Source organism: Miscanthus floridulus, chromosome 12, assembly GCF_019320115.1.
Source record: "Miscanthus floridulus cultivar M001 chromosome 12, ASM1932011v1, whole genome shotgun sequence".
Taxonomy (NCBI): domain Eukaryota; kingdom Viridiplantae; phylum Streptophyta; class Magnoliopsida; order Poales; family Poaceae; genus Miscanthus; species Miscanthus floridulus.
This window is the reverse complement of record NC_089591.1, coordinates 73,236,521-73,308,052: the sequence shown is the minus strand read 5'-3', so window position 1 is coordinate 73,308,052 and position 71,532 is coordinate 73,236,521. Positions and strand designations below refer to the sequence as shown.

At 44.5% G+C, this 71,532-nt stretch overlaps 3 protein-coding genes and 1 long non-coding RNA gene across 6 annotated transcripts; 2 read left to right on the top strand and 2 right to left on the bottom strand.

Moving 5' to 3' along the window:
* Positions 1–1,273: 1,273 nt before the first annotated feature.
* LOC136497055 (uncharacterized) lies at positions 1,274–1,634 on the top strand. The gene is made up of 3 exons (XR_010769185.1): positions 1,274–1,357; positions 1,449–1,472; positions 1,593–1,634. It is a non-coding gene; the product is annotated as an uncharacterized lncRNA (long non-coding RNA).
* Positions 1,635–14,615: 12,981 nt separating this feature from the next.
* Positions 14,616–28,652, top strand: LOC136497496 (ABC transporter C family member 2-like). 3 transcript variants are annotated; one of them, XM_066493317.1, is made up of 29 exons: positions 14,616–14,772; positions 15,695–16,078; positions 16,618–16,799; positions 16,919–16,958; positions 17,042–17,201; positions 17,304–17,418; positions 17,497–17,577; positions 17,657–17,681; positions 17,776–17,832; positions 17,989–18,054; positions 18,160–18,234; positions 18,664–18,771; positions 18,918–19,052; positions 20,278–20,384; positions 20,473–20,566; positions 20,713–20,880; positions 21,200–21,340; positions 21,806–22,012; positions 22,090–22,188; positions 22,410–22,562; positions 23,328–23,716; positions 23,807–23,987; positions 24,087–24,410; positions 24,752–25,508; positions 25,884–26,005; positions 26,559–26,804; positions 27,260–27,361; positions 27,538–27,859; positions 28,262–28,652. In XM_066493317.1, exons 2-29 carry the CDS (start codon positions 15,746–15,748, stop codon positions 28,354–28,356), a joined length of 4,884 nt encoding a protein of 1,627 aa, XP_066349414.1. In that variant the 5' UTR covers positions 14,616–14,772; positions 15,695–15,745; the 3' UTR covers positions 28,357–28,652. The 3 variants fall into 3 exon arrangements, with proteins under 3 accessions (XP_066349414.1, XP_066349415.1, XP_066349416.1); XM_066493318.1 differs by lacking the exon at positions 14,616–14,772 and adding an exon at positions 14,940–15,265; XM_066493319.1 differs by lacking the exon at positions 14,616–14,772 and adding an exon at positions 14,940–15,371.
* A 12,894-nt stretch (positions 28,653–41,546) lies between these two features.
* On the bottom strand, positions 41,547–47,477 carry LOC136498450 (BAG family molecular chaperone regulator 1-like). Its single transcript, XM_066494380.1, has 4 exons — positions 47,072–47,477; positions 43,893–44,149; positions 43,219–43,368; positions 41,547–41,976 (listed from the first exon to the last, which is right to left on the bottom strand). The coding sequence occupies exons 1-4, from the start codon at positions 47,328–47,330 to the stop codon at positions 41,833–41,835; spliced, it is 810 nt and encodes a 269-aa protein (XP_066350477.1). The 5' UTR covers positions 47,331–47,477; the 3' UTR covers positions 41,547–41,832.
* Positions 47,478–60,161: 12,684 nt separating this feature from the next.
* LOC136497536 (uncharacterized) lies at positions 60,162–61,581 on the bottom strand. Its single transcript, XM_066493372.1, has 2 exons — positions 61,328–61,581; positions 60,162–60,934 (listed from the first exon to the last, which is right to left on the bottom strand). The coding sequence occupies exon 2, from the start codon at positions 60,915–60,917 to the stop codon at positions 60,471–60,473; it is 447 nt and encodes a 148-aa protein (XP_066349469.1). The 5' UTR covers positions 60,918–60,934; positions 61,328–61,581; the 3' UTR covers positions 60,162–60,470.
* Between the last annotated feature and the right edge of the window lie 9,951 nt (positions 61,582–71,532).

Genomic DNA, 71,532 nt, shown 5'->3' with positions numbered 1-71,532 from the left:
CCGATCATGGGTTTTCGTTTGGACGGTAAGGCTGATTGCAATGAAACACCGGAAGCTGGATTCCATGTCCAAATGATGCATGCATGGCATGGGTTTCCAATTAGCCTTGCTCTTGCATTGGCATCATTGCATCCAACCCACCCAGGCACTCACACAAACGACAGGTCACGGGCTCTCACCAGAGAGGCAGAGAGGGGGGCTCCATGTGTCCCTGGTGTGTCTGTGATTCATGTGAACTTGGCATGTGCAGTGCAACAGCTCCACTGCCTCCGCTGTTACTGCTGCTGTAAATTCGGATAAGCCACGGATTGGAAAATGGAAATGGAACCTTTCCCCTGTGGATCAAACGACTGCGGACTGCGCCATGCCCCATGCAGCATTATTTGCCGATCCCGTGCTGCTTTCGACGAAAGGCTTTCTGGCCATTTTTGTTAGCTCTGAGTTTCTGACTCCTCCCCATGTGAGCAGCATAACAAAGTGACGTGCAGGGGTAAACCCTGAAAAGCTGAGAGCATCTTCAGGAGGAAGAAGAAGAAGAGGTGGAGTGGAGGAGCTGTGCTGTGTTGTGTGCCTGGGAAAGCTGGTGAAAAGCGAAAAGCTACAGCGTCGGAGGATGGCGAGCGCAGCCCTTTCTCAGAGGAGGTATGGCGATCGGCAAAGGTAGATTTGCTCTTTTTTTCCCTGACGTACTACTCCGTAGGGTGAATCGATGGCGATGAGGTTTGTAGGAGTAGGGGTACTACTCCTACGCTGCAGTGGATTGGATGGGTTCGTCAGGCATGATCGTGCACGCCGCTGACCTGGCTACAGTTTCCTGCTGCAGTGGCATTGCTGAAGGTGTTCGTTCATGTCGGTCGTTCAGTGTCCACTTTGGAGATTCAAGCTCGGTAACCTGTCATCTGCGTGTAGTACAGTAAATTGTAATGTTATATGAAATTTTTGACAGAATACTCATCCTTGACGTCTTGTGAATTGTGATCCTGCTACTGAGAAGTGACGCTGCAGGTTGTCAGGAGATATAAATTGACAAATAGGTATAACAGTATAATCCATCAGCCAACTCTCGGCATTGTCCCGTCTGGACTCTCTCCCTCTCTTAAAAAGTTTGGGCCTTTATAAATTGTAACCCATTGATTGAAATTCAGCCCATGGTACCATCAGCTGCTTAGCCCATTTCAATGGCCCATGCAAGTATCCTATATTTTCCTCCCGAAGTGTCCACACTCAAATGCCTTTTTTATAGAATATAAAAAGGATTGGCTCAACCGGTCAAACTTGGAGGCCCACCAATAATGTCGGTCAATATTTTTCTGATGCTTGTGAGCTGATTCCATGCTTGGAGTTGGAGGCCCACTTGGTGAGTTGATATTTTTTTTTCTGCCCTCTGCATTGCAACATGCGACTTTGCTGCTGAAGTGGCGATACAAATGATGTTTTCTTTGACTCAGGTCACTGTCAGGGGCCATCCTAAGGTACCCACAACCGCTTGTAGTAGAAGCATGTTGCTTGTTTATCTCTACAGAGCAGAAATATCAAATATGTTCTCCTCTTTTTGTTGGCTGACATCCTTGCTTCCGCTACTTGCTGGACAGGCACGCACACTTGCAGGAAATGTCTTATTGTGGCACCTGACCTAGTAATTACCCAAGCTTTTCATCTGGGAATTTATTCATCTGCTCCTCGCTCATGGCCAGTGTGAGGATCATACTGTGGGCCCTGTTCGCTTGTCTTATGAGTCGTACTTTTTCAGTGAACGAACAGTGTTTTTCTCTCACAACAAATCAGCGAACGGTACTTTCAGCCATGACTTTTCAGTCAAACGAACAGGACCCGAATGCTTTATTCCTGATTTTTTTTAAAAAAAAAGTACTGAATGATCTTCTCTACACGATGTTGATTCATACCTGTACATTGAGTTTGAGGTTACATGTTTCCTCGTTAGTTGATGAATTGGTCGGCATATTCTTCAACTGTATAGCAGTATAGTTGCAATTTAAATTACTCCCTATAGAATTATGAAGCTGTAGAGAGTAATTTAAATTGCAACTTTTCAGATTTTCAAAATAACTCAGAAGCTTACCTTCAAAAAAATAACTCAGAAGCTAAGCTATTTGTTTCAGCTTCTAGCTTTTAGCAGACAGAAACCAAATAAAAGTTGAAATAAACAGGGTCTATCTCCTATAGTTGTGAGTCAAATAAAAAGTAAAATAAAAGAGGAAAATATTGATTTAAGTTGTTGCCTGCGAGTCAGTCTGGCCGTTTGGTTAACCGAAACCGATCGGTTCGGTTCTTCGGTTCTTCAGCTAATTCGGTTGCCTGAGAAGAAGGGACCGATCGGTTACTTTGAAAATGCAGCCGAGGAATTTCGGTTTCGGGTAATTCGGTTCGGTTTCGGTTCTAACCGATGCAACCGAATTTTTCAGGAACCAAGAAACAACCCATCCAATTGCAAATTTCGGCAACATTTTGTCTGATTTTCATGCAGTAAAAAAGGGACAATTTAAACAGCAATGCAGCATAAAACAACAGTACAACACATATATGTTATTGTTCTCTCAAAATTCAAGCATAGAGCAATATTCAAGCCTGTAGTAAAAACAATTCGGTTGCATTCTAGGGGCCTTTACAGAGTTCGGTTATTTCAGGTCAATTCGGTTAACCGAGTGCTGGAACCAAATTAACCGTAATAATTTCGGTTCCTGAGAACCTAGAACCGAACCTGGGACCGAATATTTCGGTTTCAGTTACTTCGGTTTCGGTTTTGGTTCCGGTTAATTTGGTTCTGTTCTCGGTTCTCGATTTTTTGTGCCCAGATTGACCTGCGAGAAACGATTGTAAACGACGACCCACCCGAGAAATATGTTATATCAGGACACATCCATGCTGAATTTGGTAGATTGCGATGATAATTGTGGATAATAGCTATTGAATTTATTATGTTTTATAACTTTCCACCTCTATCAATATAAAAAATACATAAAGTAGCCTCTAAATTTACAGTTAAGTTACCCACCTATTACACTTTGGCTGAAGTATTATGCACTCTATATTTTAACAAAACAATACTACTACACATATACTTCTATGTAGCCAAATCCAATATCATAAGTGTTTGTGGGCATGCTGAAATGACATTTAATATTATTGTAATAACTAAGAGTAGAATCTAGAACCTAAAATCCATATTTTAATAGAATAAAAAAATTGAATAAAAGATACAACAATCGCTAAAAGTTTCAACTTACACGTGTATAAAAACATGCAATAGCCAGTTTCAAAAAAAAAATGCAATAGCCCATATGATCAAAAGTTGAAAGCCAAACTATAGATGGTGTAAAAAAATGCAACACGAACAGATCTAGCTTAAGTTTTCAACTAAATATGTATTAAAAACCTACACAGGTGGAATACAAACGATGAGAAAACACATATTTGAGTCAGGACACATCCATGCTGACGACTCCGTTCAATTCGGTAACTTGGTCAAAGCTAGATCGACCAGTTTTTATTTTTATTTTTTCTCTTCCCCTCGCAGTTCCGGCTCGCACATGATGTATTAAAACCCAGGTTCATCGAAGCATCGGGCAACTGCAAGCCCCAACAACACCGCACGCTTACTTTTCTTGAAACGATTTTCTCCATAAGAGGCTTGACTGCCCATGTGGTAAGAGCAGACGTCAGGGACAGGCAGGAACAGAGACATCATTTACGGTGCGTTTAGTAGAGATTCTTGCGACGTACTGTTTCTCTCAGGAAACGACAGAATGAATCTCTACCAAACCAAAATTGTTTCTAGAAAAAGAAAGGAGAAACCCTACCAAACGATCTTAATATTCAAAATGAGAACCAAAGATGTTTATCTGATTCACACAAGAATAAAAAACCAGGAAAACATGCTCACCTGAGAATTGAATCAGTTTATTTATCCAGAAAAGTTTCTTTAAAAAAATCATAGCCTTGTCAAACGCACCCTCTCCGGTCCTCCTCCCCGGAATGGGCTTAGGCCGCTTCGGGTCCGAGGTAAGTACGAAGTTTTGATGCGCCAATACTGTAGGGGACTTGCTAGCATCCGAACATCCGATCCGGGAGCTAGTGTGTTAGCAGCACACACTCTGGATGATAGAACACAGATCGATCCAACACAATCACAATAAGCACAGGTACTATGATCCCATACAATATGAGATAGAATCTGGGAGAAGGTAGCAAGCAGGGGAATCGATGCTAGGAGGAAGATCCTAGAAGGTTCTAGAAGGTACTGGAAGCAGGGAATCTAGGTACAAGAGTGAGAGGCTTCGAAAGGAAGAAGAACAGTAGAAGGTAGAATGAGATGGAAGTCTTCTGAATAATTCTTCGATCCCTTCGATGACCGCCCGCGCTGGCCTTTATTCTGATCTCCCGTCCCGGCGACTGTTACTTGGAAGCCCATCTCGCGGCCCAGCTTGGAAGCCCACCTGGTGGTCCAGTCCCTGACATTCCCCTCCGCTTAAAATGCGGCTTGCCCCCAAGCCGCTGTTGTTGACGCCACCGGGATCCCAACTGAGTTGAATCAACTGTACAGACATATCAGATTGACTGTGCCGGTAAGCGTCTGATAGAGCGCCTTCATCCTCATCCATTCTCAGCTTACCAAGGCTTCTGTTGGAATACAGTGTTACCTCTGGTTCAATGTCCAAACCCAAATTGTACTGCTTCTTGCTGCAGTCAGCCATTGTATGGACCATTGTCAGACCAATCAACATATTGAGTAGTATTGCATCAGAAAGAACCGAGAAATGCTTCCCTTGAACTGCACTAACATTGTCTCCCCACAAGTAGCTATCTAACCAATCAAGCATTTGCACAAGTGAGGTTTCCATCACCAACATATCAGGAATGAAATCAAATTTGTTCCCTGGTGATAATTTCTCAAAATGTTGCTGTCCATTACTGAAAAATTTCCAATGCATAGCTGCCCATCCATTGTCATCAATACACTGAGGACCTTGTACTAATGTGAAATTCCTGGGCTTGTCAACTCTGAAACCACCCTTGCTCTGTAAAGAAATCCTGCGCTCAGGGCTGACCAAGCTGTTCTGGCAATCAACTTCACTGAACTGAACATCAAATACCACATGAAGTTGTAGGCACGCATCCTCCTTGGCTCTTGAATTTTTCTTGTACTGAATGGACAACTGCACACTTGCTCGGGTCACTGTGCCATGCTCAGCCCAACGCATCATTGTGCAAGGTAACCATCCACACCAGCTTAGTACCATCTGCACAGTAGACTGATCGTAACCGAACAACTTCCCAGCAGGCACAGAGTGACTTCTCAAGGTGTCCACTGCTACAGGCCTTCGAAATTGTATCCAGATAACTTCAGAGAAAACCAATGAATTTTGCAATAATTGCATGTCAGTTAGCTGCTGCACTGCGACATTGGCATCCTGTAGAAACACCATTCTGATTTGTGGTGATGACCATAAAAGCTTGACTGGTACTGCAGCACTCAAGATAAAATCTGTTTGATGGAATGGCCTACACAATGACTCTATGGATTTTCCTCTATCAAACACCACGTGATCTCCATAAGACACCAGCATTTGCATCCCAAAAGTCCGTGAGAGCACTCCAGTGCAGAATGCCATGGCAAACTTCACAGCGTTTAACAGAGAGGTGGACTAAGGCACCGGTTGCAACACAAAGAAGGGTAACAGCTCAAAATTGTGAATGTTCCAACCACTTTGATCAGGTGGCTTTGGCAGTGGTAAAAGATCATGCCCTCTAACCGCCACTGAGCACTTGCCACTAACCCATAGAAATAGATCATCCTTGTAGACAAATAGCCCAATAGACCACTCTGTCTGATCACATTCTGAAAGTGAAGGAAAGGGAATGCTCCTCTGTAATTGTTTGGTGAGCATTTTGACACCCCAGAACTGGACTGTTGGGTATACTGCAGAGCTGAAATTGCTTGTCCTTGGTGGTGAGGGAATCTCACATTGCCTTGATGCAGTTACCAGGAAGCAGCAGACTGCATCATGTACTGACATAGCTGGTATACTCACATTGTTTGACAGAGCAGATTGCTCCTCTTGCAGACTCGACATTCCAACGAACACCTTTGCTGCACGAATGGAGGGCACATCCCGTGGTGGAGGAGGGGTTGGTGAAGCCGGTGCTGCAGTAGAGGTTGCTATGGATGACGAAATTGAAGTAGCGGAAGAAGCTGTTGTTGGCGAACTGCAGCGCCGTGCACCCCGCCGCTCTCTAGAGACGCCAACACGGGTCTGCACGCAGGCTGCGCGCAGCCCACCACCTGCAGCCCCCACAGCATCGGCGCGGAGCGTGGCTGCCGCGGGGGGTGCCTGGCCATCACGACCGACGGCTCGGTCGAGCGGCGCGTCGAAGTGGGTGACGCCGGACTCCGGATCGTCGTCGAGGGAGCCATCGTAGCCACCGAGTGGGGTGGCACGGAGCACACACATGACGGGGCCGAGGCAGAAACAGTGGAGAAGGCCGGGGTCGTCGGGGGCGAAGTCATTGTGGAGCCGCTGTATGTTCACGCCGACGAAGACGCGGCCGCTGGCACCCATCCCCTCGGCGCGGATGATGGGGCGCCGCTCCTGCTTGGTGCATGCGACAAGGAAGAAGGGCTGCGCCTCCATCTGCACTAGCGACACGGATGGGGAGGCGCAGAGAGGCCTCCAGCGGCGGGAAAGCACCGCCGTGCGCGCGGCATCCTTGATGGGGAGACGAGAGACGATGTCGCGGAGGAGCATGTCTGGAAGGAGGCTGAGGCGGTCGAGGTCAACGATGTCGTCGAGCATGGGAGCGGGCTCGTGGATGATGTCGAGTAGCGCGACGGGGACGTTGGAGGTGAGGTCGTGCTCGTTGCGGATCTGGGCGGAGCCGAAGACATCGATGGCGGAGAGGTCGAGGTCGCGCTCCTCCGGGTCGTGGGCAGGCTGCTCGAACAGCCCTCCCCAGTTGTCCGGGACCACCTCGGCGTCGGACGCGAGCTCGAGGGAGATGTCGGCGCCGTCAGCAGCGTCGGTGATGGTGCACGCGGACGCTCCAACATCGACGGCGAGCTGCTCCGTGCAGGCGAGGTCGGAATCGCGCACGGAACCGAGGCTCGACGACTTGGAGCCGCGGGGTAGCGCGATGGCGACCTTCTGGACGGCGTCGAGCGGCGCGTCGGGGTCGGTCGGGGTGGCGAGCGCGTCCACGGGGCCGGCGCCCGAGTCGTCGTCGCAGGAGGAGGGAGCGCGTCCGCGTGCGGGCTGCTGCAGCCTGGCGAACAGCCGGTCGAAACGAGCATCGGACTCGTCGAACCTCCTGCGGATCGCGTCGAGGAGGAACTGGGTAGAAGGAGAGATCTCGGTAGGGGGATTCATGGTGCTAGACCGAGAATCGACTGTCTCTGATACCAATTGTTAGCAGCACACACTCTGGATGATAGAACACAGATCGATCCAACACAATCACAATAAGCACAGGTACTATGATCCCATACAATATGAGATAGAATCTGGGAGAAGGTAGCAAGCAGGGGAATCGATGCTAGGAGGAAGATCCTAGAAGGTTCTAGAAGGTACTGGAAGCAGGGAATCTAGGTACAAGAGTGAGAGGCTTCGAAAGGAAGAAGAACAGTAGAAGGTAGAATGAGATGGAAGTCTTCTGAATAATTCTTCGATCCCTTCGATGACCGCCCGCGCTGGCCTTTATTCTGATCTCCCGTCCCGGCGACTGTTACTTGGAAGCCCATCTCGCGGCCCAGCTTGGAAGCCCACCTGGTGGTCCAGTCCCTGACATAGCGTCCGGACGCTGACTGAAGGAGCGAGTGCCTAGCGCGTTGGGCTCGCCCCGAGCGCACCAGCAGTGGGCCCTGTGCTGCCACGAACATCGTATGCGTCGCCGCATGCCGCCCCGAACGTCGTCCGCACCACCAGCCGATTTCTACACGTATCTCATGTGCAACATCCGATCTACTTTTTCAACATTCAGATACAATAGTTGCACACATAAAAAAAAGACAGATGAAACACTTAAACAAGTGTCTGAAACACTTGTGAAAATGGCAGAAAAATATTTAAAAACCATTGCAAACATATGCAACATCAAGGTGAAATATTTGGAAACATACGTATGAAACACCTAAAAACACTTGAAACACATGCTTGCAACATGTGATTTTCACCCTTCTTCTTCTGTACAACGCAACATAGAGCAGGGGAATGGCCGATTCTGGCAAGCCGGCGGCCGAGGATGATGGCGTGGCTTGGCAGCGGCCAGCTGCGCCTTCACCTGGCCTAGGCCCCACCAGCGACGACCCCCACTCCTGGCCGCCTGGCCACACGCGACGGCCAGAAGGATCCGCTGATCTCGGCAAGGTCGGAGAGGATGCCCTCGAGGAGCAACGGGGACGACGACGCAGCGAGGGGGTGCGGGGACGGGGAACAGCGCGTGCCAGGGCAGCCCGTCGAGGTGGGCGGCGGGGAGTCGCTGTGGGCCGGGTAGAGCAACGGGTACAGGAAGCAGCGCGTGTGCTCTCACACGACCAGGCAGCGGCTGCGTTTTTTTGTCTGGAGGAAGGAGAAGAGGAGCTAATGTCCAGGCCCGCGTGTAAGAGAGGGGGAGGGAATAAGTGGGGTGACCGGTTGGGTTGCTGGCCATTCGGGCCAGGTAGAGGGATCAAGCGCGAAGCAGAGCGTCCGTTTTTTTAAGATTTTAGACGTATGTTGTGTGGCATTACTGATAATGTAGTAATTGTAACGTGGAGTTGACCATCATTTTATGTTTTTTTAAAAAAATTGGCCACTGTTTATTCATTTCTTGAGCACTAATGTAATAGAAAAGCGTGTGGTATATAGTACAGTACATCCGTTGCTGAAAATGTTGGCACAGTATCCTTTCCCACATTGAGTCGACACATGTATCCGTGATTTTTTAGTTTTGAAATTACAGATGTGAATTGTGGGGATTTATAGGTTATAGACGTAGTTACATACAAGAAATTATTCATTTACTGTAAGGTGGAAACATTTGACTCGACACATGTATCCGTGGTTTTTTAGTTTTGAAATTACAGATGTGAATTGAGGGGATTTATAGGTTATAGGCGTAGTTACGTACAAGAAATTCTCCATTTACAGTAAGGTTGAAACATTATCGATGTATTTGGATTGACGGTCAGGCAGATGTGGAATCATCCCAATCTAGCTTTGAACCTGACTGATTTGTTTGGTTTGCTTCATAGATTGAATCAGTACGTCATCAAGCGTGCTTGTTGGCCTTCTCTGTGAGCCCACTTTACACGATATGCGGGTTCCTCGAAAAATCATCGGACAACACCGTTCTCTGTGGCATAGACATATACAGACCCATGACGGATCAAGTGATTTTGGATGGGACCAATCCATAATCCAAACAAGTCATACATTATTCACTTATAAGGCTCCGTTCAGGCGGCTTAGACTAAGCATTGTAGTAACACTGCTTACTAGTATATTTACTCCTTATGTTCCAAAATAAATTAATTTCTAGAACCACTTGTCGGTGTTTCGGATCATCGGCTAGTAAATTTGTATCTGCACGTCTGGTCTTGATGGTGTGCTCGGAGGACACAACGATTTATACTGGTTCGGATGGAATGTCCCTACGTCCAGTCTATTACTGCTCGTGTTACCGGCACTGGTTCGTAGTAGGATGTCGGTGTTTTCGGACCACCGGCGAGTAAATTTGTATTTACGCGTCTGGCTCGGATAGTGTGCTCGGAGGATACAAGGATTTATACGGGTTCGGATGGAACATCCCTACGTCCAGTTCACTGCTGCTCGTGTTACCGGCACTTGGTTTGCAGTAGGGGTTACAAACAGACGAGAGAGGGAGATGATTCCAAGTCTCTGGTGGAAGAAGTGAACGGGTGCTGAGAGCTCGCTTGTCGCTCAGGCGTATGCTCGTGTCGTGCTCTTGTGTGTGTCGATCTCCTGTCCATCCCTGCTTCCCCATTTATAGGCGAAGGGAAAACGCGGGTTACAGAGGAGGAAAAGAAGAAGAACGAGAGAGAAGAAGGCTTCTAGGGTTGACATGTCCTTCTCCTTCACGTGGGTCCCGCCCGATCCTGTAGATGTTAACAGGGACGGCTCCATATCACGGCCTTGTTCGTCACTGGCGCCATGCACGGGCGTCATCTATCGGTTATGGCATTCCACTCCATCCCGACGGATGTCGTGGTGAACTGACGCGTCTGTCAGCGTCCGTGCGAGGATTAGGCAAAACAGCACCGGCACGTCCAACACTGTTCTTGATATGAGTCCCAGGTATGGTCCGTCATGGCCACGGGTTACATCGAGGCGTGCCAGCCTCTTTCTTGGCGTCAGAGTTTTAACACAGGCCCATACGCTTGGACCTGGAGTGGTTGGCAGCGGTATGGGTCCCCGTCGAGCGAGACGGAGCCCGCATCCTCGAGGTCAGGAGAGACGGAGCCCGCAACCTTGGGCGAGACGAAAACCGTGTCCTTGAAGTCGGGCGAGACGGAAACTACGTCCTTGTGGTCGGGCGAGACGGAGCCCGTACCCAAGGGGTCGGGCGAGGTGGAGCCCGTGGCCTTGGGCGAGACAGAGCCCGCGTCCTTGAGGTCAGGCGAGATGGAGGCCGCGACTAAGAGGTCAGGCGAGACGGAGCCCACGACCTTGGGGTCGGACGAGACGGAGCCCGCATCCTTAGGGTCGGGCGAGACGGAGCCCGCACCCGAGGGGTTAGGCGAGATAGAGCCCACACCCAAGGGGTCGGGCGAGACCTTTTAATACGTCTCGAGCCATCCGGAGAAGTCAACGTGGGCGCTAACTCCCTTACTTTGGGTATCCCTAATATCGATACCCGACATAGGGGTTACAGACGAGTGAGAGAGGGAGAAGTTCCCAAGTCTTTAGTGAAAAAATCGAATGGAGTTGAGTCTTACTGACCTTGTTCAGCCGTGTGCTCGTTAGCCCTCCCTCTTCTTGGGCGTCCTACTTCCCCTTTTATAGGTGAAGGGGAAGACACGGGTTAGAGAGAGGAGAAAAACGAGGGAGAAGAAGGCCTCTAGAGCCACCGGATCCTTCTTCTTCTTCATGCGGGCTCCGCCGACGCTGTAGATGGTGACGGAGACGGCTCCATATCGGGCTTCTGTTCACCACTGGTGCCATGCCCTGGCGTCGTCAGTTGGTCATGGCGTCTCATCCCGTCCCGGCGGACGGCATGGTGAACCGACGTGCCTGTCAGCGGCCGTACGGGGAGTAGGCAGCACAACGACCACACACCCGTCACTGTTGGCGATGTGAACCCCCGAGCGTGGCCGGACGTGGCCATGGGTCACGTCGAGACGTGCCCGTTTCCCTTCCGGTGTCAGAAGTTTGACCCTGGGGTTGTACCCTCAGACCCGTAGTGGTTGGAGACGGTATGGGTCCCCGTCGGACGAGACGGAGCATGCGCCCCAGGGGTCGAAGACCGTCCCTTCGGGGTCGGTCGAGACTGAAGTACGTCCTTGATTATCTAGGCGAGTCATCGTCCGCGGTCCTCAGATCCCTTCTTCAGGTATCCCTAATACCGATACCCGACACCACTCTAAGTCGAATTATCTTGAGTTAATCAACTTCCAAATGAGAAATTGTACACTAAGTCACAATTAATGAACAATGATAATGCATTTGTCTTTCATTAAAAACCCAATTCCTACTCAATTACTAGCCTTTCCCGAAAAGTGGTTAGTGGTAGTTGGCTCTCTAACAGCGTGTTTGGTTTACGGCACCGACCAGTTCGGGGATGATCTGAACCTATGTTTGAACCTCCATCGTCGTTTGGTTTAAATTACGGCATAAGCTCGTCAGTTGGTTCCGCAAACAAGCTAACAAGGGGAGCCAGTTGGTTACGCGAAAATTCATTGGATGGATTCGTGCAGAACCGAACCGCGCTGCATGAAACCAACCGGTAAATCAGACACGTCGTAAATCTCTGTTCCCTTTCCCACGACAGAATAGCCGGTCCTTCAACTATTACTCGAGGCTTAATCTCATCTCTAAACTTTTAAAACGGTTGTTTTTATCCTTAAATTCTACTTTTAGACTTAATTTCATCCTAAAACTACGAAGATAATCGTTTTAGTCCTCAAACTTTGCATTTTAGACACAATTTCATTCATGAATTATCATAAATGTATTTTGGCTCAACTTTGTCTTTTGTCCGGCACCAAACACAATTGAGATGGTCACTCATCCTTAGATACAATTGTCCATAGCGCCGTCCTAGCTACTGAATAGGATAGCACACTTTCAACATTTATATTTATATTCTATGATGAATATAAATATAGATCTAAATATTCTTAAATATAAATTATTTTTTATCATGTCGATAAAAAATTATTTTACACAAATAGTTATTAGTTGAACCTAACTCTAGAAATAACTAAGGAAAAAATTATAGATCTATTATTGTTTCAATATATCAATGTGTTCTTAAAGATTAAATAGTGTTCGAAGTAATTGTAATTGCTCTCACAAAAATCATTTAGTCGAATATATATATATAAACAATACCACTGTAAGGTAACATTAAAAATAAGAACTTGAAAATATTAATGGCCACCAATGAGTTTGTAGATGAATATTATTTTTCTATCTCCATTCACAAGTAGTGTTGGCGCTCACTAGGTGCAACAGTGCAACATTCCACATAGGACAATGGACAAAGTTGAGTTGAAAATAAAATTTTAAAGGCTAAAATATATTTTGATAGTTTATGGATGAAATCGAGACCAAAATACAAAGTTTGAGGACTAAAATGATTATTTTCATAGTTTTGGAACGAAATTAAGCCTAAAAATAAAATTTAAAGACTAAAACGACCATTTTAAAAATTCATGAACGAAATTGAGCCTCGAGTACTCGTTTAGGGACCAAAACGGCTATCTTCGAATTCTCGTCCCATCTTTTCAATTACCTCCCACCATTCTGTCCACCTTCACCTACGTTAATTTCCGTCAAAAAGAAAACCAAAAGTTACTAACAGTGCTATTCTGCTGCAATACTTACACCACAGGAGTACGGTCAAGTTGAAGAACTCCTGTTCCGGGAAATTCGGAGTGCGCCAAGCAGTGGGCCTCGCGATAGATCTTTTCTTTGACTTTCTTGTAGTATACTATTTTTTGTTCATGTGCCAGACTGCCAGTAGTGTCCCCGATTGGCCTGCTCGTCAGCAATGACGTCGCCCAGCTCGAACCTAGTCATAGCCGCCACCGAACGTGGGGCGTGGTCGCGAATGGGAAACCACGTGGGGCGTGGTCGCGAATGGGAAACCGAGACCACTCCATTTTTAAGGGCTTTTGGCAGGGCTTCTCTTCGGCTCTGGCTCCGGCTCCTCTAGAGGAGCCCTGCCAAACGTTTTTTTGGAGGAGCCGTTTTTTAGTAAAAAAATAGAGGAGCCGGAGCTGTTTTGGAGGAGCCACAATTTGTAGCTCCTCCAAAACGGCTCCGGCTCCGTGCCAAACAAGCCCAAAATCGGAACGGTAGAGAAGTGGAACTATAGACGCCGGATTACTGCATCAGCCATTACAGGATTTGAGGGCAGCGCTACTCCTTTTATTATCATTTTTATTAAAGATAAAGAAAAAAGAAGGGGTGCGGTACTCATCAACAATAACTAGACGTCCGTTCGCTTTAACTTATCAATTTAGCTTATTAGCCAGTGTTTTTTCTTTCACAATAAATCAGTATAAGTTGGGATAAATACAGAATGAATAAAACAAAAGATCAATGATGGCATGAGCTTTATAATATAAAAACCATATAGTGGCCCACTTTTTATTATCCTCCTCTCCACTATCGAACATAGAGTTATAGTCGTAGTACATGCCATAGAAATGTCTAGTACTCGTCCTGTTAAAAAAACCTTGTTATATTTAATTTGGTGGTCCTCTATTTTTAGATGTAAATTCATTTTTTAAATCCTTCAAATTTATAAAATTTTGTAAGTATTTCGAGTACAAACCTACACATATAACTCATGTATGTTTCTATTCTACTAAATAAGTTAAAAAGGTGTTTGTAGTTGCTAATGTTTGACCAAATCTCATCTTTTTATGACATCTTTTAGGAGGACCTTATATCTTACTATAAATTAATCTGGTGGTTAAATATTTGCACTTATGGAACTAGGGTAGGCCTAAAAAGATCGAATGCTGCTTAGAAAGAGTATTATTTTGTTTTGCGGAGTAAATGCTTGACAGTAAAACTGTATGAGTCAGCCGCGGGGAAACATCGGAGGGTAGGCGCAACCGGTTCCATTCCGTGAGGCTTTCTAGCTGCCACTACAAGCCAGAATTCATGAAACGTCCACGTAAAATTTCAAAGGTGACGAAACCTGCCCACAATATCAATGATCTGTGTGTGGTCCAAAGTCCAAACACAAAAAGGCAAGTGGCTGCGGGGATTTTTCTCCACTGACGAAACCAGCCAAGTACTGTACGTACCACTACATTTTTCTCTCCTGATGATAAATAAAAAATAAAAAAAGGGGTTGGTAGAAGAATCCAATTACAGTTCCCCCAAGGCCCAAGCGCCGGCGCCTTCAAATCCAAACCCATAAATAAACCTCATTACGACCTCCAGTATTCTCTAACCACTTCCTCCGCTCTTTCGTCCTTCCCACGAAGGCGAGGAGTGTGGTGCCCTGTGCCCGCCACGGCGTGGGATGCTGACGCTTCGTCTCCGCCTCCGCCACCGCCTCTCCGGTTGATCCGCCGCCGAGGTGAGCGCTCCGTCCCGCCCGTGGATCCTCCCGATTGCGAGCCATGCTATGGATTCTTCCGCGGCGTGTGTTCCTCACTTCCTCTGATTTCGATGCCTTGTCGCGTAGTTCCTGTCAGTTTGAGTGGCTCTCGTTGGGCGACCTCGCGCGCGCAAGAGATAAACCGAAGTTTTACCGGGAAAGTTGTTGCGGGCGAGTTTCCCTTTCCCACATATTTTGTGGTAGCCTCTGCGGAGGATCTCGCGAGGATGGACCATTCACGGGCGCGGATTCTCGATTCTGTCGAGATGATAAAGCCTCGTTGTTAATATCGCCGTTTGCCCTTTTCGTGCCTGGCGTGTCTTAGTGGACTAGTGGAGTGGGCATGTGACGCCGCTTCCGCTGCCGCCGCCGCGGCCGCAGCACCCACCGCTCGTTCGCCAGAATAGTATAGGGTGCAGTTGCGTGGAGATCCACCCGCTCGTGGATTGGCTTCTCCTTCGGCTTGCAACTGGCAAGTGATTCTGGCCTTGGTTGGATGTGTTCTCTCGGTCCATTCAGTTAGTTTTGGATTCGTGTGTTTCGTGCTGTGGTGCCCTATCCATCCTTGACTTGATGAGGTGATGATTCTTCACTTCTTCAGTATGCTGGTCGATTTTTGTTGAGCCGCACTCGTACCCAATTATTAAGCTGGGTCCAGTTTATTTTTTTTTAATTTTTTTGTGGGCATCAACTGAATCTCCATGCCGTCGTCCCTCGGAAAGTCTGCTTCTGTGTATACCTTCATTTGGTGAAATTATCTGCATCAGAGTACTTAGAAACCGAAGTGTTTGTTCTAGTTCATTTTTGGGTTAGTAGATAAGTTTCCTGTTAGGTTGGTGTGAATGACAGTGCTCATTATCTGGATTATCTCTTATTTCATTGGTTTAATTCTTGAATTCAGGAGAACATCAGAACTGATTGAAGAACAGGGTTGGTAAGTGGAGGGAGTGAGATGGGGTTCGACCCACTGGAGTGGTACTGCCAGCCGGTCAAGAATGGTGTGTGGTCGCTTGTGGTGGAGAATGCGTTCGGCGCCTACACTCCGTGTGGCACTGACACCCTGGTGGTCTGCATCTCATACCTCGCACTCTTTGGCGTTTGCTTCTATCGTATATGGAGGACGACGAGGGACTACACACTGCAGCGGTACAAGTTACGTTCACCATACTACAACTACCTGCTTGGACTACTTGTGGTGTACTGCATAGCAGAGCTGCTTTATCGGATTGCCACTGGTACCTCCATCATGAACTTGGATGGGCAGACTGGCCTTGCTCCATTTGAGGTGAGAAGGATCTACATGACATTGTTATCAAGTTCTGCTGAATCCATATGCTGATATGCTATTGCCCCCGTACAAGTATGTTTGCATAGTGCCAGTATGATCACTACATTGTAGGAAGTACTTTATGTGATTTGCAGAAATTATTGCATTTTATATTCATTCTGACAAGTACAGGAAGTATATCTTTTCTTTGGTGGTACTTCTCAGCCCCATTGTAAAGATTGCCATGTTGGAAAATACCATCCAAGTAATTTGAATGTGTGCCCTTGGCCCTTGCTCATGTCATCGTCATATCGGACAGTAGTTTCCAATTTGTACATATTATGATGGCAGGGACCTAATTTTCTCCTTGATTTTGTTACCACTATAACTAGAGTTAACTTGCAATGTGCAGAAAATGCTGATAGAGTATATAACCATAACTCAAGTGAATAGTTCCTTAGTTATAAAATTATGTAAAATATGATCTAACCTTTACTTTTTACATATTTTTGTAATTTTTGTCCCTTTGGGTCATTTAAAAATCTGCATTTCTACAGATTGTCTCATTGATCATTGAGTCTGCTGCTTGGTGCTGTATGCTTGTAATGATTCTGCTCGAGACAAGAATTTACATCAATGAGTTCAGATGGTACATTCGGTTTGTGGTCATTTACGTGATGGTTGGTGAAGCTGCTATGTTCAATCTTGTGCTCTCGGCGAGGCAGTTCTACAGTTCAAGGTACACTACATCTGTAACATTTATTTTCTTGATGGGACCTTTATTGGTCGTGACTCTACTTTTTTGTCATGTTAGCACTTTTAATATTGGCTAACTTTGATATCTTTTTTCCTATTCAGTTCAATCTTTTACCTATACTGCAGTGAGATTGCATGCCAGGTCTGCATCTTCATTTCTAGTGTTAAATAACCATATTTTTATTAGCACTCAGTACTCTCATACTGAACCTTTATTTTCTACAGTTCTTGTTTGGAATTCTCATGGTGGTTTATCTGCCTAGCGTGGATCCATATCCGGGTTATACCCCGATCAGGAATGAGGTGCTGGTTGATAATACTGATTATGAACCTCTTCCCGGCGGTGAGCAGATTTGCCCTGAGAGACATGTCAACATATTTGCCAGTAAGTGATTAGAAGTTGTTGCACACTATCATATATGCACACAATTAACTTTCTATCACTGTTTAAATAATGACAGATTTTGCTATCTTGTGACTTTGCTAGGAATATTCTTTTTATGGATGACTCCTCTAATGCAACAAGGATTTAGAAGGCCCATTACAGATAAGGATATCTGGAAATTGGACAGCTGGGACGAGACTGAAACTTTGTATAGCCAGTATGTTTTTTTTTTCATTTTCCTTGTTAAAATGTCAAATACTTGAGCCTGCAAATCTTAACGTGGCAATCCTATCAGATTCCAGAAATGCTGGAATGATGAACTTCGAAAACCAAAACCTTGGCTGTTACGAGCTCTTCATAGTAGTCTTTGGGGAAGGTATGCACATTCGACACCCGATACCTATACATCTGATTTGATGTTTCTGCCTGTAGTGATTAGTTATTTTCATTTTCAGGTTCTGGCTGGGTGGATTTTTCAAGGTACATTTTCTTTAGATGATGTGCCCTGTAGTTTCCTTTCAATACTTTTGTGATATTCTCAGCAGCTCATCTTTTTTCGCTCTCAACTTTGTAGATTGGCAATGATGCTTCTCAATTTGTTGGTCCACTTGTATTGAACCTGTTGTTAGAGGTATGCCTTCTCATTCCATGACATCCCCCCCCCCCATCGTTAACAGTGCTACTGACGTGCATTGATTCTAGAACAGAATGTGTGATTATGCATATCTTAGCGCACCTTTATTTTGCTCTTTGCACCAATAAACTTTGTTTTTCTTTTTTTTGACAGTCTATGCAAAAAGGTGATCCGTCTTGGAGCGGGTACATCTATGCTTTCTCGATCTTTGCAGGAGTGGTATGGATCATTTTTGTTTCCTGCATGTTGTGCACCACATCTCTTTGTTGTTTCGGTGTAGTTGAACCAACAATTATAGTACTTACGACTCTTTTCATTTTTCAGTCACTTGGGGTTCTTGCTGAGGCACAGTACTTTCAGAACGTCATGCGTGTGGGTTTCAGGTTGAGGTCCACATTGGTATGTGTTTCTTTTATATGAAGAACTTTTATTGTCCTTCTGTAAGAGGTTGTACAGTAAACAGGCATCCTTGAAAATTGAAATATCTTGTTCCACTTTCTTGAGACCACTCTTACTTTTATTTAGGTTGGCTTGGGGATCACAATTCCTGATTTGTGATAACATGTGGATTCCTTACAAAGCCTTTTAGTCCAAGCAGATTGTGGTAGGGAACTTAATGACATAATTGAGAGTGTTTTTGCAAATTCCCCTTTAACATCATAGAATAGACCTGGTTTTGTTGGTAATGATATTAGTTTAATGTGAATTCATCTTTAGCATCTAGAATACAGACCTGCTATTAGGTTTCTACGTTAAAGGTTTTGTATTCTTCTTTTAGCTACAGTCATCAAAGTTTTCATCGAAATCTGACCTTTTGTTCTTGTACAGATTGCAGCTGTTTTCCGCAAGTCTTTGCGACTAACTAATGAGAGTCGTAGAAAGTTTGCTTCTGGGAGGATTACCAATTTGATTTCAACTGATGCGGAGTCCCTTCAGGTATATTTTTGTGTTAGACTGGCTCAATGTTACAAAGGATGGAAGGACTGAAGGAAGGAGAAAGTACCATGTGTGGATGCCGTGCATGCTGCCCATTTATGGCTTTCTGTTTTGCACCCTTCTAATTTAGATTTGTACCTTTGCAGCAAGTGTGCCAGCAGCTTCACAGCCTATGGTCTGCTCCTTTCCGCATTGTTATTTCCATCGTCCTTCTATATGCACAGCTTGGTCCTGCAGCATTAGTCGGTGCACTTATGCTGGTTCTTTTGTTTCCAATTCAGGTACATTTCTCTTTGTCAATATGCATTCCTGGAATTTCTGGCATTGCATATCTAAATGTGTCCACACCGTCTGTTTTAGTGACAGTTCCAATGTTACTAGTGATTTTTTTGTCACCTCTCATCTGGATACAGCTGTAGCATCTGTTCGCATACAGACACACACCTACACCACACACACACTCACACCACACTCACACCACTAGTACGCGAGCAGACCTACAACTATACACAGATATGAAGACGCATCCTAGAGAGATCACCAGAAACCAGCAGGCTTTGTAGGCGACGGGAACGTCGCAGTCATTCTGTGGCACCACACATTGAGAGGCTTCACTGGAAGTTATTATGGGAATAAATCCCGGTGAGAACACCAGCGCCGAACCCGGGGTTCGAACGCTGGTGGGCAGCGTGCTCACCTGCACCGCGTGCCAACCGAGCCAGAGCTCGTTCTCTGTTACTAGTGAATTGGCTTCTACATTTGCTAGAGAAAAGATGTTCGCTATGTACAAATCCTTGAGGACATTGGGGTTGATATAGGAGCCTTACTGTAATCATGCAGTTGTGAAATTTTGATTCATCTGTTGATATTGTAGTCCCTTTTGGCTTTCACCTATTCGTGCTGTCAGCAATCAGCATGTATGTTTTCTTAGCAATCCTTATGACTTTGTTCAGCTCCTATTTAGAAATATCAATTAGAATTTATCTGTTAATATGTTGGGATTTCTAGGAAGAACCACTGGTTATAGTCTCTGTATGTCAAAAATAAATAGCCGGAAATTTAGTTGTTAAGTACTCTCTCCGTTCCAAATTATAAGACGTTTTGGCTTTTCTAGATACAATTGCTTTTACTATGTATCTAGATCTAAGTGCATAGCAAAAGCTATGTATCTAAAAAGCCAAAACATCTTATAACTTGGAATGGAGGGAGTAGTTATTTCACATTTTCACACTTCATATAGATGAAGTGGTCCTGGAAGGTTGGAACTAAAATTTTAAAAGCTTTATGATGTATCTGTTCATTTAACGGCCTGTGTTTTTCCAGTCAAGGTTGATAACACAGATTGTGGGGTCAGTTTGTTGTTGTAGCATCTTCAGGACAATCTATTTGTAAATTTTGACACATCTCTGTCAAATAAGTTGTGGTTTGTGAAGTTTCTTTAAGTTTACTGCTTTTAGCTTTCAACATAGATTTGGCTGGTTAATCTATTTGTATTTAATTTTTCAGACAGTAATCATCAGCAAAATGCAAAAACTTACTAAGGAGGGGTTGCAAAGGACCGACAAGCGAATCAGTCTCATGAATGAAGTATTAGCTGCCATGGATACGGTCAAGTATGTTATATTCACTTTTTTGTTATCACGATTAGTAACATTTAGTTTTGGTTATAACTGTTCCAACTTCCAAAAACTTCATTGTTAGGTGCTATGCTTGGGAGCAAAGTTTCCAGTCAAAGGTGCAGGACATCCGCGATGATGAACTTTCTTGGTTCCGCAGGGCTCAGTTGCTTGCTGCGGTATACTCCTTTAGTTTTGGAATAATTCCAAGATTGATGTTTTTGTACATAAGATGACTTGTGCGAAGTTCTGTCGTGCACCATGTATGTGCTTTCAAAATTAAACTCAAGTTTGCACTATTTATCATTTTTCTTGCTTGTTGCAGCTGAATAGCTTTATCCTGAACAGTATACCGGTCGTTGTCACTGTTGTTTCGTTTGGTGTATATTCTCTACTGGGAGGTGATTTGACACCAGCAAAGGCGTTTACTTCTCTTTCATTATTTGCAGTCTTAAGGTTCCCACTTTTCATGCTCCCGAATCTGATAACTCAGGTATGTATGACACTGTCTTGTTTTCCTTTTATTAAATTATCTGTAAAGCTACTTGGAAGTTACACAGCATTTCTATCTCTATATAAAGTAGCTTCTTATGTCCTTTGATAATTGTTTTCCCTTTGTTCTGCTTTCATTTGGCTTAGAAAAGTTAAGCGCTAAATATTTTTGGCTTAGAAAATTTATCCGGCTAAATTTTTGTCTGGGATTTTGATTCTAACCATTGATGGCTTGATTTTCTGTGTTGTTTTTCCTTCAACAGTGATGTTTGGTACTCACAGTTTCTTAACAGTATTGCTTTTCTTTTTAAATTCAACAGGTGGTTAATTGTAAGGTGTCATTGAAGCGTCTAGAAGATCACCTGTTGGCTGAAGAGAGATTACTTCTGCCAAATCCACCTATTGATCCTGATCTTCCAGCCATTTCTATCAAGAATGGGTTTTTTTCATGGGAATCAGAGGTAGTAAATTCATGTTTCATATATTTTTATTTACTTGCCACTTTCATTTATTTATTCTTCACTCTTCGAATTGCTGCCCTTAGGATTTATGGTAGTTGATTTCTTGTCCCCTGATTCTCTAGCCATCAGATATTGAAAAATATGTCATTAGCACAACTCTCTTCAGGTAGGTCTGAAATGGACAGTGAATCAAAGTATTTATAGGCTACCATGCTCCATGGGCAGGAGTAATCAGAACTAGAGATAGAAACTTATTACCAAATAGCCCATGTTGTAAGATAGCTAAAAGAAGATGACATATGTTGATGTCTTCCTAGTTGATCATAGGACTCAAGTTGCTACTCTCATTGCCCCTGATAGTCTTATATCAAAATCCTTTTTGCCAATATGAGTCTAGAGCTATCAATGTGAACTTCATCTGATTTTAAGATGCATATTAAAAACCAAAATTTTGAATGTTGGCAGGCTCAGAGACCAACTTTATCAAATGTAAATCTGGATGTACCTGTTGGAAGTTTAGTTGCAATAGTTGGAAGCACTGGTGAAGGTAAAACTTCTCTCATATCTGCAATGCTTGGAGAAATACCACCAGTATCTGGATCAGGTACCTCAGTGGTCATTCGTGGATCAGTGGCTTACGTTCCTCAAGTTTCCTGGATCTTCAATGCTACTGTGAGATTCTCTGCTGCTTTGTTGTGTCAAATCAAACCATATATAACTTCTGCATAGATCTAACCGTGACCCCACAGGTACGGGACAATATTTTGTTTGGGTCTCCCTTTCAACCCCCACGCTATGAGAAAGCGATTGATGTCACTTCATTGCGGCATGACCTTGACCTACTCCCAGTAAGTTCTAAATACAAGTATTCCATCTTCAATGTTCAGATGGAAATTTTGGAAAATTATGGCATCCATTTGATGAAGAAAGAGCTTCCTGGAGAACATGTTCCTTCATTTGGCATGTTATAATCCAGTGATGCCTTTGTATTTTTCTAATACTGGTGCATGGTGTTTTAATTTGCCACTGCACATTAACAAATATTGGATTTGATTATGCTTGCTATCAGGGAGGCGATCTGACAGAGATTGGTGAAAGAGGAGTTAATATTAGTGGAGGGCAGAAGCAAAGAGTTTCAATGGCAAGAGCTGTGTATTCTGATTCAGATGTGTACATATTTGATGATCCACTCAGTGCATTAGATGCCCATGTTGGCCGTCAGGTGCATTCACCATCTTGTTTGTGCTTTCTATTTTTATGATCTATACTCACATACTGAAAAGGACGAATCATCGACAATGTTCTGATCCTTATTATTAGGTTCTCTTTACCTTAGGAGGCATGGAGACTAGTCTGGACAGGATAACAGGATAAAAATTAACTCTTGCCACCTAGAACCCAGATATTAATAACAACTTAGTTATGTTCATTGACACATGGATTTGTGCAAACTGAAAAGTATAAAGTAATATCAACAAACACCGATGTATTGCTGCCTGACAATACATAATAGATTCATCATTCACATTAATTACTTGATTCATAGTTTATACAACTTATCTCAAATGGCTTTCTGTGGATATTTCATGTATCACACATCATATAATAATCATATGGTCTTAATGTGTTGCACTGTCTGGGATTAGTGATTGCAATTTAGGTTTCTGCTGTAATAAATATTTAGGCTTTCTGAATTGTGTTCTTTTCCTATTTTTTCTTTATTCTTAATTTACTCCTGAGGTTGAGCTCTAGAATCTTAGTAGCTTTGAGTGGTTAGAGGTCGTGTTTTTTCTTCAGAGTGGCACGCCTGTAACTTTTTTTGCCCGGTGTGTGTGTCCAGTGTGTTGGGAGATGCTTCTTTAGCCTCTCCTTTGTATTATACTATTATTTCTTCTTCCTTAAATGAAATGACACGCAGCTCTCCTTCGTTGTTTGAAAAAAAAAATACTCTTGCCGACTATTATCATTGATATTAGTACATGTGCAGGTATTTGATAAATGTATCAAAGGGGAACTACAGCATAAAACCCGGGTTCTTGTTACCAACCAGCTGCATTTTCTGCCATATGTTGATAAAATACTGCTAATTCATGATGGTGTAATTAAAGAGGAGGGTACTTTTGATGAACTTAGCAACAGTGGGGAGCTCTTCAAGAAGCTCATGGAAAATGCTGGAAAAATGGAGGAACAGGTGGAAGAGGATGAAAGTAAACCAAAGGATGTTGCAAAACAAACTGAAAATGTGGATGTTATTATAGCTGATGAAGGTTCACAGAAGAGCCAGGATAGTTCTAGTAAAACAAAACCAGGAAAATCTGTGCTTATTAAACAAGAGGAAAGGGAAACTGGGGTTGTCAGTGTGAAGGTCCTTTCACGGTAAGAGAATATTCTGTGATTGTCCTTAATCCTTTGAGGTGTATATAATATAATACATGATTTCTGAGTATTGTGGTCTGATCTTCGCAGTTACAAAATTGCACTGGGAGGGATGTGGGTGGTGTCCATACTCTTCTTCTGCTATGCACTGACTGAAGTTCTTCGCATTTCAAGTAGCACATGGTTGAGCGTTTGGACTGATCAGGGTTCTCTGAAAATTCATGGCCCTGGTTACTATAATTTGATCTATGGGATTCTTTCATTTGGGCAGGTATTTCTACCCATTGTTTACTTATTCAATATTTTGCACCCTCTTTTGTGTCAATGATTAATGGGATTTTGAGTTAATAAAGTGGAACTTTTGGTTTAGGTTCTAGTCACTCTCTCAAATTCATACTGGTTGATTATATCAAATCTTCGGGCAGCCAAAAGGCTTCATGATGCCATGCTCCGATCAATATTGAGAGCACCCATGGTGTTTTTTCATACAAACCCACTTGGACGGATCATCAACAGATTTTCGAAGGATTTGGGTGACATTGACCGAAATGTTGCTGTATTTGTCAATATGTTTATGGCACAAATATCTCAGTTGCTCTCAACTTTCGTTCTCATCGGTTTTGTCAGCACCATGTCTCTTTGGGCTATCATGCCACTCCTGATTTTGTTTTATGCAGCTTACCTCTATTACCAGGTATGACAACCAAAAACTACATCACTAAAATCAAAGTTTGTATTATGGAACACCGAACACATGAAAATAAGCACCACCATGACATCCACATGGGAATGACTAAAAACCCAAGTTACATCTCACCCAGAAATAAGCTGTCAGTCACCACAAAACCAAATAATTTCATCCCATCTACTAGTATTGCATGAAACAAGTTGCACAGATTAATATTGATTAGACCAGTCAGGCATTTATGGAAGGAAAAGCTTTCATACGCCTACTTCCCTCATTCTTTCAGTCTTATAGATGAATCTATCGTTACTTTTTGCCTTTGTTGACACTTTGTATTTCCATCTTCTCAGGCAACATCTCGCGAGGTGAAGCGTCTGGATTCCATTACCAGGTCTCCTGTGTATGCTCAGTTTTCAGAGGCTTTGAATGGTCTGTCCACAATCCGTGCCTATAAAGCCTATGATAGAATGGCAAACATCAACGGGAGATCAATGGACAACAACATTAGGTTCACACTTGTGAACATGAGTGCAAATAGGTGGCTAGCTATTCGTCTGGAAACATTGGGTGGCATCATGATATGGTTTACAGCAACTTTTGCTGTCATGCAAAATCAACGAGCAGAGAATCAGGAGGCCTTTGCTTCTACAATGGGTCTTCTTCTTACTTACACTCTCAATATTACCAATTTACTCACAGCTGTTCTTCGTCTCGCTAGTCTTGCTGAAAATAGTTTAAATGCTGTTGAACGGGTCGGAACATACATTGAGTTACCTTCAGAAGCTCCTCCTGTCATTGAGGATCATAGGCCACCCCCTGGTTGGCCATCATCAGGTGTCACCAAGTTTGAAGACGTCGTGCTTCGATATCGACCAGAACTTCCTCCTGTTCTTCATGGCATATCTTTTGTTATTAATGGAAGTGAGAAGGTAGGAATAGTTGGCAGAACAGGTGCTGGTAAATCTAGCATGCTTAATGCTTTGTTCCGTATTGTGGAGCTTGAACGAGGGAGAATATTAATTGATGATTGTGACACTTCTAAGTTTGGAATTTGGGACCTGCGCAAAGTTCTAGGAATAATACCACAGGCACCAGTTCTATTCTCAGGTATGTTAGTGAAAAATACTCCCTCCATTCCAAATTATAAGTCATTCCAAGAATCTTGGAGAGTCAAAACATCTCAAGTTTAACCGAAATTATTGAGAGAATTACAAAGATTTAGAACATCAAACAGGTATACGATAAAAATATAATTAATGAAGAATCTAATGATACTTAGTTGGTATCATAAATGTTATTATCTTATCGTATAAATTTGGTCAAACTTGAGATGCTTTGACTCTCCAAAATTGTTGGAATGACTTATGACTTATAATTTGGGATGGAGGGAGTACATGTTAGCTGCTGGAGCTTCTTTTTTTTTTTGTAACTTGTGTTTTCTAGCTCTTCTTTTGTGGCAAATGTTTATTAATGCCCTTTCAGGTTCTGTTCGGTTTAATCTGGATCCCTTTAACGAGCACAATGATGCGGATCTCTGGGAGGCTCTGGAAAGGGCTCATCTAAAAGATGTTATAAGGAGGAATCCTTTAGGATTAGATGCCGAGGTATGCAGTTTTCATGATTTTATTCATGGAAGTTCACGACTATTGATTCTCGGTTGTCATTTTATTTTACAAATGGTATACGTATATGCTTGTACAAATATTCCACTTTTTTCTTACGAAACGCAAGGTAGTCTTCAGTGAGACTCTTGAGTCAGACATGTGTTAGCATTTGGTATACTTTAATTATCAGTATTTTACGAGTGATGTCGAAGGACTTTGTTTTGTAATGTCAGGAGGAATCACTAAACAATATAATTGTGTTTTAGTCCTATAGAAAACAATACTAAATTCAGTCATTAGATTTGTATTAGAGATTTTTCAGGTTCCTTTTGGGGTTTAGAAAAAACTAGACCAACCTGGAGGAACTATGTGGCATTTTATTTAGAAGAAAATAGGCATCCTAATTCGCCTCGAGGACTTGAATCTCGGTGGTCTGGGCATACATCCACACCCTTGACCAACTGAGCTAGCTTAGCTTTTTTTTCTCTCTCTCTCTCTCTCTTTTGGGGTTTAGAAAGTTTTCTGTAACTTGAGTTTCACTATATTGACACAGGTCTCTGAAGCTGGTGAAAATTTCAGTGTAGGACAACGGCAACTGTTGAGCTTAGCTCGTGCGTTGCTAAGAAGAGCAAAGATACTCGTTCTTGATGAGGCAACAGCAGCAGTTGACGTGCGGACTGATGCTCTTATTCAGAAAACAATCCGAGAAGAATTCAAAAGTAGCACAATGCTCATAATTGCCCACCGTTTGAACACTGTCATTGACTGTGACAGGTTGCTTATTCTAAGTGCTGGGCAGGTATGTTCTAACCTTTTGTCTTCTTTTGTTCTGCTTGATTCTTATAATAGCTGTATGCCAACATTTTCATGTCATGTGTTGATTATTGTATGTTTCTAAGTTACTTTCAGTGTCTCTTATGGATAACAGTTCTTTAGGCCGTATTAATGTTTTTTCTGTATCTGTCTGAACAAATACTAAATTTGACCATGGTGAACTAGTTCTTAGGTTTTCATAAGACTAGAATCAAAAGACTAAAGAAGCTATGTATCACTCACAGTGTTCTTTGTCATGTCTCATTCATGTTGTATGGGTCTTTATGTTTGTTGTGTAGCATTAATCGTGATATTTTCACCAGTGAGGTAACTTTGAAGTAGTCATTCCTATAAATAGATAATACCTAAATCAAAATTACTTCACACTTTGTCCCAACTTCATATTTGTTGGGAATTAAGTCTTGTAATGTTGTGTTTCAGGTTCTGGAATTTGACTCTCCTGAGAATCTTCTAAGCAATGAGGAGAGTGCTTTCTCCAAGATGGTGCAAAGTACAGGAACTAGCAACACAGAATACCTCAAGGTAATTTGCATCGAGTACTGAATCTATTCTAATCTTGCCATGCAGTCACAGTGACAAGGACTATTGCATGTCTGCTTGCAATCCTGTCATGCCCATCTGTGCTAATCTGCACCATACATCATGGCTTCAGAAGTTTGCTAATTCATCTTTCTTTGTGAATGAAAAATGGTCAACAGAGTCTTGTATTTGGAAGTGGAGAAGAGAGGTCCCGGAGGGAAGAAATCAAGCTGCAAGATATCCAAAGGAGATGGGTTGCATCTAACCGGTGGGCTGAGGCTGCCCGGTTTGCGCTTGCTAGAAGCCTCACATCATCACATAGTGACCTCCTTTCACTAGAAGCTGCAGAGGGAAATAATATTCTGAGGAGAACAAAGGATGCTGTAATCACTCTGCAAAGCGTACTAGAAGGGAAGCACAATACTGAAATCGATGAATCTCTAACTCAGTATCAGGTCCCAGCTGATCGATGGTGGTCTTCACTTTACAAAGTGATCGAAGGTATGGTTGGTTCCAAGTCACCTTTTTTTTCTGAGTAGCTTTGGCAGCTCTCTTTCAATCATGCTTTGGCCTGTGTGTAATGTGTCCAAGAATGATAATGCTAACTGACCTAAGTAATACTCCCTCAAGTCACTCACAAATGAGTGATGTTTTGGATAGGATCAGTCTTCAGTAAAAACCAATTAGAAATTAACAAACACGTCTACCCTTATCTTGCATTTATATCTCATTCCACAATTCTATGAAATTTGTCTTCTATATGCCATGCCAGTCTACTTTGTTTCTCAGCTGTATGTGATCCGAAGTAGCAATCAAATCTGGGGGAAAAAACAGTTGCTCTGCTTATCAACAGGTAGCTTTGTTGTGATTTTTTCTTTGACTCAATTTGTATGTATCTTTCAGGCCTCGCCACGATGAGCAGATGGGGCCGCAATCGTCTGCAGCAACCTTCTTATAATTTTGAGAACAACGGTTCTATTGACTGGGACCAAATGTAGATGTAGAATTCTGGAACACAGCAGCATTGTGGAGTAGGCTGGAGGTGCCGTTATTTCTGGCGGATTTGATTACTGCGGTGTGTAGGTGATGCTGCAGCAACTCATAACGTGCGAGCTTTAAGTAGTAGATTCACAGTCCTGATTCCTCTGAAAATGAATAACGAGCTAGTTTTGCCACAGCAGGACGATTCCTGTACCGTCGTCCGCAACGGTTTGTAATTTCTCACGGACAGTTACGACACGATTGTATGTCGGGTTTTGATAATTTGTGCCAATGCAATTTTCTTCTTCTTCTATTGAAAAAGACAAGTGTATGTGAATGGTTAGCATCTGGCTATCGGTATCATGTGGAGTCGTCTTCCTGCACCTGAGAACGAAGCAACCTTCCCCCTAACAATCGCCTTGTAGCGATCAGAAGTTGTTCATCTTGGAGTTTCAGTTTTCAACTCCCTCGTACGTAAGCGTCAGCAATGGGCCAAGGCCCAGCACGAACCGCTGGAGTGAACCGACAGACAGGCATGAAAATGCAACATTGGCGAGATTAAAAAAAAATAACGCCTTGGAATTCGGCCATACCATTTGTCCAATACAGTACTAAAGAAACGTGCTGTTCCTATAAGGCTATAAGCCTATAACGTTCGGCCATCCTAAACTCGTCCAATATACTAAAGAAATGTCCAATTCCTATAATGCGGCCATTGTAAACTCGTCCATTCGTCCAATACCAAAGAAATGTGTTGTTCATATTCCTACAACGTTAAAATTCTCTTCCGTAAATAAAAAAAGGTAATTTAGTGAGTGGGGAAGTAGATGTTTCTAAGTAAAAATAAACGGTGATATTCTACTACTACCGCACATTCGCATTCTTTTTGTTACAAACTCCCTATGACGTACCACAGATGGGTGGTAAACAAAAATAATAATCAGTAATAGGTAAAGTACATCACATAAACTATTTTTTTTACCAAACCTGGGATAGTGGGATGCCCCAGAATTGCCAGTGGTTGCCAGTGACATAGACGACAGTCTTCAATGTCCATAATGTGAAAGAAAAGAAGAAAAACAGTACCTACGATATCATAAAAGTACTCATGATACAAACTAAGCATTACTCGGCTAGTTAGGCTACCCATAATCACCGTGGAAGAAGCCATATAGTAGTCTATACGAAAACCTACCCATATAGTACATGCAGGCAGCCCATATGTGTGATGACGCCCATATTGGCATGGACTGGGGATTGAAGGGGGTGTCACACATGAGTTTGCTTTCTTGCCATTGGTGTCCCAGTTTGTCTAAATATTTATCTTTACGTGGAGAACTTCATTTTAAAGATGGTTCGTGGAAGGAGTGAGTTTGGTCTTGAGTATGGTAAATTGGGTAAGGTACATTTTTTAATCTTTATAAGTTGCATGCCCTGAACTACAAAATTAGGCAACAGACACCCTCTAACTGTCGAAATGGACACATTTGGTCCCGTGACGGGTTTCTAAAGTGATTTTCTATTTTCTAAAAATAAAAAGTAGTATTTTTTTATATCTAAAAATTCATAAATAAATTATTTTAAAACAGAAATTTATGAAAATAGTACAAGGTTTTTTTTTCTAAAAATAATGAGCATGACTACGAGCAATAAAACAATAGGAACAGAAACAAATTAGTTCTAAAAACTATATATAGATCATAAACATGTAGATAGCATTTCTAGAAAAAAACAGTACTAATTTCATATTTGTCATATAACATAAATTATTTATCAATTTTAGATTGAAAACTAGATTTTTATTATTTTTATAAAATAGAAAACCACCAACCAGCAATAGAACCATTTTTTTTCCAGTTTTGCCCGTTGGAGAATGTCTATTACTTGGTTTCAGAATTTAAGGTTGAAAATCAGACTACCGTGCAAGTTAGAGGTTGAAAAATATACTTTAGCCATGGTAAATGTGATAGTAAAATCAAAGTAAGGTCTTGAGTATGGATGAGTTATCTGTTTTGTACTCTATCAATGTTACATCACTATCAATTCAAAGCCAACTTTTTTTTCAAAACTTGATATTTAGTGCACTATATGCAATTTGTTTAGAACTCTATCATTTAGATTTCGACATTAATATTTAATGCAATACTACTGGTGTGGATATTTGGGCATTTATTTGAAGTAGGAGTGAGTCTGGTCTTGGGGTATGAGCTGTAGTGCAGGGATACGAAAATTAATGAGCCTTACACTATGACACGTAGCATTAATTAAGATATGAAAAATAAATGACTTAATTTCTTCAAGGATGTGTAAACATTTATCTTCGGCTTTATGACTTAGATTTTGAAGATTCTCAATCATTTATTTTGTGATCATACTTGGGTCATCGTATATGTATTATAAAAGCACGGGTGTGCTAGCATAGAAGCCATTCCAAACATCGACATCATAGTAGTACAATATGACTACAAAAGCAATCATCCATCTTCTGTTCTTTGCTTTGGTTTTTGCCACATTCACGGCGTATGAGGCTTGGGGAGACAAGGATTGCTACGATGAAAAACAAAGGTTTAAGCATGAATGCAACGCAAATATCAAAAGGGGTCGAAACTATGAGCGTCCAAGTAAGTCTTGTTGTGACACCGTGCGATCGGTCGACATGGCTTGTGTTCGTCGTACCATAAGCTCCGAGGAGAAGGAATTAAGTGTTCAAAAAATTTCTTTTCTTTCAATGGCTTGCAACAACTCAGTGCGAGTCGCGAAAAAATACGGAGGTAATTATATTTATACCTGATACCTTTTAGTAACTAGTAAGTAAATCCAGCAGCAGTATTTGCAAAATGTTTTGTACTTCCTCATATACAGGTAATAATGAGGGATAATGACATGTAATCTTTGTTTTCCAGAAATTCCTATACGACCAATGTGGAAGTCATTCTCGCCGCCGCCACCACATAGGCCATATCTATGAAAGATCCAAAGGGGAAGCCAACTAAAGGACAAGCATGTATAGCTTGTGATTTCATAACATGTATTATGTCATGACAATGTAACCGCGAAGAGTATCCAATAAATATGTCCATATTATCATCATGTGCCCTCACTTTGTAAGTGAATACATGAGTTCTCATTATATGCTACCTTAATAGTTCGAGCGAGTTAACGCGTGCCGCGATGGGCTACACTAAGGCCTGTTTAGATGCCTAGTACTTAAACTACAAATAACTAATATATGCTAGACCTAGTAAAGACGGATCTAAATAGATTGTGCTAATGAGCCATCTTTTTACCTATGAATCCTCTAACATGTATTAGCAAGAAGAAATGTGCTAATTGTTGCTAAAAATTAGCAAGGTAAAAGTAGAAGAACCAAACCGGCCATAGCGATGCGGAGCGGCGGCTGAACAGCCGACAACCAGCAGCATGCTCTCAGCTTGGCGTTGAGTGGATGAGAGCAAGGCTAAGGCTAGTAGTACAGCCTGCTGCTGGCTGTATGAATCTTTGCAGCTAGATCATCTCTCAGCCACCCATCCCTCGGAGTAAGGAGGTCAATGACTACGTCGCCAGCGAGAAGGAGATCGTCGAGGATGTGGCGCAACGCCGATCAGAAGGACGTGATGCCTTGTCGCGGATCGTCAAGTTGGCAGCGGTGTTGAGCCAGAAACCGAAGCCAGTCCATGGCGCCGATTTCGTCTCCAAGTTCTGGTCGTCCGGCGCTGATTCAGATTCTGATGAATCAATCGATGCGGAGATCGACTGTTCATCGCTGACTTCAGTACCGGCAGTCGCAGTGGGGTTCTCGGCGGACGACGGCAACATCGAAATCTCAACGCCGGAGCTCGTTGAGGAGGCAATCGCCGCGGGCTACACCGTGGAAGACCTCTTCAGGGCAGAAGAAGCGCTTGGATCAGGTAAAACCTCGGCAGATCGCCGTGCTCCTATCAAACTGGTGTCTGATTTTGTGCAACGTAAGGGTGCCGGGAAACCATGGCAAGGCCCTTTACCCGCTCCTAGGATTTCTCCTTCGAGAACTCTAGGGGACTGTGTTGCCAAGGCGACGTACCAGCGGCGTAAACCCCAGACGGTGAGGTCATCGGTGAGTTCGCCGGTGGGCTTCATGGTCTCGGGGAAGAAGGATCGAGTTTCAAAAAAATTCGAATTGGAGGAACCCCAGTGCCGTGATCCTGATTTTCCGCCTCTATCTACCGGTCCATCTCCTGCCGCGACGGCATCACCGCGTAAGACAGAACTGGATCGGTCTCGGGAGGGAGTGAATATGGAACAAGGCTTACCGGGGATTCCAGAGAAGGTACAAATTGGGCCTGAAAAATATTTTAGGCCCACCCGTGGGCTGTGTTTCCTTTTTGCAAGGATTGGAACAAAACCTAGAACCCACAGCCGCCACAGGCAAAAGGTCGTACTGCCGCGGGCGAAAAGAACCTTTGCCGAGGTGGTGCGCAGGGGGAAGGTTATGGCGAATCAGGGAGGCTACGGCAACCATGGTGCGCGTGGTGGAGGTGCCCCGACGGCTTTCAACCCGGGCTTCAACCCAGGATTTGATCCGGGGTTTGGAGGCAGAGGTGGTGGCCATCGTGGTAGAGGGGGTTTCTAGTCAAGTGGCCGAGGTCGCCGGGGACGTGGTCGTGAACATGGTGGATTTGATGATCGCGGACATGGTGGTTTTGGCTACCATGGTCGCTATCATGGTGGACATCACAACCATGGCCGTGATGGGTGGAATCGCGGTGGAGGTCGCAGTCATAGAGGTGGTCATGGCTGGGGAAATCATGGCCATCACCATGGGGCGCCGGGTTTTCACGGTGGCCATCCCAACGCCGGTGGCCATGGTCATGCCGCATTCCAGCAGGGCGTTTTTGGGCCTGGTGGTCATGTCGCTGGTGGCCAACCGGTTCTATCGGTCGCCGGCGCACAGGTCGGAGGACAACCGGGAGAAGGCGGCGCTGTTTTCCAGCCGGCCACGGGTGGCTTCGGCGCGGGCAATGCAGCGCTCCAACCGTCTGCTGGAGGCCTTGCTGCGGGTGCCGCGTACCAGCCTGCCGGTGCTCAGCAATAGATGGTGCCGCAGCCAGCTGGTGCTCAACACCACCCGGCAGGTACGCACCATCAACTGACCGGTGGGCAACAGGCGAACCCTGAGGTCGGGCAGGCTCCAAATGTTGTCCAACCGCCTGTCCAACATCAGATAGAGGAGAACCAGCGGCAGCTACCTCAACAGACAATTGTGCCTACGGAATAGAAGAGCCAGGGAGGGCAAGTTTTTGCTATTGAAACAAGGAAGGTGAACACTGCTCCCCAAAACCCTACTTTAGATGTTCCTGAGTCTTCTCTGAGAGGTGCTAATAAAAAAACAAAGGAAAACCATATTGTTACCGATGCCACACAAAAGGGCATACAATTGCTACTTGTACTACAGTTCTTAGTTGCGAGATTTGTCTTGGTGATCATGTGAAAAAAATATGTCCTAATTTGAAAATTTTGCAATCTACTGCTATTCCTTGTGGTATGTTGTAGAAGGTCTGGGCTTCTATTTCATACCTGTGATTGATACTCCTAAAGTAACTTCTGTTGATACTTCCGCTGTGGTACGTGTGTTGGAGGGTTCCCTTACTGCTGATCAGTTGGCAGTGGAACTTGACAAGCTACTACCAGGACACAGTTGGGTCATTAATCTAAAGGGCACTGATGCTTTTACTACTAATTTCCCTTCTTCTGAAGTGCTAAATCACATGGTGAATTGGGGCCCAATGGATACTAAATCAGTGACTGCAAAAATCAGGTTTGAAAAGGGTGCTGATAATGATGTTTATAAATATGAGATTGAGAAAGTTTGGGTCCAATTCCGGGGAATTCCTTTGGAGCTTAGAGAATTTCCTATTATCTGGGCAATTGGTACTATTCTGGGTGTTCCTAAAGCAGTGGATACAAAATTCACAAAAAAACATGGTAGATGCAGATTGAAGGTAGCAGTGCTGGACCCTGATATTATCCCCAACTTTGTGGATGTTGTTATTGGGGACTTTGCTTACGAGCTACAGTTCAAGGTTGAGAGAGATTTGGTCGATGGTGAGCCTTATGTCATTGACATGGACTCTACCATGGACGAGGACAAAGACCCAGAAGAGGAAGACCCAGAGGATATGTATCATGATGGGAATAAATTAGGAGGTAATCAGGAGGAACAGGAAGAAAAGAAAAATAAAAATGATTCAGTAGCACCTAGTGAGCCACACGGCACTGGGGCTCCCACTGAACATTTAGAAAATGTTGAAGTTAAACAGGCTGAGGTAGTGACCACAGGAGGCTCGGCTAAGCCTGTGGTCGCATTATCACAAACTGGCTTTAATACAGATGGCACAACACAATGGAAAGCAAGTGTTCTGCAAGACAAAAAAGAAGCAGGAATTATCAACAAGAAAAAGGGGTTGTGTGAGGTGACAGTGTCACCGGCAAGATCTAGCAAGAAGACTGCGTCTATTTCAGACCAAGACTCTTTGGAGAAAGCAACGACGATGAAAGCGCGGCGGAACTTAGATACCACTTCATTTAAAGGTAAAGAGACGCATCCCCTCTCTTTTAATTCCTTCGATAATTCTTTGTTACAGCAGTCAACTAGTTTAATAGGAGTTTCTTTAGGTTCTAATGATTTAGAAGTTTCTGCCTCTTTAAAAAAATTAAAAGATTTGGAGGAAAGTAGGCTGGCAAAAAAGAAAATGGTAGAAAATATTTCTCTTGAGGCGGATGATATTTTCTCTGTCTGTTCTTGGGATGATAGAATGGACTTAGAGGCCTTAAATATTATATGCGCGGGTATTTCTGAAGACTTAGGTGATGGGAGTTGTGACCCGTTGAGTCTACAATCTCCCGTATCACATCCTAAAAAGTCTAAGTCTAAAGGTGCTAAAAATAATAAGAAGAGTAAAAGTTGTTCAAAATGAAAGGATTTTTTTGGAACTGTAACGGTTTTGCGGATTCGAAAAAGTATAGGTTTTTATCTGATTTAACTAGAGAGAAGGATTTAGATTTCATTGCTTTATCTGAAACGGGAAGAGCCACTTTTCCGCAATCAACTTTGAATAATATCTGCGCGGGCAGAGATTTTCTTTGGCATTGCAAGGCTCCGAGAGGCCGTTCGGGTGGCATGATTCTTGGGATAAATCTTCTCACCTTTGATATTGGTCAGATAGATGAGGGAGATTTTTTTATAAAATTTAAGTTACGTCATAAGGAGGATGATTTTAAGTTTTTTCTTTTGTCGATTTATGGCCCAGCACAGTTGGAGCACAAATCTCTTTTCTTGTCAGAGTTGGTTAGAGTATGTTCGAATGAAACCTTACCCATTATTATGGGTGGTGATTTCAACATTATTCGAAGCCCAAGTGAGAAGAATAATGCAAATTATAGTGATAGGTGGCCTTTTTTGTTTAATGCGGTTATCGACTCTTTAAATTTAAGGGAGCTTGAATTAACAGGCCGGAAGTTTACTTGGGCAAATCATTTACATAACCAAACTTTCGAAAAGTTAGATAGAATTCTAGTCTGTACTGACTTTGAATCTAAGTATCCACTTACGACTGTTCATGCTTTAACCAGAGAGATTTCTGACCATACTCCTCTACTATGTAATACAAACAGCTCATCTCAGACTTACCAACATCAATTCAAGTTTGAATTAGGATGGTTGCTTAGGGATGGGTTTTGCGACATGGTGAGAGATGTATGGAATAGTGTAGTGGATACTGGCACACCAATTGAGAGGTGGCAAAATAAGATTAGAAGGCTTCGTCAGTACCTTAGAGGCTGGGCGAAAAATATAAGCGGCCACTATAAAAAGGAAAAAAAGAACTCTTAGACAAATTAGATGAGCTAGATAAAAAGGCAGAAGGCTGTGCGCTTAATGAGACAGAAATAAATCTAAAGCATGTATTAAATGATAGGCTAGGTGAACTATTGAGAGAAGAGGAATTAAAGTGGTACCAAACAGCAAAGGTTAGACACCTTCTTGAAGGAGATGCCAACACTAAATACTACCATCTGTTGGCCAATGGGAAACACCGGAAAACTCGTATTTTCCAACTGCACGACGGGGATAACATAATAGAGGGTGATGCTCACCTAAAGGAGCATATCACCTCGTATTATAAAAACCTGTTTGGCCTGCCGGATAACTCAGTGGTGGAATTAAGTGAACATTATGTTCAGGATATCCCCCGAGTTTTGGAGGAGGAAAATGAGTATTTAACTGGTAATTTCTCAGAAGCCGAGGTTAGGGCAGTTATTTTTCAGATGGAACATAATAAAGCACCGGGTCCCGATGGTTTCCCAGCAGAGTTTTATCAGGTCTTCTGGGACCTAATTAAGTTGGACCTGATGTCATTGTTTAACGATTTTCAGGAAGGAAATTTACCTTTGCATAGTCTGAACTTTGGTAATATTATCTTGCTACCTAAAAAAAGCGATGCTAGGACTATTCAACAATACAGACCAATCTGTTTGTTGAATGTCTTTTTTAAGATTTTTACCAAAGTTGCGATCAACAAATTAAACACTATTGCTCAAAAAATAATTAGACCATCACAAACAGCGTTTCTACCAGGGAGAAATATTATGGAAGGTGCAGTAGTTCTCCACGAAACGATTCATGAAATGCATACAAAAAAATTGGATGGAATTATTTTTAAGATAGATTTTGAAAAGGCATATGATAAGGTAGATTGGAAATTTCTACAGCAGACGCTAAGAATTAAAGGTTTCTCACAAAAATGGTGCTCTTGGGTGAAGCATTTCACACAAGGAGGTAATGTAAATATTAAGGTAAATGACCAGCTTGGACCTTACTTCCAAACAAAAAAAGGCTTAAGGCAAGGTGATCCGATGTCTCCGATACTTTTTAATATAGTAGTTGATATGCTTGCTATACTAATTGCCAGAGCTAAGGAAGTTGGTCAGATAGAAGGGGTTATTCCTCATCTTGTTCAAGATAGTTTATCGATTTTACAATATGCGGATGATACGGTGATTTTTTTGGGTCATGATGTTGACAAAGCACTGAACTTAAAATTAATTTTAAGTACCTTTGAACAACTATCTAGACTCAAAATAAATTTTCACAAAAGTAAAATCTTTTGTTTCGGTAGAGCAAAAGAACACCAAGAATTTTATTCGTAGTTGTTTGGGTGTGAGGTGGGTAACTGTTTGGGTGTGAGGTGGGTAACTATCCTTTCCGGTATTTGGGTTTACCCATGCACACCAGGAAACTAAGTAATAAGGATTGGCTGGATATAGAGAAAAGAATTGAGAAGAAACTTAGTGGTTGGAAGGGTAAGATGCTCTTAGTAGGGGGGCGGTTGGTTCTAATAAACACGGTGCTCTCTAGTTTACCAATATTTATGTTATCCTTCTTTGAAATACCGAAAGGAGTTTTAGAAAAAAATAGACTACTTTAGATCAAGATTTTATTGGCAAAGTGATCAACATAAGTGAAAATATAGGTTGGCCAAGTGGGAGTTAATGTGCCAACCCAAAATCCAAGGGGGTTTAGGCATACATAATTTGGAGCTACAAAATAAATGTTTGTTGAGTAAATGGCTATATAAATTATTAAATGAGGAAGGTCTTTGGAAACAACTTTTGAGAAATAAGTACCTAAAAGATAAACCACTTGGGAGCTGTACAAAAAAACCAACAGATTCACATTTCTAGAAAGGTCTGATGAAAGTTAAAGATACCTTTATGAGTTTCGGCACTTTCAAGGTGTTAGATGGGTCCCAAATCCGCTTCTGGTTTGATACCTGGTTAGGTAATAAACCGTTGAAGGATAAGTTTCCCGCGTTGTTTAATATAGCAAGAAGAAAACAGGATTCTGTGGCAACTGTTCTTGCAACGGTCCCTTTAAATATTTCCTTCCAACGAAATTTAGTGGATAGGAATTTAAGAGATTGGCACAGGATCGTAGCTTCTCTACAAGATATAAACTTACAAGGGGAAAGGGACAAATTTCGCTGGACACTTAATTCATCAGGTACCTTTTCAGTGAGATCTATGTATGCTGCGTTAATTAACAATGGGGTAAGGGTGTCACAAGATATTTGGCAGGTTAAGATCCCATCAAAGATTAGAATTTTTTTGTGGTATTTAAAGAGTGGTGTGATTTTAACTAAGGATAACCTTGCTAGACGTAACTGGAATGGTGACAAACGTTGTGCTTTTTGCCATTGTCCAGAAACGATCCAACATCTCTTTTTCCACTGTACATACGCTAAATTCTTATGGCGCGCTGTTCATCTCATGTTTGGATTACCACCCCCACTGAGTATAGATGATCTTTTTGTTAATTGGTCAAAACGGGGTAGTAAGCTTTACAATTCATCGTTTTTAACTATAGCTTTAGCTTTATGTTGGACCATTTGGATAACAAGAAATGAGGTAGTCTTTGACAAGTGCAGACCAAAATTTTTTTTGCAGGTTCTATTTTGGGGAACTTACTGGCTGCGGCAATGGGCAAAGCTGCAACGGCGTGAGGAGCTTCGTCTTCAGCTTCTTCTTGCGGGGCAACGTTTAGAGACGTCCGCGCTTCACTTCTTTAGTTCCAATGGATGGTTATCGAACATATTTATTGGTTAGCGTTTGTCAGGATCTCTTCGGTGTCAACTTTGTTATCCTTTTGGATGTTTTGTGGCCCTCTAAGTTTTTGAGTTGGGCAAGGGTCTTGGACCTGGTGTTTGTAATAATTGGCCTGATTCTACCCTCGGGTAGATGAAGCCGGATGTTTTATCCATTATCTAAAAAAAATATAGTAGTTTTGGTGTAGAGAATTATGGACATCCATTTATAGTAGGACCGAGTTTGATGTTGGATTATCATAGAGATAATACGAAAGTAAATAAGTCTTATATTATGAGCAGTACCCAGATATGAAAACAATATGTCCCTTTTTTGCATCTGATCAATGTTGTATATATCTATATCAGTTGAAGATTCATGAACTTTTAGTTTTGTTTCTGGTTTAGATGTAATGCATATTACCAGTTTGTTCAAGGATGTATGCTACTAGTACCAGCCTAATATCATAGCTACTTAGCTATGCATATGTGTGCCCCAGAGAAGCATACGCACCGCTATAATTAAGCAGTAGCGGTCGATCTCGCAAAGGAACGGTGTTGCATTGCCATCACACTCTACGATACAAAAAAAAAAAGAACGGTGTTGCTTTCCTTTATTTATTAGACTAGATAGCATGTTCGTGCGTGCTACGGAACAACTAAATCTTTTGTATTAAAAATATACGGATCGCACGATAAGATAACAATACTGTTAAATTAAATACCGACGTCAAAGTGTCATTTAATTCAAAAAGCAAAGTTCGTGAAATTAACACAGTCACGGAGAGAGCGACGTCGCAGGCTCACAAACTCTACTGTATAGATGTTTTTTGTAATACGGCTAAGATAATATTTTATATCGGCAGAAAGAATTATACGATATCCATTTTTTTCATGCGCCAATAAATCCATGAATAAGTTACAATGCATCTCCATATAATCATGTACACACAAGTTCGAGTATATATGTAAATAGGTTCGTGCCCGTACGTCGTTACGAGACAACTAAATTTTTATACTAAAAACACACGGATCGCACGATAAAATAACAATACTGTAAAAGTATATGACCGACGTTAAAGTGACATTTAATTCAAAAAACTAAGTTCATGAAATTTACACAGTCACAAAGAGCATGGCGTCGCAGGCTCATAAACTCTACTGTGTAGATCTTTCCGTGATGCGGCTAAGATCATTTTTTATACCGGCAGAAAGAGATTTACAATATCCATTTCTTTCGTGCGCCAATAAATCCACGAATAAGTTTCACCACATCTCTATACCATCCTGTACACGGCGCTGGCAAGCGAATTAACCACAACTTATGTAATTAATTTTATAATTAGCTCATGTTTAGTCCTCTTAATTGATATCTAAAAATTCAATGTGACAGGGACTAAAGTTTAGTCATGTGATCAAATACTCCCTAACTCTCGACTCCTGCTGGCTGCTCACTTGCACCACCATGCCTATGTGTCTGCACGTATATACTCTAATGCCAGAACGTCTAAGATGGTCTTTATTGTCCACCCTTTGAAAATATCATAACTTTAAGGTTGTCATTTGTGTATGTTGTAGGATTGGGATGCTTTGCACTGATCTATGATGGTGTCCATGAGAGTCGAAATTTTTTATGCCATTATGATGTCTAAGCTTACCAATCAGACATAGGCGAACTTGATTATTAAAATATTTTCAACACTGCTTTCATATACTCCCTCTGCCCCAAAATAGAATTCATTCTCGCTTCCCGAGAAGTCAACTTTTTTTAACTTTGATCAATTATATATAAAATAATATTAATATTTATAATACATAATTAGTATCATTACATAGACCATTGAATATATTTTTATAATAAACTTATTTAGAGATATAAAGGTTGCACGTATTTTTTATAAACCTAGTCAAAGTTGAGAAAGTTTGACCTGCACACGTCCCATAACGACTTATATTTTGGGGCAGAGGAAGTATATGCTAATGGGAGTAGTCAACTGAAAGTCGTGATGAACATAACAATACTTTCATATTATATACTAATTGGAGCACGAAGAAACACAGGAGAATGGACCTATATACGAATGGTGGGAATATTCGTTTAGGAAATTGCAGAAGATTCACCAGTCTCACCATGTATAATATGCACATCTTTTATTTGGCACCACTGATGTTCTCAAGGAGCGACCACTTTTTAATTTCAGGCCTGCATGCTGGAAGCACTAAAATTAAGAGCCAACCTTATTGAGTCGTCTTGCTTGATCTTTATCAATTGTTTTCTTCCATGATTATTGTTTCTTTCCATGCATGTGGCCTTAGGTGATCGATTTGTTTCATTCAAAGCAGACGGTGATCATAGGGATGACAGTTTCTTTTTCTATCGCACGGGGTATCGCATGGCCGAAAGAGAGGAGTCTTGCTTGATCTTTACCAATTGTTTCCTTCCATGCATGATTATTGTTTCCTTTCATGCATATGGGCTTAAATGATCGATTTGTTTCCTTCAAAGCAGATGGAGATCGTAGGGATTATAGTTTCTTTTTCTATCACGTAGGGTATCATATAACCGGAAGAGAGAAACGACTAAAAAAAAGTCGCACAAAAAAATAATTACTTTTAGTCTTTTTTAGTTGTGGGAGGCCGGGTCAATCGATGGACAGACTCCGAACGTCGTCCGGAGGGAGGAACGGTGCTGTGATTATACAAACAAATAACAGTGGGCTTTGGTTCTCCTAGCGTTCTAACCTACCGTCGTCCCACCATGATCACCACGAATCAATGCGCACCAAATTAAAACCGAGAGAAAATAGCTAAAGGCACAACAAAACACCATGCACGTATACACGTATCCACTGCACTGATCGACGTCTACGGTTTTCATCAGTCGAAGAGCTCCCACTGCGTCTGCGTGGTGGCCGCAGCGTCGAACGTCTCCCATTTCGTGGTCACCACCACCGCCTGCAGCCGCGCGTTGGACACCATGAGCACGTCCAGCGTCTCCACGCATTTCTGCACCCGCTTTGCCTGCAAAACATGCATCCATGCCTCTATCTGTCAGATTTATATACCTAGCTAGGAGACACTATGTTATTATGCCAGCGGGATTTTTTTTTCCAGTTGCTATACTAAATACTTAGCTTGCTGAATGAAATCGTTCACAAGCAAGCCATCATCATTTCAGAAGAAAAAGTAGACGGACTTTTCCATCCTATATCTTGAGATCTTGAGGTGACCATCACAGACAATGATAAAAAGTACTTGCATTTCTTTTATTCGGCCTATTCGCTGGTTGGTTTTTTGGCTGATAAGCTCGGCTGGTGCTGGTTTGTTGTGAAAGAAAAACACTGTTGGCTAGCTGATAAGCTCTAGCTGAAACAACAGGCGAACATGCTGTTTATCTCCGATCAATCAACGATGCTCATGGGGCCTGATTTCTGGTGGCCGTGTTGCGGCATCCAATCTACATGTCTTGCCCTGCACTCTTCGCAAATCTATCTATCTATCTATCTAAAAAGGGCCATCTTTTGTAGAGATGATATCTTCAGAAACAGAGCTGGTAGGCTGAATTCAGAGAACAATCTAAGAGAGTAGCAGGTTAGCTGGCACCAAACCTGACATTTGAAGCAGGGAAAGGGCTGTAGGTGGAATGCATGCTCGTGCCCGGGACCATGTGTTCATTACTGTTCAATAGAAGTATGGCGAATAGGGCCTTGTTTAGATTGCAAAGTTTTTTCACTCTCTCTTCGTCACATCAAATCTTTGGACACATGCATGGAGTATTAAATATAGATAAAAAAATAACTAATTACACAGTTTGATTGTAAATTACGAGACGAATCTTTTAAGTCTAGTTAGGCTATGATTAGACAATAATTATCAAATACAAATAAAAATACTATAGTATCAAATACTGATTTCTAACCTCAATCTAAACAAAGCTAGGTGACGACTGATGAGCCTGTTTCGGGTGGCATGCATACAGGACACTGGACACCTTCATTCACCCACTGACGACGACAGGTGACAGGCATGAGGCAGCTAGCTAGCTAGCTAAAGTTCCCTCTAGTCTCATGAACACTTGCATGCACTTCTTGTCATGGCACTGCTTGGCCACTCACAGGCCAGATATTTTCTATTGATATCAATGCTAGACCTTGCTACTACGGAGTACTACCAATAACTAACAGAACGGTGCCCCTGAGAGTCTGAAACTGGTCTGAATAATAATGCCCATGCTGTGATGCCATTCAGTGCACATAGGTGTACCTGAATGTTCTTCTGCGAAGAGGAGTCCCCGCCGGCTGCAGGTATGCTCTCCAGCTTCACCGCGTGCCGCATCAGCAGCTCGATCAGCGTCGTGATCTGCACCTCCGCCACCTTGTTCCCTCTAGAGATCGATTTCTCGATACTGGTTACCTACGACAGGGAACAACAATCATCAGCATTACGAAGATCACTTGCTTCATCGTCGTCATCAGAGAAGCAGCTAGCAAAATATTATACCGTAATGATGGATGGAAAAGGAAGCACCCTGCACTGCAGGAGCACATAATCCTTGTCAGGGATTCGATTCATCCGAGCGGTGTGTCCCTGTTGGAATGGGAATGGCTATTCTAGTTCTAGTACCACTACCAGTAAATGGACTGGATCGGGGACCATGTGGGAATTCCACTGCTCACCAGCCGCCACCGCGTACATGACCACATCGGCAGGGCAGGGCATTCATCCGTGTCCGTCCATTCATGCAGAATCAATTTGCTCACCAACTACTACTAATTCCTTGGGCAGATTATTACGCACTGTACTCAGCTCGCCATTCAATTGCACCTTCCCCGGCCGCCTCCCATGCCTGCTTGTCCTTGTCCGAAGCAGCACGGATTGGCACCTTGACGACTCCGATCCCACAAAAACCAACAACAATGCACGGATCGGATTGGTACCTGATCGGCGAGCTTGTCGACCTCGAGGGCGACGGCGCCGATGGCGCGGTTGGCGGTCTCGATCCTGGCGTTCTTCTGGCGCTCGATGTAGCGGCGCTCGAGGCTGGCGGGGTCCTCGGCAAGCGCCATCTTGGACTTGTTCTTGACGCCGCACGCGTCCAGGTACTCGGCGTTGCCCCGCGGCCTGCCCCGGTAGCTCAGCTGCTGGTCCGCCGGCTGCAGCCCCGTCCTCGGCGCCAGCAGCTTCTTCAGCTGCCCTGCACAACTAACCACGGACCATCAGCAGATCACATTCATTTTCACATTTCACACGGGGTACATCGCGCGATTGCATGCATCGGTTAACACTTGACACAGCCAATGCAAGTACATCCGGTTGTTCTCTGTTCGTTCCTGGTCCATCGGCGACAGCAGCAGCTGCTGCCTATATCTATTACGAGTAGAGTAGGAGTACTTACTACTACCCACCAGCATTTCGCTGCTACTAGTTGCTAGCGCGTGGTGGGACGAGGACGAGGACGAGGACGAGGACGATCCATGTTGAAGCGCCATTGCTCGGTACTTGCTCCTCTGCTGGTGATTGGTAGTGATGATTGACACCTACAACCCAGCCGGCCACCAGCAGGTCTAGTCTAGCTAGCATTCTCGCTATGACGCCTGCTACGTTTCCAAATTTTTTCCTTCAAAAAAAGGTCTTATTTTTTCGGTGTAAAACCACACATAAATATGGGATTCGCTATATTTCAGGTGCCTGAAATATAGACTTTTCTTTAGGCAGCAGCCATAGAACATCACGTGTATACTATGCGAACATCACAAAATACATCATTGAACATTACGTGTACACTACGCGAACATCACCACACGTCGCCTGAACAGCAACCACAAATTCAGACGACTGTCGTATGTATGTGAACATCGTAATAATACATCATAAAACATCACATGTATACTATGTGAACATAGCAAAATTCATCATAGAACAGCGCCTGAACAACAGACACAAAATTCAGATAACTGAAGTATAAAAAAAGTGTAGAAATATCCCCGGGATATAAACATTTGGCAGACGTCATTTTCCTGAGGTTTTTCGCAGCATGCCATGGCAGTACAGATCATTGCCAGGAGCCATGCCACTAAAACCACCTCCACTCCATCCGATCCCCAAAAAAGCTCATGATTTTTCAAAGGATAACGACGCGCATGTGCACGCTAAGCCAGAGAGATCCGATGCTAGCATAGCAGTAGAACGTGCTGCGCATACGACCCCCAACACCCACATCAATTTCCAGCCTTCACTTCTCTGCAGCAGCACACACTCAAGGCCCCGTTTAGATCCAAATTTTTTTTAATTTCGGCTACTGTAGCACTTTCGTTTGTATTTGACAATTAGTGTCTAATTATAGACTAATTAGGTTCAAAAGTTTCGTCTCGCGATTTCTCACCTAACTGTGCAATTAATTTTTTTTTTCGTCTACATTTAGTACTCCGTGCATGTGCCGCAAAATTCGATGTGGCGGATACTACGAAATTTTTTTTTGAATGGCCCTCACACAACGGACTGATGTACGCGGTGAACGAGGCGGCGTGGCGATCGCTTGCGGCCAAAGGTGTCGGCGCAACGTGACAACCGAGAGTCAAAAATCAAAAAGAAAAAAAAAAGGAAACACACCAACGTGCTGGCAGAGTCCAGCCCAGTGCACCTCCACGCCGTCCGATAGGGACGGTCCGTACACGTGGGAGCCATCCTGCCCCTGGATTCCCCGCACCGGGCACTGCCAGCGGCAGCGCCCCCCGTCGCTTTGTCGGGGAAAGGCGCCGGCCGTCTCGCCCGCGCCACCGCCGGATCATGCTGTGCTCCCGCAAAAAGCGAGAGCCACGGCACCGCCGGTGGCCGCTGAACTGGTCGTGGTCGGTTAATTCGCCTCGTGATCCGAGGCTAAAGTACCACCGCGTTGAACGAAGCGGGCAATGCCGGGATTTCACGGAAGGATCGCTCCCTTATCGCCGTACGGTCCTGGTGGGTAAATCTCGGATTTCCTGTCCAAAGCACGGACTTGGCAGAACATTGGATGGCAAATGGCTTTTCTTGCAACTGGTTTTACTGGCACGCATGTTTCCTTTCCTCAGCAGGAGGGAAATGGGTGGTGGATTCGAATCACTCGATCGGGCTGCGTGGCGTGGGCACCGAATTCGGGGCGAAGGACGAAAGGATTTTGGATTTGGGATCAGAGAATTTTTGCCCTACACGTAGCAAATTCTCAGCACATCATGTGGCGTGTGCATGCTGTAGTACGAAATATTCCTGCGATTTTGTTTCTTCCTAGCATTGAATTAGAAGAAGAGAAATGATGCGAGTAAAATGGTGCCGGTACAAAAAGGGTGATGATGTGTCTGTCGCACTCGCTGTCCTCACGTCGCGGCGGCGTTAATTCCTCCACGCGGCACGGCCGGAAGAGGCATGGCGATTTTTTTTTTATAAAAAAAGCTCATTTTATAGTCACTGACACAAGTGCAGAATTCTTATCGAGGTAGTAAAAAAATATGTCGTGCGAGCCATGATTACAAGCTCGAATTTTAAAGTTGCCCAAAGGTCAAAACTTTCAAATAAACAAAGATTGTATTGTATACTAGATTTGTATATAAACCAGAATTCTGCCTCGTCATCGCCTTTCGTGATTAACCTACTAATAACTTAGTTGCCGCATTAGCGAACACAAGCAAACGGTTCTAAAAGCTCGTGGTTTTACCCGCCCCACAGCGACTTAGCGATGAAGGAAAATAAAAAGACGACGAACAGCTTTCAGTTTCTGTCTCGTCTGCTACAGAGAGAAAAGGAAGCATCGACGACGACAGGAACTAAAGGCATTTTAGTTCGCATAATAGCTACTAAATTTAGTAGCTATGAGTTATTTTAGTAATTTTTTAACTAAACAGTATGATTAAAAACTACTATCTGGAGCTTAGTCCTCTCTAATAACTTTAATGTTACTAAAAATAACTAAATTATTTAATAGCTACTAAAATTAAGTAGCTCGAACCAAATACCCCTAAGCCACTGCTCTCCCTTCCTCTCCTCTGTAGAGAATTGAAGCGGCTTTAAAGAAAGCGACGAGGACTAACGAGAGAGACGACGAAGGGCAGCAAGAGCGAGGTCGAGGAGGGAGGGAGGAGCTCACCGAACGTAGCAATGGGTGACACGGACACCTCGTGCCGCGCGCCGCCGTACTTGACGCGCACCTTGATCTCCGGCGGCGGCGGCCTCGGCGGGGCGTCGCCTGGCCCCGCCGCGTCGTCCCGCGCCTGCACGACCATCCCGCTCGGCCGCACCTCCCACCCGGCCCGCTCCTCCGCCGCCGCCGCCACGGCCGCCGCGGCGTCCGACCACCCGCTGCTCGACCCGCCGTCCGAGCTCGACCGGTGCATCACCGACGCCATGGAGAGAGCTAGCTAGCGACACGTACGTATTGTACGCAACCAGCTCCTCTCCGGCTGTCGTCCCAGGGAAGAGGAAGGAAGAAGGGAGCTTCTGCGCGCCGCGGGGTGTGGTTGGTGCAGTGCCGTGGAGTGCGGGAGGTGGTGGCGGCGTGGGCGAGAGACACAGAGGACGGAGGAGACCCGCTGGAGAGGGGCCGGGAGGCACGGCACGACACGGATGGGAGACGCGCTTCTCCGACTGTTGGTTTTGCCCGCTCTCTCCTTTTGTTTGCCGGTTTCGTATATAGCGCACGTATCGAAATGGCCAAATGGGCCTTTTGGTTAGTTTTCTCCGCGGGGAGGACGGATATGCCCCTGCGGCGTCCGGGGACATGCTGATACCGTTTCCGTAGTTGCCTGTGGGTGCGTGCGATGGTTTTGGCAAACTGTATGGTCTCGTCGTGGCCGTATCCCTGAATTTCAGAGGAAACTCAGGGTGAAGAATGGGGGAGGGAGACACGCCAATTGACAATTGTCACTCTAGGGGAACATTTTGTCTGCTTTGATCCGATTTGGGTCTATTTAGTTTGTTTGAGCCATGGTTGGCAGGTTTGGCTCTATTTGTCGGGTTTTTTTATGCTAGATTGGTGAATATTTCAAATGAACTATTTTCATGTAGGTATAAACAAGTAAACGCTGTTGGTGTAACAAGACTGAGTCCGTCTCTGTGACAGGTGAAGGTTTGTTTAACCATCAGTCATCAGACGTGGATGATCTTATCAGCAAATTAACCAGCCACGCCAGCGCATCTCCGTCCCTGTCCCGGCGCCCAGGATGCCCAGCCCCTAGGCCATCAGCTCTAGCAACCCTGCTCTCTCGCACGCACGCACACCACCTGGGCGGTGGCGGTGCCTGCAGCAAAGCCGCATGGAGCCCCGCCCCGCATGCTCGGCGACCTCGACAGTCGACACCCTGCGCGGCGGCGGCAACAGTGTCCTGACTGGCGGCGGTGCCTGCGGCACAGCGGCATGGAGCCTCGCCCGGCTGGCCCGGCTGGCCGTGATCGGCCGCTGAGCCCCCGCACCACTACTTTTGGAAAGAGGCAGAGGCATGCTCACCGAGCGAACTTGGACGTCGCCGCGGCTCGCCTCGCTTGGATCTCGTGGTGCTCCGTTCCTCACCTCATAGAAAAAAGGTGGGACAGAGGAAAGTGACGGATTCACGGACAGGACAACATAGAGACAGAGAAGTACGTATACATGAATCATTCAGAAGGGAAAGTGACGGACAGGACAACACACAGACACAGAGGAGTATACATGAATCATCCAGATCCCTTCATCTCACATCTGACGCACCACAGAAGTTGACTGACAAAAAGACAAACTCTCAGGCAACTGTGAACTAGTAAATCTCAACAAGAATAGGGTCAAAAGGGGGCAAATTACTACTTCAGCAATATTTTTCAACAAACTAACAGTATTTTTCTCTCATAATAATTTAATATTAACATCAGCATAAGCCAAATTTTAGCGAATCGAGCAGGGTAATCTCACGAAGCCATTGATCCATTCAGTCACTGGACTGTCATCTTTATTGTACCTGTTACTGTATACGTACTTGATATCACTGTCCCAGCATATGAACATGAATACATGATGTTTTAGACAAACAAAACTGGAAGTAATAGAGTTGCTTGTCTGATAAATCTTCGTCTAAAAATGCTCTGTGCCCTAGTAATGCTTCCTTCATCGGATAAAGCTATTTGTGTCCCTATTGTCTAATAATATTGTCAAAACTCAGCGTTGGAGAGGACTTGCAACAATTCCATTGCATGTCCTGGTTAAGTGACTTAGACCTCGTTCGGTTTATTTCATATCCGATTTATTTGATTTCTTTTTTCAACCAAAATAATATTTTTCTCTCTTAAGTTTGCGAGCCCAACCGGATCTCGTTGGCACTTTCCATTTTCCACTATATAGAACATCACCACATGTCTCCATCTTGGTCCTTTTTCTCTACTGGTGCTTCTTTATGGAGCTGTGGTGGTACGTACAGCAGGACGGTCTTGTCTTTGTTACTACCAATTTATAGCTAGGTGCATGTTTAGTTTCTAAAATTTTGTAAAATTTTTAAAGATTTTTTGTCACGTCGAATCTTTAGACGCATGCATGAAGCATTAAATATAAATAAAAAATAAAACTAATTACACAGTTTAGACGAAATTCACGAGGCGAATCTTTTAAGCCTAATTAGACTATGATTGGACGCTAATTGCTAAATAACAACAAAAGTGCTACTATACCATTTAAAAAAAAATCACCAACTAAACGAGGCCTAGGATGACGGGACTGGCGAAGAGAACAGAGAACATAAGGAACCATGATGCGAGAAAACTTTAGATACCTTTTTTGTGGCGAGAAAACTTTAGAAAGCTTGACTAAAGATCAACATAGGATTGTATTATTTTTCAAAAAGACATATCAGTAGCTCGCTCTATTTAAAAAGAATAAAAATCTTGATTCCTTGAGAGGTCAAATAACCTTAGGTTTGACTAAGTATTTATAAAAAATATACCAATATTTGTGATATTAATTAAATATTACTAGAATAACCGTGCATTGTTTTTTTTATAATAATCTATTTTGAAGATCTAAATATTAATTTTTTGTTTGTTTTACTCGTACTCTCTTATCGAAGTTAAACTTTTTAAAATTTGACCAAGTATACAATACTAATACCTACGATGTATAATAAATATCATTAAATTATTTATTATAGAATAATTTTTATAATAAATTTATCTGGTGATATAAATATTGATATTTTGTTATTATACTTAGGCCCTGTTTAGATCCCACCTAAAAACCAAAAATTTTCAAGATTCCCCGTCACATCAAATCTTGCGGCACATGCATGGAGCATTAAATGTAGATAAAAAGAATAACTAATTGCACAGTTTGCCTGTAATTAGCGAGACGAATCTTTTAAGCCTAAATAGTCCATAATTGGATAATTTTTGCCAAATACAAACGAAAGTGCTACAGTAGCCAAAAGCCAAAAATTTTCGAAACTAAACGCGCCCTTAGTCAAATTAAATTTAAAAGAAGTTTGACTCATCCATAAATGTGATGTGTATTTATTTCGGGACTTGAGGGAGGAGCAGGGAGACTTTCATTGATTTTGGCACGAGGGAGACAGCTCAGGATGGGCCCACGCCAGGCTGCCCATCTGATCTGAAGCCGGCCCACCTGTCTGTGGAACGTGCCTACAGAGGATTTGATGGTTACTGCAGGGCCGTACCGCATCCGTGTTGTGACTTGTGACAAGGACCGACCACAGTAGTGTGGCCATGAACTTGGTGGACCGTCCTGCAGCTTCATGTTACTGCTTGTTTTTCTTTTTACTTTTTCTAGATAGAATACCGCCTCTTGTTGCTTGCACACTGCAGTAGTATAGTGCTTCCTTCATCCAGAAATAATACGTACTATTTACAACGTAGCACAGTATCATGTGAAACTATATTGATTTTATAGTGCTTTCTTCGTGGCTAATGTTGTTTTGTTGTGAGAGAAAAACAATATATCATGGCTGATAAGTTCAAATGAACAGGGCCACTGTGATACTCCCTCCGTTCCAAATTATAAATCGTTTTATAGTGCTTCCTTCGTCTAAAAAATAATACTAGTACAATGTAGCATAGTATCATGCGAAACCATATTGATTTTAATCCAATTTATATATAAAAAAGTATATCAATATTTATGATATCAAATAAGTTCATTAGACCGGTCAAGAAATGTATTTGCATAAAATCTGATATCATAAATAATAATAATAATAATATTTTTATATGAATTTAATTAAACTTCAGATAGTTTGACAAAGATAGAAATAGAATTGCATTTCTTTTCTCAAAGGATGAATAGCGTATTTCTGTGACAGAGACAACAGTAAAGTTGAACCGTCCACGAATTGTTCGGCTCTCACAAAGTTTATCCTCGGCGAGAAGAACAAAACTTCCTGACTCATGCTGTTGTAGGGTTGTTTTCCTATACCTAGCCGGCTAGCCTACAAAATACTGTGCGTAGTACAGACACAGGAGACCAAGGAGGGTATGGACTCGATCGGAGGAGAGTAGTCTATCCTGTCCCCAACCAATTGTGTTGGTGTGCCATGCGGATGCACCTCCCCCGGCCGCATCGCCTCAATGTCACCATGCCGTGCAACAGAGCGAGCGAGGGAGCGCACGTACGGTACAGGGTTCCAAGCAAACAGAGCTATGCCTGAATTTTTTACATTTTGGTTTTTTTTTTTGAAAGTTCCTCACAAATACCCCTGACGGTAAGAATTTAGAAAATGGACCCTTAGCTCGGCGTCATCGGTGCTGGCGCCGAACTAACACGTCTCGACACCAGCGTCTCTGGCGCCGAGCTCCTGGGCACGGTAGATGACATGGCAGTGAGCTCGGCGCCGAGCCTTTAATACCTATGGCCCGCGTCTCTCTTCCTCCCCCTCTCTTGCCTTAGCATAGCCGAGCTCCGTGCTGCCGTCATCGTCGCCCGCGCCCTTCCTCCACCAGTCGCCCTCGCCCGCGCCGCGCCCATGCCGCGCCCGCGCCACCACGCCCGCTCGCGTGCCCCGAGCCCCACGGCCGCCCCGAGGCCGCCCCACGCCACGCCCCAGCGGATGGACTGCGTCCCGCCTTGCCGCCCTCCACCGCCGAACGCCGGCCTCGCCCCGCCTTGCCGCCCTCCACCACCGCCCTCGGCCGCGGCCGTCGTGCCTCCCGCGTCCGTCGAGCCGGACTCGCCGCGCGGAGCCCCGAGCATCCCGCGCCCGCCGCGCGCCACCGCCGACCCCGCCACCTGCAGCGGCCAGTCGTGACACCGACGGCCCGGATTGTCGACGTGACCCACGTCCTTCGTCCGTTACGACTCCGTCGACATCCGCGGATCGGTCGTTGGAAAGATAAAAATTATGAATATGCAATGTACCTATTTAGTTGGCATTTGTTATTTACTAGTTAATGTGATGACTCAGGTAGTTGATTTAGTTAGTGATCTAGTGAGATATATATGTCGATAGATAGAAACATATATATATAGGTACATAGATATAGTTAGATAGCTACTTAGATATGTAATTACATATTTAGTTAACTGCATATGATCTAGTTATTTAGTGAGTACACTGTATATATATACGTAGTTATTATCTTATTTACTTAGTTTGTAGTTAGAAAGTACTTGTTAGGATCAAACTTGTCTGCTCCGTCGATCCACTGAAAGAAAAAAGCACCTCTTATGGTCCTACACAACGAGATTTCAACATAATATTAGTAGCATACTTACACAAATACAGAAAAAGGATAGTGAAAATATTTTTTTACATTAAAACGACTGCATGTGTAGAAGCAACGCGCCGCTATGTCCGGATGTTTCGATTGAAAATCATGGGCCATGAAACCACAGTCATAGTTAGGGACAGGGAGGTCGAGAGGGACGGGGCATCTTTGCTAGACGCGTCGGGATATAATTCTCGAGGACGACCCCGTTTTAGTCAAAACTCCTCCCGAAACATTTCTTACATCTAACAAAACGGATGTAATTTAACAAACATAAATTAAAACATCACAAATAAATATCAATGAGAACCATAACTACAATACAACCAATTTCGTTCTAAGAACCGAAAGCAGTTAACATTAAACCATAAACCTAGGGTTTTTATATTTGATGCACAACAATGAACCTATAACATAACTACATGTGCCTAGGTTTGCTAGTTTTTTCACGCTTTGACATCATCCTACAGTTGTATAATACATATATTGATGGATACAATGAAACCCTAAGTGATGACGATTATTATGTTCAAAAATCCGACTAATACATATCGAATCGATGCGAAAAAAAAACTAGGAGGGGAGCGAGGATACCTTGCTCTCGAAGATCTACGGATCAAATCAAAGTTTCTAAGGTCCAATATGCCGATTCGTGAGGTAGGTGAAGTGGGGAGAGAAAAAATCCCAAGAGAGGAGAAAAAAGAGGAAAAACGCTCGGGCAGAAAGGTTGGCCGAGGTTAAATGGCAGTGAGCTTATGTCATCTACCGTGCCCAGGAGCTCGGCGCCAGAGACGCTGGCGCCGAGACGTGTTAGCTCGACGCCAGCACCAATGACACAGAGCTAAGGGTCTATTTTCTAAATTCTTTCCGTCAGGGATCTATTTGTGAGAAACTTTAAAAAATAAAGGGCTAAAATGTAAAAATTCGGTGGCTATGGCTTGCCCTGTCCCTGCGGCACCCGATGCATCAATAGCGAGCCGCGCCGCGCACGCTGCATGCTGCACGCGGCTAGGAACCGAGACACCGCGCGGACGAGCTGAACGGCTCTCTGCACGGCCAAAACCGAGAGAAACCCCGGTGGCCAGTGCTCCGCCCGCCGGTGCCGGCGCCGGCTCCACACGCACCGCAAGCAATGAGGAGAGCGGCACCAGCACGCACCATCGAGCACGGGGGAAAAGTCTGCCTGGGCCATAAATGGCAGGGGCCAGGGGCCAGGAGCCAGGGGCAGACGGGCAGCCGCCAGCCGGCGTCCATTTCCAGGCAAGAATCTCCAACTGCCGCGCTCATCATGCGCGCCTCCAAAGAGGCTCTCGTGCTAGCAGATTTCGCTGACAACATCATTAGCCACAGCCAGCCCAGGGAAAGAAGATATTGATCGTACTCTAGTTGAATTTGGTCTCCTTTTTTTGTCTCTTGAATTTGGTTTTCTTGCCTGTACTGTACTCTAGTTGTTGCTTTTAATATATTCCAGTAGGGATCAGCCCTTGTGTTTCCTCAAAAAAAAAAAAAAGATATCGATCGTGGCTGCTAGTAGCTTAACTGATACGATTATGCATGCTACATAAGTGGGAGTGGAGACCGGCCACATAAGTGGGAGTGGAGACCGGCCGGCGAGAGTATGTTGTCATGAGCTAGCGATCGACGATGGCGCCTTTATTTTGCTGCCTCTAGAGTTGGCTAATAAAACATTGCAGGGTGTGTTTGGTTCCATAATATTTATGGATGGGACATGGATACAGGGTATTTGGTTGGATAGATAAGTTAAACCTGGATATCCCCAACAGAAAAAATTTTAGGTAGACATTGGATATCCTGGTCCTCAAAAATCTGACGGAGGGAGATATTCACACGTTGATTTGCTTTGTGTGACAATTAGAGTAGTATAGTGCTAATTAACATATTTTATTTTTAATTAGTGATTATAATGACAAGATTAATGTTAGTGCATATTTATTAGGGTATAATTAGTTGTTATTATTTTTAAATAATAGATATAATTAGTCAAGTATTCTCGTCTCATGCAATTCTATCCATCCAACTAAACAGAAAAATAGTTTGCCTCATCCATCCAACTAAACAGATAACGGCTTTGTTCGCTGGTCTGAAACTTGGCTGAAACTGACTGAAAAACAATGTTCCGGCTGAATTATTGTGAGAGAAAAATACTGTTCTGACTGAAAAAAAAAGTTAAACAAACTATTTTTAAGACAAGCGAACGGGCCGACATGGATATCAAATCCTAGCCATATTCCATCCATCCACACCTGTCCTCGAACCAAACGCAGCCCATGAGTAGCTGAAAAGGTGGCTCCGTTTCGTAAAAGGCGCTGGCCGTGTTTGCCTTGCTCTGCGCCCTGTGCGTGATCTGAAACCGAAAGTGCTGTGCTATCCTATTATCCTGGAAGAATGGGAAAGGCGTGACGAGTGACGACGCTGCTGTGACATATGCCGTCGTCACTTACTAGGAATGACAGATTTCTGACAGTCTGACATGGACAATGCATACCCATGCATGACGCTTTTGACTATGGGTGTTCGGCTGATTAAGGTTCCTTGTTTAACTTATTCTCTCACATAATACTATTAAGTCATTCAAAATCATCCAAAATCAGTCCAAACCGAACAGAGCACTGCTTTTGACTCTTCTAGTATGCTTCATTGTTTGGCAGTGACCACATGGGCCCACGTGCATTGCATTTGCACATGATATACTTCCTCCGTCCCAAAATAAGTGACGTTTTCGTTTCCCGAAAAACGACTACCGGCAATTATATATTAAAATATATAAATATTTATGCTAAGTAATTAGTATCATCGAAAAGATCTTTTTGTCTAGTTTTTTAACAAATTTATTTGAAGATGTAAATATTGTATATATTTTCTATAAATCGAGTCAAACTTGTGCCACGAAAACCCAAAACGTCTTTTATTTTGGGACGAGCGAGTATGATCCAAACGACTAGTAAAAAAAAGCTCTCTCATCATTGTCGTCATCGCTGCAGCAGTTGGGATGAGATCGTACTGCACTGTGTCGCTACCCACTGTTTAATGATGCCAGCCAGCTTGCTTGCAACACGAGGAACCGTGCGTGCTATGGGTGCCTTCGATTACATCGTCCATTCCAAATTTAACCTCTCGCACTCGCTCGCCCCTATGACGATTACGCACCTGTGATTTAGTTAAGTTAATCGTGCGTAGCAAGGTACAAATTGCAAGTAGAGAGAGCTTGCAAATACGTATAATTTAGATCAATCACCGCATCTGGCTCGGATCTATATATAGCTAAATCATTTCAGGCGTGGTCCAGCTAGCCGAAGGTTTCCTGACCAAATAATCCGGCGGCCCACGCATATGCATACAGTACTAGTTGAAGGCGCACCCGCTTTACACTTAAGGTCTGTTCGTTGGTTGATTTTTGGACTGATAAGATTCGATGGTGCTGGTTTATTGTGAGGAGAAAACACTGTTGTTTGCCTGATAAGTTCTGGCTGAAACCAACAAGCGAACATGCTGAGATGTCTTACACGAATCGATCATTTGCGTGAAACTTAAGGATCTGTAGGCAGGTGGGGTATAACCCTGTTTTCTTATAGAAAAATGGCCGGTGGTGATGGTATTACTCAGAAGAAATACTAGTAGCGTTTACGCTTTTTTTTTTGCTTTTGCTACGGCATATATTCGTCCTGGCTTATAAGTCGTACTTTTTTCAGCCAACAAATAGTATTTTTTTCTTACAATAAATGAGCCAACAGTACTTATCAGCCAAGCGAACAGAACAATTATGTTTGAAATCCTGCATCATCATATTGAAATATGGAGTACACGCCACGTGTCCAAACAGCACACTCTAGATGTCCCAGTAGTACTATATATACACTCCACACAACCACAGACATATATGGCCGGCGTTGAAAAGGCAGGCCAAGCTTATTGCATTGTAATTGTAACGGATCAAGGCCGGGTACCGTGATACGTGCCCTTGTCTAGAGCACAAGGCATCCAACAGTCAGCAACACCCGTACCAAACTGGGCGTCATGCATGCATCTTGATGCTGCAGCGTGCAGCGTCCACGCCGCCCGGTCGGCCTACCTTATCTCCGTTCATTCATATGCACAGAGAAGACTTATTGGTAGGTAGTAGTGGCACAACCGGAACATTATTACATGCACCGACCGGCCAATTAAAACTGGTGGCCCGTAATGTGTGTTTCTTCTCGTGGCGGCGATCGATTGCGAGGCAGTACGTCTTGAAGGTTTTGTTGAGGCAAAGCATGTATCCGAGTTTCTGACGACTACTTGCTTGCATTGTGTGTCATCTGAGGACGACGACAATGACTCGGTGCAGTAGAGTTGTGCAGTTTTTTTTTGGCCGACTGTTTGTGTTTGGTGGCGGTGGTGTAGTTTGCCGACTGGCTGCAGAGTGTTGGACTGTCGGTGTTGTTGTCATCCCCCCCCCCCCCCCCCCCCCCCCCCCCCCTTGTAGGTTATTAGTATCTTAGGGTCATCTACTTGTATATTTTGGATCTGTCAGCTGATTTGCTAATAATAAATAATAAAAGCTGGTGGATCTCGCTTAATTCATGGACAAGCAACGAAGACGCACCGGCAGGGACCAGAGACGAGAACATGCATGATGCTCTGATCCGTCAGTTCTTGTGGTTAGTTGGAAGTGGTGGGTCGCTCGGTTGTCAGCACTGAACTGCCCTTTGGAAGCAGTGCCTTCTACAACAAGGGCCACGTACGTCCAGGTCCGATCCAGCAGCAGCAGGCAGCACGAGTGACGAGCCCCTCCCTCGCTCACGATTATCGTCATCTATCCGGCCCACCATTTACATACATCTGCGGAGAGCCGGCCGGAGAGACCGAGAGCGCCCCACAACGTACGTCCTCCTGGCACCTGCTCCTGGCGATCGATCCTCCCACGGTGATCAGATCGGCAGATCGAGCGAGTCGTTAATTTGTGTGGCTGAATGGCTGATGGCTGGGCATGCATGCAGGGAGAAGCCCACAGAATCTGATCGAGCTCGGACAAGCAACGACAGGGCTGCCATGCAATTTTAGTCCTAGTCGCGCCCTCGCCTTCATATAACATCATTAGTTTAGATCAAAAAAAAGAAAAACGGGAAGCGTATATGCAAAACAATCGGTTGCTATCAGGAGAACATCAGTGGTGGTATATTACAAAACAGAGCGAGATCGCGACAAGTGATCAGTAGTAAGGGTACGTACTTGGCCCGTGACGGCCGAAACAACGGGGTTTGTTCGCTGGTTGGGGCTGGTGCTGGTTTAGGCTGGTTGGTGCTGGTTTTTTGTGAGAGAAAAACACTATTGGCTGGCTGGTTTAGGCTGGTTGGTGCTGATTTTTTGTGAGAGAAAAACGCTGTTGACTGGCTAGTTTGAGCTGGCTGAAACCATCAAGCTGAACACCCGCTGTCCGACTCTCTCCAGAGGCGCACGAAGCGAGGTAGATTCACCTGCCCCTCTGGGCTCTGCCCCACCCACGGGCCACGGAGCATGTGCGCCAGGTCTGCGGTGGTCTTCGTTGCACGTCAAGTGGGCCGGCCGGCGACGCCGTAGGAGCGCGTGCCCTCCGAACGTTACTCCCTGATGTCCAAACGAAACAGCGTTCCTGGGCTACTTCTGCTTGGGCCTTTCTTGGACCATGGAAATAGATATCTTGGGCTAAACGACTGGACGGGCTTTTGAGAGCAGGAAAAGCGATTGATGGGCGCCTGTTGTATCTTGGGCCAGAAGGGCTACATGCTGCAAGAATCTACCACTCTACAGTAGTACGGGACAGTCGGACCGTGCTCTTTGAATCACTTCTTATGAAACAAGTAAAAAATGATAAAAATCCTAGTGAGATGAGAATTAATTTTTCATTTATCACCGGGAGCTAAGAGCTATAAAAAAAAACTGAGCCACACCTATCCCTATTTAATTTCAACCACAACAACTTCCCGACTACTCTTCACCGGCCCTACTCTCGTATCAGAATCAGCTTATTAGAGAAGCAAAGGCCTCTTCGCTGGGAGGAATTCTGGAGAAATTTGGATGATTTGGAGGAATGTTGAAGGAATTTATGAGAGAAAAACACCGTTTCGAATGAAACAAAGAAGCGAATCAAGCCGAGTTTAAGGACACGCGAACAGGACCAAAGTAGTCAGAGCTACTAGCTAATAACTAAGGAGTGGTGTTTTCAAAAAAAAAATGGTGGAGCTCTAACCAGTAACATATACTGCTTCCCTTAGTTCCATCAAAACGTAGACATTTGATGCATCTTTTGCCTATAAAACCTGAAGCACCGTACCGTCGAGTTCCCGAAGACGGTAATCTACGTGCGCCATCACACCACGTATGGAGTACAGTATGGACTATGGAGCCGAGCCTCTTGTGGGTCGCTCCCTGCGTCCTGCGTCCATCGACCATCGCGCGACAGTGGCCCGCGTGCTGCGTGTGTCCACGGGCACCTCCCCCTTCACCGACGCCACGGGTGTCCACCGCGCGGCGTTCTCACGCGGAGCGTGCCGCTGTTGCCAGACCTCTGGCCGTTGGGGCCTCAGACCCGGCGGCACCGGCACCGGCACCGGCGCTGGATCACCGACGACCACTAGCGCTGGGGCCTTTTGCTGGGGCGAGCGACAGGCGGCGGTGGTGGTAAGGTGGTGTTTAAATCCCGTTTTACTAAAATTTAGAGACGTCACATCATGTAGGTGTTAAACATCTGATACGACACGAAGTAAACTTTAGGTGGAGAAACGCCTTAGGTAGCAACTAACAACAGCTGGGCCAGCGGACGCGCAGCACGCGCCCGTGGCGTGGAGTGGAGCGGAGGTGGAGCCGAGCCGCCAGTTGCCTGGGCATGCAAACCGCCGTGATCACCACGTCGCTGCGCGTGCAGTTCGCGCGGCAGGACCGCGGAAGCTGCCTGCAATCACGGATCTACAGCTATGCAGGTTGGCCCGCCGTCCCGGCCGCTCGACTCCTCTCTGTTCCGATCCACTGACGCCAGAGAAGCCCCAGCGCCAGCACATCCTGCCCACTCTTGCGCACTTGCGCACTCATACTGGACAAACAACAAAGACAACCAAACACGACTGGGTATATGATTTAAGCATGCATCTCACAATCCTGAACTATCTCTTCATCCCGGCTCTCCAATCACGCCCCAACTGCATGCGACGCGAACGCGTCCCTGCGCAATCACTGCCATGAATGGTCCAGGGTGAGAGAGATCGCGTTGGCAGGCAGGCAGAGACGCACGACGTTGTCCCGTTCCGTTCCTCGCGTGCCCGGACAACGCGGCCACTCTGGCAGGTCTTTCTTCCTACCGGCTACCGCCTTACGTAATCATCATCAAGTCACTTGGCTCCATCTCTGGGAGGCATGAATTAATTCAGAGCTTCTCAAGGATGTTCATGGTAGGCTCCACCAAGGTACTACAAGAGTTCAGGCGTCCGGAGCTAGGAGCTAGGAGCTAGGAGCTAGTAGTACACACGGCAACATCTCACTCACATCTCAACAACAAATTCCTGATGGAGCAATACCAAAGGTCTAGACACCATACAATAAATACACCACAACAACATGACGCTACCACCAGGCACCAGCATTATTTATGTTACATGCACCACTGCTGGTCCGTACTCCGTAGCGTGATTGATCTTCACCGACACCAACCACATACGAAAGAATTCAACCACTAAATCCAAAAGCAACAATCAGATCGATTCAACACAAATCGCAAAGCTAAACGACGCGCTTAACCAGATCCTAATGACGATGGCCTATCAAGCGGGCCGGGGCGGGTGGGCTCACGGGGAGGAGCCGAGCTGCACCGCCGTGCCGCGCCGCGCGCCGCGCCTGCCGCGCACCACGTACGCCACGGCGGCCGCGATGCCGACCACGGCCACAGCAGCCACGCCGCAGGCCACGCCGGCGGCCACGGACACGGACCTGCGCGGCGTGGCTGACGACTTCGCCACCGTGCCTGCAGTCGCGGCGGAGGTGTCCGCCGTCGTGGCCATGGTGGTGGTGGTGGTCGGGATCGCCGTGGCCTCCGGCTTGGCGGCCATGGTGGCGGCGGGCATGGAGGAGCCGTCGAGGGACTCCGGGAGCGCCTCGGCCTCGGGCTTGAAGAAGTTCTGCATCTGCGGCGTCGTCTCGCCGCTCGGGAAGTCCCCCAGGCCGTGGGACTCCGACCGCACCGCGAGCAGCGCCACCACGCACAGCGCGGCGAGCAGCATCTTGCTGGACGCCATCGCTTCGAGTCTCCGACCTGTCGTTGCCACAAAAAAAAAAAATTGTTAGAAACAGCTGGACCTAAGGGTTTCTTTGGCACTGCTGCATTTCTTCCCCATTTCATCAAGATCCAGAGCTTCAAGTAGTTTCTTGCATTTGACTAAGGATTAGTAATTCAAGAAATGCAGACAGAGTAATTCAAATTGTTCACCCAATCATAAGGCAAGAATTCAGAATTGGACTCAGTTTTATGTAAACTAAATCGAGACCGAGGTCCCACCGATGATAGATCTGATTTTGAAAGGAGCTTTCTCTGTTCATGAAGCAGGCACAAGCAAACATGCCCAGTCCCAATTCCCAATTCCACAAAGGTAGTAGTAGAGCTCAAGCGAACAGGTTGCTTTCTTTGATGAGTAACACTAACACATACCTTTAGAGAAAGACTAGCGTTTGTGATGGAGAAAGGATTAGTGAGGACTGAGGAGCTGCACAGCACGGGGCGCTTGAAGGTTCAGACTTCAGAGGACCCGGCCCTTTTATACACGCTCCAGTGATGATTCCTGGTAACCAAGAGATGCGATGTGAGTGGGAGAGAAAATAGTGAGGATCTATCTATCTGCCTGCAGCCTGCTGCTCTGTGGGGGCAGAGCTCACTGTCTGTGCGTGGTGTGGAGCCTGCAGTCTGGAGTGAGTGAGTGACAACGAAGCTAGAATGACCACGGTTGGGACTTTCGACTTTGGAAGAGCACAGCATGAAGAGAGAGAGAGAGAGAGAGGCACAGGCACCCATGTTAGGTGAGCATGTGAGCCTTCACCAACCTCTGTCGGCTTGCGTCGATCTCTACTATTACCACGTACGCCGCCCGTGTCGAGATTCTGCGGCCGTACTCACGCCTCGCTCTCGTTCGCCGCCACCTCAATGCAATTCATCGCTCTTCACAAGGCGAGATGCCGAGATTCACGGACAAGCCACCGCCGCGCTCGATCTGACCGACGGAGACGGAGAGGAAGACGACGACGGCGACGCCGTGCATGGGAAGCGAAGCCACGCTACCGCTAATTCTTGTCTAATGTCTAGCTGATAGGGCCTAGATTCTCGATTTATGAGACCACGAGCAGCGTTAACTCGATTGATTAGCTCATGCGTCACCTGCTTGCTCTTGGCAGGCAGTCACGCGCTCACGCTTGCATTCTTGGCGCTTGCACGTCCAATCACGGAACTCATCACTCCATGTCCATGCCGCTTCGATACACACGGATGCACAGGGGCAGCAGTGATGAACGGCTGTTGGATTTGATAGAATTTATGGAATCTCCCCGTAGATCAATACGTAAGACTTGACTTCTGATGATGATGTCCATCATCTCGAGTCTCCAGTCGCGGCCACGGCGTCGGCGACGAAGCAGTAGCATAGCGGACCAAGTCTCTTGACGGCGGTAGACCTTTTCGTTGCTCACAACGCGCCCTCTAGATCAGATTTGGGCTAGAAAAATCGGTGGGGCTGGCGGCTGCGATGAACCTTGTGTCTCGAGCCCTAGCCCCAACCTTCTATTTATTGCGCTGCGCGATAGGGGCCATCAGCCAGTAGAAAGGCTTTGCGCCCCCGATTAGGCGCGGATCATGGACCGTTGGGTCAATTGGTAGAGATCAACCTAACATTCTCCTTCTTAATACCATCTTATGACTTAAACTTAACTTCCTTTTTATTTTTCCCATTTCATCACAGATCAGTGCATAGAGCGTGCCTCATCGTCACAGTCAGTTGCCATTAGATTTAACAGCTATAATGCACCTCTATGTTTTGAAACAGATACTCAACTAGGCCCTTAGTATCCAAAAATTATAGATTTTTCCGTAAACCTATATCGACTGTGTGTTCTCTGAACGCACTAGGTGGTAAGCCTTTGGTAAGCGGATCCGTAAGTATTTATTCGGTACTTATATACTCAATACTTTTAAAATGATTCTGGATTTTCTCCTTTACAACATATAACTTAGTGTCAATGTGTTTGGCAGCATACTTAACATGTTGTCTTAGGAGTTAACTTACTTTAAATGATTATTGTTGTTGTCTACCATTGTTAAATTCGGGTACAAATTCCCTTAACCTCCTTTTGTCTGTTCCTTAAGCCTCATGACAAGCTATACTATGGTATGCATCATTGATGGCACCATAATTGTTTCTTTGGAGCATTTCACAATAATACTACAACTGCAAGTGTTAACAACTATTGTGGATTTCACTACACATCTCGTCAAGACTCAACATTTGTGTCCTCAATTATTTGAGGGTACTTGTTCTTTTTTACTTAGCATGAGGCCTATGACACTTTGCAAAATTGCAAGATATTCTCAACTCTATTCTAGTGATCTATATCTGGACTGAACTTCTGCCAAAATATCCCGGATACGTAAACTACGTCAGGATAAGTTCTTACTTGTACTTGTACACTCATCAAGCTTTCAACAGTTGAAACATATGGAACCATGTTTATTTGATCGATCTCATATCGATTCCTGAAACACTTAAAGTTCCCAAATCTATTACCCTTAACTATAGGAGCAGACGTAGGTCTACTCGCATGCATATTTTATTTATTTAGAATCTTTTCTAAGTATGTCTTTGCGATAGTCCTAATACCCTATTTTCTATTATCTCGGTGAATTTCGATTCCTAGAACCAATGATGCTTCACCAAGATCATTCAGATTAAAACTTGAGGATAAATACTTCTTCTCCAATGGTAGATTAACATTACTACTAGTGAGTAGGATGTCATCTCTACATAGGATGTGGAAAATGAATTTTCCATTCTTGAACTTCGCAAAAACGCTATTGTCCTTCTCATTTTTTTTAAAAAAATCCAAAATTTCTCATTGTTTCATCAACTTCAAATACTACTGTCTTGTGACTTGTTTTAACATATAAATGGATTTCTACAGGCGACATCCCATACGTTCTTTTTCTTCCACGACAAAATATTTGGGTTGTGCCATGTAAACGTTTTCATACAAATCCCCGTTGAGGAATGCCGTCTTTACATCCATCTAATGTAACTCTAAATCGTAATGTGCCAATAACATTATTTTGATTCTAAAGAATCCTTGCATGAGACTGAAGAGAAAACTCTCATCGTAATCTATTCATCCTCTTTGCGTAAAGTCTTTTGCTACAAGTCATGTTTTATATCTTTCTATATTTCTTTTGGAGTCATATTTTGTCTTGTAGACCTATTTACAGCCTACTGTTTTGGCTCCATTAGAAATTTCTTCTAAGTCCCAAACAACGTTGGTATTCGTCGAATTTATTTTAACTTCCATAGCTTCTTACCATTTAGACGAGTAAACGCTTCTCATGGCTTTTTCAAATGAGGTGGGATCACCCTCTATTTGAATTTCTTCACTAACATAGACTTCATAGTCATCAGAAAAAACTGGTATACTAATGTGGGGCCTCAGCTACTGGCACTTTCATATGGGGCTATTGTTGCTCTTCACTGTCAAGAGGCAATTGATTCTATAGGCTCTTGTATTACAAGATCCTTGTTTGCATTATTCATCTTCTTCAAAGAGCCAACAACATGTGTTGTATAAGTTATACAACATCAATAGGTATTGAGAAATTCGTTGTTTTTGAATCACTGAAGTGGGCACACAGTCCTGCTGTTGTAACACGGCCTCCGAGAGTAGCAGAGACCTACGCGGTCAGCAGTTCATAGAGACATCTCTGACCGATCACCTAAGCGAAGGCCCAGCCACCATGCCTCCAGACCCTGACCCTGGAAAGATGACAGTTTCTCAGACTGTGCTCGCAGGACGTTGCGTGCAACCTCGGCGCAGCCTCCGCCCGTTAGGCGCGCAGGCACCTCTGAGCGAAGAGGGCGGAGGCCGCCCCACTGATAGGCTAATCAAATGCCAACGTCTAATATGTGTGTGCAGGTAAGCAAAGGAAGGCGCTCATGGACGGCGCTAGCGCTCTAGTTTGGCCTCTGCTCATATGGGTGGAGGCCCGAGTAGGAGCACGACTGAACCGGGCGTCGGAGGTCGGTGGCTTTCAGTGTACCTAAGGCAGAGACCGCAGACAGGGGCCCGAGGGTTCATCGCCGAACCCTGGGGCTAGACAGGGCAGAGAACGACGGCGGAGGGCCAAAGGCCCATCAATGAATCCTAAGGTCCGCTGGGCCGATTGGTCACGCAGGCCCAATATCTGGTGGCGGCGTGGCAAAATTACCCCCAAGACGAAGAGCAAGTAGAGGAATATTCCCATAATGTACTGTAGCAGTTGAGGGGCATTGTTGTAAACACCGCAAAGGCGGTAGTTGAGCCCTATAAATAGGGGACACTTTTAACAGTACAAGGAGGTTGGTGAATGTATTAATAAAACCACAGCATTACGCGTCACTCCCTTACACGCCCACTTGCCATGCTAGCCCTTTCAAAGCTTCCGCCCGATTACTGTACTCATCGGGCGGAGGCCCCTACCACTTCCTCACCGTCTGAGACCGTAAGTCTCAACATTGGCGCCCACCATGGGGCCGAGCAAGGCAGACCGACGATGGCAGGGAAAAGAAAAACCACCACCAGAGCAGCAACGACCATGGGTCAGAGAGGAAGGCCTAGGCGCACCACTCGTAGCACCTATGCAACCTCACCAGCAAAGGATGACACTAGAACAGATGCCCAGGGTCAACCACCGGAACCCCAAGATCTGGAGATTCAAGATCCAGAGGCCCAACCAAACTCAGGCACAACACTCGAGCAAGAACTGCAACAGCTACAAGCATAGTTGCAAAGAGCGCAACAAGAGACAGATAGAATGGCGGCAGCATTCGCAGCTAATCAGCAAGCTACTCAAGCGTCAGCACAAGCAACAAAAATAAGGCAACAGTTGACAGTCCTACATGCTGAGATGCTAAGTATGCAGCATGTCGTACCAGCGTCAACCTTCGCAATGCCAGCCTCCACAGCAACACCAACTGCAACCATACCACAAGGGCCTCCGCCAATGATCAGCCCGCCCACAATGCCATCTCAGGTGATGCGGAGGCCTATCGATCCCAAGTCCCCACTCTCTGAAGGCATACAACAGTCGCCCTAGCCAACGGCGTACAAGCCAATCACACTTCCAAAGTTCAACGGAAAGACAGACCCCCATCAGTTCATTATGAGTTACGAGGCAGCAATAGCCTCCGCCGGCAGAGACGATGCCGTCTTGGCAAAGTCATTTGTCATTGCAGCCGAAGGCGACGCGTTGGCTTGGTATTCTATGCTCAAACCAAGCATAATCTATTCTTGGGAAACCTCCGGGACAAGATATTGGCAAATTTCAAGGGGCTAACAGCATAGTCGCTGACTTCCATAGATCTATTCCAGTGCAAGCAAATGCAGGGAGAGACACTACATGACTACTTCCAGAAATTTGTGCAACTAAAGGCGAAGGCACCAGACGTCCCAGACGAGATTGCCATTGAAGCAGCGATCAAAGGCCTCCGAATCGGGCCATTCACAACACACCTAGCAAGAAAGAAACCAACTTCCATATAGCAGTTGTATGACGAGTTCGAGAAATACTGCAGATCAAACAATGACCTCTAGAAAAGGCTGGAGGAGCAGGGTCAAAACAGATAGCAAAATAGCAACAAAAACTCCTAGAAAAGCTATATGAACCAGAATGCATCAAATCAGAAACCAGGCCAGGGGCAAGTGCTCAGCATCGAGGGTCAACCTTACCCCAAACAAGGGCAACTGGCAGCGCTAGCAGGGCCGGAGACCCAGACCAGGAACCAAGGTCGGCAAGGTTACCAAGGCAAAAACTGGAACAAAAACCACAAGCAGAAACAACGCAGGCCATATTGCGTTTTTCACGGGGAAAGCGCAGGGCACAGCACCAAAGATTGTCTGAAGACAAAAGAAACACAGGAAAGGATGAAGAACAAACAGACTGCCCAACCTCTGATACAGCAGAGCGCAAGAGGGGTCAACACCACCTACACAACTGGCCACCAGCAGTACTGCCCAATGTACCCAGCGCTAAACATAAACCAAATACATCCCTCCACACTGGCCTCTGCCTATTACCCAAACTTCCTACCAGCATGGCGATCAGCGCCTTCGCAGCAGCCTCCGACGGGTAACTATAGGTCAGAGGCAAGCCAGACCTACATAAACCCAAAACCTCCCCACATAACCTACCTCAAAACAAACCCACCGCCACAAAACCAAAGCAGGTTCGAGCCTCTGCCGCAATAGCAGCACATGCAGCAACTACCTCCGCCACCACCTCACAACCAACCACCAACACCAAAAAATGAGCTAAACCCAGAAAACCAAGTCAACCCCCATGGACCGCTACCAACAATAGGCATGATACTAACAATCGCCAGAGGATCATCAATGGAGTTTCAAATGAAGAAGCAGAAAAAGGATCACCTCCGCCTAGTAAGCAACGTAGCAGTCCAAGGCCCAGCAAAATACATAGTCTGGTCCAGAGTCCCAATCACCTTCACAGAAGAAGATCTCCAGCTAGAAAGCTACCCTCACACAGACACAATGGTAATCAAGACCAACATAGCAGCATGGGAGATAAGCAGAGTACTGATTGACACTGGTAGTTCAGTAGATATCATCTTCATAGATACCTTCGACCAAATAAAGCTCAGCAGAAATCAACTACAGCCCTCTGAATCCCCTTTGATAGGATTCGGAGGCAAGCAGATACAAGCATTAGGAAAAATCTCACTCCCAGTGTCATTTGGAACCCAAGCAAATGCTAGAACCGAGTACATAACCTTCGACGTCGTCGATCTGTATTACCCATACAATGCCATCTTGGGCAGAGGATTCACAACCAAATTCAACACAGCCCTGCATATGGCCTACCTGTGCATGAAAATACCAGCACTCCATGGTATTATCACAGTCCAAGATAGCCAGAAAGAAGCAAGAAACATAGAAAAAGTAATCTACAGAGCCCAAAGAAACATCAATGCAGTTGAGTCGGCCGACAAAGAACTAGAGCCTCTGGATATGCCTAGAGGAAAAATAGATATGGTAGGTCAAGAAGAGACAAAGGTGACCCCTCTAGAAAAGGAGTTATCAGACAGAAAAGTAACAATCAGCTCAGAATTGAGCAAAGCAGAGGAGGAAGAGCTCATGGAAACTCTAGTAAAAAACAAAGACATCTTCGCCTGGTCAGCCTCCGACCTCCAAGGAGTCAGCAGGGACATCATACAGCATGAACTAGATATCAATGAAAACATGAGGCCAAGAAAGCAGAAACAGAGAAAAATATCGGAGGACAGAATCCTAGCAGCAAAGGTGGAGGTGCAAAGATTGCTAGATGTAAAAGTTATTAGGGAAGTCAAGTATTTAGAATGGCTTGCAAATGTAGTACTGGTACCCAAGAAGAATGGCAAAATAAGAATGTGCATAGATTTCACATATCTGAATAAAGCTTGCAAAAAAGACCATTTCCCATTGCCAAGAATAGATGCCTCCATCGACAAGGCAGCCAGATGCTAGAGGTTTTCTCTCCTCGACTGTTTCTCTGGGTATCACCAAATCTGGATGAAAAAAGAAGACGAAGACAAGACAAGTTTCACTACTCCATTCAGGACATATTGCTACACCAGAATATAGGAGGGCCTCAAAAATGCCAGAGCAACCTTTGCTAGAATGACAAAGGAAGTTTTGGGCTCACAACTAGATAGAAACATCATAGCCTATGTCGACGACATAGTGGTCATGAGCAAGAACAAGGATGATTATGTCTCCGACTTACAGGAGATCATCGCCAACCTCAGGACAACTGGCCTCCGCCTCAACCCAGAAAAATGTATATTTGGAGTCACAAAAGAGAAGATGCTCGGATACATCATAAGCAGCAAAGGCATCAAAGCGAATCCAGATAAAACCAGAGCAATAATGATAATGGCAGAACCCAAAAACAAGAAAGAAGTGCAAAAGCTGACGGGAAGAATAGCAGCGCTCAACAGATTCATCTCAAAATCAGCAGAACGCAGCCTACCCTTCTTCCAAGCCCTGAGGGGTAGAGACAACTTTGAGCGGGGGTCCAAGCAATCGGAGGCATTTCATAACTTGAAAGAGTATCTGGCAAACTCACTGGTGGTCTCCGTCCTAGAATCGGACAACCACCTATTGCTGTATGTGGCGGCCTCTGACCATACAGTCAGCATAGTCTTAGTTCACGAGCTGGAAAAAGAATCAAACAAAACTCAAAAGCCAGTTTATTTTATCTCAGAAGCACTGTCTGGAGCCAAGCTAAACTACACTCAGGTAGAAAAAGTTGCCTACGCAGTGCTGATGGCATCAAGAAAACTAAAGCATTATTTCCAAGCCAACGAAATCTCAGTTCTAACATCGCTGCCACTGCAAGACTTGCTCAGAAACAAAGAAGCCTCCGGCAGAATAGGCAAATGGGCTATAGAGCTATCAAAGTTTGGTATCTCGTACATCCCCAGAACAATAATCAAATCACAAGCACCAGCCAATTTTGTAGCAGATTGGACAGCTCCAACAGAGCCCAAGGTACAACCAACCACTCAAAGCTGGATAGCATTCATGAATGGAGCCTGGGGCCAAACCGGAGCAGGAGCCTCCATCGTCCTAACAGCACCCTCCAGCGTCAGACTGAAATACGCAGCAGGGCTAGAGTTCAAATCAACAAACAACATAGCAGAATATGAAGGCCTGATCCTAGCACTCAGTAAAGCAAAGGCCCTAGGGGCAAAAACATTGACAGTCAAAATAGATTCTCAAATGGTTATTGGCCAAGTAGAGAAAGAATACACAGCAAGAGAGCCAGAACTCATCAAATACTTATCCGTTGTCAGAAACAAGGAGCGAAGATTCGAGGGCTTCACCCTAAAGCACATCCCAAGATCAAAAAATGCGGAGGCAGATGAACTAGCAAAAGCTGTGACAAAACAACCTGCCACTGCCACCAAACACTTTTTACTAGATCCTGAAGTCTTCGGCAACTGCGGAGACTTCTAAGGCACCTAAGCCCATACTACAACTGTGAAATGAAGATTGGAGAAAGGCGATAATAGAATTCTTGGAAGGCAAAACCACCGAAGAAGATAAAGCAAAAGCAGCAAGAATACAGGCCAGGGCAAGAAATTACACAATCATAGATGGTGTACTATACAAGAAAGGAGTAGTCCAGCCTCTCCTCAAATGCATATTGCAGAGCGAAGGCATAGAGTTGCTTCAAAAAATACACTCAGGAATTTGTGGGTCGCACATTAGCTCTAGAGCATTATCAGCAAAGGCAATAAGGCAAGGCTTTTACTGGCCAACACACATACAAGATGCAGAGCAGATAGTCAGAACATGCAAAGCATGCCAAACATTCTCTCCCAGGCAGTCAAAACCATCATCGAAGACCCAGCTTATACCTCTGACATGGCCGCTACAAAGATGGGGTATAGACCTGGTCGGCCCATTACCATCATCCCAAGGAGGAAACAGATTCATAGTAGTGGCAGTAGAATATTTTACAAGATGGATAGAAGTAAAGCCGCTGGCGAAGATAACCTCAGAAACTGTCAGAAAATTCTTCTGGCAAAACATCATTTGTAGATTCGGTGTACCGAGGATTCTGACAGTAGATAATGGAAAGTAATTCGATTCAGAGAACTTCAAAGAATTTTGCAAAAGCATTGGGACAAATATAGTCTTCGCCTTAGTATACCACCCAGAGTCCAAGGGTGCTGTGGAAAGAGCAAACAGAATAGTGTTTTCAGTAATATCAAAAACATTGCTGGGCCTACGCAAAGGAAAATGGGTAGATGAATTACCCAGAGTGATTTGGTCACATAATACATCTATCTCAAGAACAATAGGATTCACACCATTCAAACTGCTTTATGGAGAAGAGGCCATGATGCTAGAAGAAATCAAGCATGAAAGCCTCCGCACAACGAGACAGCTAATGTTGTAAGATGAAGAATATGCAAAAGAAATAATAGAAGCCACAAGACTGGAAGCAGTCAAAAACATTACAAAATATCAATCTCAAACCAAGAAGTGGAGAGACTCTTAGGTGGTAAGAAAAGACATAAAGCACAAAGACCTCGTACTCAGAAGAAAACCCAACACACAACTTGTTGGCAAACTACAACCGAAATGGGAAGGCCCATACACAGCAACAGCAGCAGGCCGCCCAGGCTCTTTCCACTTGACCGATAGTGAAGGTGTCACAACAACCCACACCTAGAATATTGACAGCCTCCACAGATACTACATCTAGGCAATATACCAAAGGGCAACCTTCGCAAATAATAAGCGGAGGCCCCTCCATTCATTTACCTTTCAGCTCCTTTTTTCTTCAACCAAAAAAATGTAAAAGAGCCTGTACTCTTTTCCTCACAGGGGAACTCCAAGCAGAGGTGAGGTTTTTAATGAGGCAGGCTCAATGTAAAAATCCTCTAAAAATATAAAGAGGTAATTCCCCAGAAGAACGCTCGAAAAGTACGAAACCGAAAGCGGCCAGCTCTGGCGCCGCAATATTCGGTAAGTAAAAATAATCACATGTCCTTTCAAAGTGCCAGCCACAGGCCTTGACAATTTGAAACGACCTATATGGCCAAACAGGCCTCTGAGCCTTGACGA

What these genes read in the sequence shown, in the direction of transcription:
- LOC136497496 (XM_066493317.1), top strand. Translation starts at nt 15,746, where the DNA reads ATGGGGTTCGACCCACTGGAGTGGTACTGCCAGCCGGTCAAGAATGGT. An exon ending in TATTGAACCTGTTGTTAGAG is followed by an intron (nt 17,833 to 17,988) that starts GTATGCCTTCTC and finishes TTTTTTTGACAG; the next exon opens with TCTATGCAAAAAGGTGATCC. An exon ending in GGATTCTTTCATTTGGGCAG is followed by an intron (nt 23,988 to 24,086) that starts GTATTTCTACCC and finishes CTTTTGGTTTAG; the next exon opens with GTTCTAGTCACTCTCTCAAA.
- LOC136498450 (XM_066494380.1), bottom strand. Translation starts at nt 47,330, where the DNA reads ATGGCGTCGGTGATGCACCGGTCGAGCTCGGACGGCGGGTCGAGCAGC. An exon ending in GTCACCCATTGCTACGTTCG is followed by an intron (nt 44,150 to 47,071) that starts GTGAGCTCCTCC and finishes TTAGTTGTGCAG; the next exon opens with GGCAGCTGAAGAAGCTGCTG. An exon ending in CTTCGCAGAAGAACATTCAG is followed by an intron (nt 41,977 to 43,218) that starts GTACACCTATGT and finishes CATGTTTTGCAG; the next exon opens with GCAAAGCGGGTGCAGAAATG.
- LOC136497536 (XM_066493372.1), bottom strand. Translation starts at nt 60,917, where the DNA reads ATGGCGTCCAGCAAGATGCTGCTCGCCGCGCTGTGCGTGGTGGCGCTG.